Genomic DNA, 71,291 nt, shown 5'->3' with positions numbered 1-71,291 from the left:
CTCAGCAACCTGTTTCAGTACATGTTCCTTTAAATGCTCATGATCTCAGCTGAGCCCGCCCCCCCCCTCGTTCTGTGGGGCGTGACACGTCGGGTATAGCGACTGAAGTGTAGTCCAGTGCGGGCAATGCTTTGGACTGCATTACCCACAAAGCATTGCCACGCAGTGCTTTGTGGGTAATGCAGTCCAAACTGGAAAACTATGGATTATAGAGCCCGAGCCTGTTTTCTTCAGTCGTTTTTGGTTTGATTTAAGTACGGAACCTACGCGGAAGTTTGTAATATCGCCTGACAACGCAGAAATTAAAAGAATGGACATGCATCGACTCGATTTGTCTTTCTCATCACTGCATGTGCATGAATTAACGGGCTGTTGCACTGCCGCGAGCAACAACAACAAAAACCGGAGAAGCTTACCGAGAGAGATACGGACGCGATGTGTTTACTGATGTGTTTACATCACTTCTTAATCTTCGACAGACATCGTTATAAACCATCTAACGTTACAAAGGTAAGCATAATATAGTTTTCCGACTACGTACACAGTTTGCAACTAGACAATCACCTTAATGCATTGTTTAATATAAACGGGCGATTAGGGATTATATAGAGACGGATGTACACAGAGAAGAAGCCATAACCATGTTCTATGAGAGTGTAAGTTAACTTACACTCCGCATTCATCGTGATTATTAGAAAAGGCGATCTGCAAAGAGTCATAGTAAAATAAATCACACTCACCGAGCCTGGTGAAGATGAAGCAGGAACACGAAGCGTTAGTACAGATCCATTTTTTAGGAGCAGCTTCCTAGTAAAACCTGCTTTATATTGACCCGCGTTTATAAAGCAGTCTGGTGAAAAATGATTAGCGCAAACATGAACGCATTTAGGTAGATCGGCGGGGACGTTAGCTTTAAAAACTAAATTCAGCCACTGCGTCCTCAGCGGCTCAGATGTCGGTAGTGAATGACGACTGCTGTGTTCACTATTACACCCAACAACTGTACACAACACTCGCTTAGGCGCCATTTTGCTCCATCGGCGAAAAACAATGGCCGACAGCTTCTTCTCACTCGGGGCGGGTCTTTGCTAAAACACCAGTGTCAATCAACTAGTGTAGGAGCGGCCTCTTGTGGTGTGGCGTCACATCGACAGGCATTTGCGATTGGCCTGATTTCAGAAGGGGCATGTTATTGTAATAAATGAAAAGAAAACCACTGGGCGGCTCTTTATCATCGTAGAGTGGTTGTGTACGCACTCTCCTAACACACAGTTCAGTGCAAACAGCTTAAAAAAGTGCATGTAGGCCTGTATGACCCCTTTAAGAACTTCAGTAAGAACAGTAATGTTTAAATATAACCGTGGTAAAGATGATACATTGATATCGAATAAAAAAAAAAAAAACATGTATATTTAATATATATAAATACTATAAGCATCTTTTTTTTTTTTTTTTAAAAGTATAGTGTTACCATGACGATGGGTTTAAAATAAATTGAGATGATGTGTAGCTCCCTACAACAAACCCCGCCTTTTAATCCAGGAGAGAATTCACTTGTAGATATCGTGTGTGTGTGTGTGTGTGTGTAGGATGGCCGAGCTGGTGGAAGTGCCGCGAATCGCCCGCGAGATGTCCTGGGTGGAGAAGTACTGGCCGGATGACTCCATCTTCCCCAAGCCGTTTGTGCAGAAGTACTGCCTGATGGGGGTGAAGAACAGCTACACTGACTTCCACATCGACTTTGGAGGAACCTCCGTCTGGTACCACGTCCTCTGGGTAACCGCGCACACCGCGACCGAGTACAGTTAATACAAAAAAAAAAAAAGCCATTGTTTTACAGGATGACTATAATGCTCTGCTATGTGTGTGTGTGTGTGTGTGTGTGTGTGCAGGGAGAGAAGATTTTCTACCTGATCCAGCCGACTAAGACCAACCTGGCGCTGTACGAGTCGTGGAGCTCGTCAGCCAATCAGAGCGAAGTATTCTTCGGAGAGAAGGTGGAGAAGTGCTACAAGTGTGTGGTGAAGCAGGGCACCACCGTGCTGCTGCCTCCAGGTACACACACACACACACACCTCACGCAGTTACAGTGTATCCACTGAAGTGTCTGTAGTCTTGTTTAAATGAACGGTTCAGAACAGAGTCACCTGACCAGAGCTCGTTTGGGAAAAAACATGTTAAGAGGTGTAACATTGACGGTTTTTAATCAAAGTAGAGCTCACACAGTGTGAAAGAGGTCACTTGATTTAGTTTTTTGATATTTTTTTTTCTAAAATGTGACTTATCCAATTGCGTTTATAATTATAATGTTTATAATCCCAAAATATCTCTTATTTAATGTACACACCTAAAATCTGCAGGTAGTCCCGACTTACAAACAAGAGTTTATGTTTGTAAGTCGGATTGGTTCTTAAGTCCGACAAAATGAGTCTTATACACCTTAGACACAAATATACAATGTAAAGAATACCAATCCACTTGACTAAATCTCTCTCCCCTTTCCCCACACTGCCATCATGTGGCCGAACAGCATAATCGCGCCTAAGGAAATGAATCTCGACTACCTGTATTTAAAATAAATACTAAATCACACACATACGCAGACGCTTAACAAGGTCCGAGTGTATCATACCCAGAATGCATTGCTGTAAACGCGTTGTACCGCTTGCAGGTTGGATCCACGCGGTTCTCACGTCTCAGGACTGCATGGCGTTCGGAGGGAACTTCTTACACAACCTGAACATCGACATGCAGCTCAAGTAATTCCACACACCTCTCGTGTTCTGTGTAAATCATGAAGACTTCAGGGTGTGTGTGTGATGACAGTTTGTTAATTCTCTTTTAGGTGTTACGAGATGGAGCGGAGACTGAAGACTCCAGATCTTTTCAAGTTTCCGTATTTCGAGGCCATCACCTGGTACGTGGCCAAGAACCTGCTGAAGACGCTGAAAGGTGAGAGAGACGGAGTGTTAATGGTGTTTATTATAATAATAATATTAATTATAATATAATTGTGTGTGTGTGTGTGCACTCAGAGCTGCGAGAGGAGAAGCGTCAGCCTCAGGAATATCTAATAGAGGGAGTGAAAGCTTTAATATCCGCCCTGAAGACGTGGCTGAGGAGGGAGGTAGGACATCTCGTCTCGCTGTTTATTTATTCCTCCTGTATAATCACCTGCCTCGACCCGGGTAAAATCGAACATGTGTGGTTCTTTTACTTCCCAGTTGACGGCAACGAGCAGCGAGATTCCGGACCACATCCAGCCGAGCCTCCTGATCAAGGAGCTAAGCAGAGAGATCCGTTACCTGGAGGAGCCGGAGGTACAGCACACCCGATATCACTCACACTTTGTTTCTTTGGGTTTTCAAATCTGAGATTGTTTTTTAATTTTTTTTTTTTGTCCCCAGGAGGATCCGAGTAAGTCGGTGAGATCTCTGGGAGACGCGGAGAGCCTGTCCGCTCGGTCCTCGCTCAGGAGACGCCGCCAGGCGCGGAGAGCCGCCCGACGACTCGGAGACCTCCATCGCCATCACCATCACCATCTACACCATCATCACGAACCCAAGCTCAGATCCAACCTGGACATCCTGGAGCTGCACACCCGGGCGGTCCTGAAGAGGCTGGAGGTCGGCCCCCTGGACGAGGTGAGCGCGCCGGCAGGGTGTCACGTGACCCCGTGAGTTCATCTTGTCCTTCCGTTAAATTAAACTTAATTAAGTTTTCCGCTCGGTTCCCTTCAGCAGGACGCGCGCGTGAGCTCCAAGGTCAACAGGAAGTTCAAGAAGGTTTTCCAGCCGTCTGCTGTAACCATTGAGAGTAACCATGACAACGCTCTGCGGCTGGTGCTGTGTAACGGCAGGATCACATGGTACGGATTTGATCCCGTTTCATCCTGTCTAATACGACTGTGCTGTAACCTGTGTGTGTGTGTGTGTGTGTGTGTGTGTGTGTGTGTGTGTGTCGCAGCGAGAGGCTGTGTCTCAGTAACAGAGCGCTAAAATCGGAGAAGGACGAGACGTCGCCGTGCCAACAGTACCAGGTCAAACTGGAAAGCCCGTCGCCGTGCCAACAGGAAAAAGTAAAAGTGGAGTCGGGGTTACAGTGCGTGGGTCAGGTCGCTCATCACGGTGAGTCACTTCCTCGTCTTCACACACACACACACACACCAACGAAGCATCGGGTTTTATCTGACGGTTATCGTTCTGGTTCTTTCCGTCAGAACTCAGGATAAAACTGACGAACCTCTCAGGGCTGCAGAAGGAGGAAGAGGAAGATGACGAGGATGATGATGATGATGATGATGAAGATGATGATGATGAGGTCAGTAACGTGACCGTGTCGTCGGGAAAATCTGTCAGATTTCTCCTGAAATATTAAATTAATAAATGAACATCTTTGTCTCTCTGTCTGTCTCCGTCTCTGTCTCTCTTTCTCGCTTTGTCTCTTTTTCTCTTTCTGTCTCTCTCCATTTCTCTGTTTCTCTCTCTCTCGCTTTGTCTCTTTTTCTCTCTTTGTGTCTCTATCTGTCTCTGTCTCTCTCTGCCTGTCTCTGTCTCTCGGAGCAGCAGGACAGTTCAGATTCAGGGAGCTCTGAGGACGAAGAGGAGCGTGAGATGCCTGTGATCAGGAACTCAGGGAGTTACCATCACCAACCACTCAAACGGTACTCCCCACACACACACACGCACACACTCCTCACAGTAAACACCACAAACACCCAGTGTTGATCCTAAACACCGACACTCAGTCACTCCCTGGACCACCAGCGTCCTCACACTCGGACTCGTTCAGCTCCAAACACTCCAACATCCTCCATCAAGGGTCCATTAAACACCTCAAACCAAACATCGCCGAGCGCAAACATTCAGCTTCAAGAACATCGAACACTGTATCTATTAAACACTGTAACGTCGTCCATTACACACGACCTCGTCCTCAGTCCACTCGGAGACGAGCGCGTATTTAACGTAACAGTTTTAAACACCGTCCTCTGTCCACACGTGAATAAACACGCTGCTGTCCACACAGGGAGCGTCCTTCCTCCCCCGGCAGGGTGCCAGAGGGGGGCGCTGTGCCTCAGGAGACGTGGTGGAGCAGCGGCAGTAGCAGCGCGGTGTGTGTCGGCGGAAGAAACGGCGGTTCAGTAGAGGAGTGTTTATACAGCGAGAGCTCACTGTCTCTGGCACTGCATCCAACAAAACGACACACACACAACCCCAGCCCCATCAACAACCAGGCCACTAAAGGTCAGCAACTCCTTTGTATATTTTATACATATTCTTATATTAAATATATGTATGTATATATATGTATATATATATATAATTATTATTATTTTTATTTTTTTAGGAAAGCGTCCGAAGAAAGGCAACGCGACGTCCAAGCCGAGGCTGAGCAAGCTGATGAAGATGAGCACACACACTCGACTGCTGTTATAACATGACAGCAATACACACGTTTCACTACCTAACACACACACACACACACACACACACACACTCATACCTTGCATGTTTAAGCTCCAAGGTATGCAGAAATGGCACTAGCACACTGATGCGGCACAGCGAATAAACACACAGCGCACACACACTCTGGGAAACTCACTGAGGTTTTATTAGATAAAAGACAAAAAACTAAACAGAAATGCAGGGAAACGTGTGACTGAGGAGCCAAATGTATACGGAATTGTGTGTGTGTTTTTGTTTGTTTTTGTTTTTGATTATGATTATAATTTTTAAACATAAATTTAGGCAGCTTCTGCATGTGCAGTGTTTCAGCGGCACTAACACGTCCCTGTTCAGCGAGAGACCTGGACCGGGCCCTGATCAGGACGATCCGTCCACAAACCCATATCTGCACTAATTACATCATTCCTCATTAATAAGAAAAAATAAGTCAATCTTCGGCCTGGTAGAAACTTTACACTCACATCTGAAGAGCTTTTCCAGCTGATCCTTCCAGGCGCTCGAGTTAGCCGTGTTCAGCGTTCGCTCGCTAAATTGGGCTAAAGCTAATTTTCTGACATTCTAAGATTTTAGGCATGCGCGTGAATTAACACACACACACACACACAATGCTTACACGAACATTTGAGGACGCCTGAAGAAACATTTGAGCACGTCTGTGTGATCTCGTGCTTCTCAGTGCCGCGCGACTGTAACGCCGTCCTAAATGCTACACAATGATGTAAGACGGGGTTAACTTCAGTCTAGCACATTGTCCTCCTGTCACGTCCAACACTTCATGACATTTCTCTACAATAAGATTTAGATTTGTTTTGTTTGTTTCACTTAAATGATCTTTATTAAAAAATATAATAATAATTAGAAAAACACTAGTAACCTGAACACCAACATGAGCTGCCTCATTTTATTATGTTCCTTTTTTTAATCTGATTAACACTTTACACTCTTAGTGACCCCTAAGCATTAAACACACGTGTGTGTGTGTGTGTGTGTGTGTGTGAGAGTGTAATGATCAGGCAGCTTTATTAGTACCGAGTTCTCTAGCATTAGCACACCTTCCATTAATCTCAGCTCGTTAGCGTTCTTATTAACTTCCATGAAACAAGTACCTGTTGTCACTTTGCTACAGCAGCTACACACACACACACACACACGTTCTGCTTTAAATCTCGAGCTCGCATCCTCGTCTGTCCTGAGAGTTGGAAGACACTTTTAAAGGGCCGGTCCTGATCCTGAACCAGGGCGTGTTAGAGTGTCGGTGCTGGAGCGCGGGCCAAGTAAGTGTGTGTGTGTGTGTGTGTGTGTGTGTGTTTTTTCTTTCTCTTCAGCCAATCACTCCGTACAAACTGCAGTAGGCTTTTCATTCCCTCTCCTACCTCCACATGGAACCTGTAGCAGAACTCTGTGTGTGTGTTTCTTGGGCAGCTTTTCTTTGGTTTCCTGATGTGTGTAAATATCCGCTCCTCGCGCCTCCACTTTCAGCGTTGCTCTCTACCCCCTCTCCCTGATCGGCTCGGTGTGATGGGACGGTTCGGTGCTCGCTGGACTTCAGGGTCATTTCTAATCCGTCTGAACGTTTTTTTAAACACTGCTGAAAGCAATAATTGTACAGTGTTTGATTAGTGGATTGATTGATTGATTGAATTGATAAGGTGTTTTTGTTTTTTTACACATATATATTTAATCTGATCAGTAGCTATGGAGTAATTCCATTTATTTTATTTTTTTTTTTACCCCCGAGGTGTTTTTATTTTGTTGTTTTTGTATTTGATTTGTCGATCATTAGGCCGAGTGATTCAGTGGTGGCTGATGCACTGGAAAAAAAAAAAACTGTAGCAAACGTTATCTTTGTTGTTATTAGCGGGCGTTTCCCGGTCACTCTGGTGCTTCCCGGTTGTGGGGATCAGTTGAAGCGGAACTGACGGTGACGGTCACGTATAAAAACCCAGCTTCAGTAGCGGCTAATCTGTCAGGTGCTAACGTTAGCTAGATAAATCAGTTAAACCCAAATTAAACATCGCTTAAATCAGACCGTTTAAGTCACAGAGTTAAACTAAAGTAAATTTTATGTAAAAAAAAAAAGAATTATGATATAATCCATCCAATAATAATTCCAGTAAATTAAAAGAAATTGTATAATAGCTGGTCTGGGTCGGTTACTGCCGCAGGAGCCGCGTCAGGCTAATTCGCCAAACTAGACTAGCTGTGTCGGGGCTTGGAGAATTTACCACAATAATAAGAATAAAATGTAAAAAACGATACTGACTTCTGAGCTGCTTCAATTTTATAGAAGCTTTGGGGAAATATAATAGTTTATTTAACATTAAACTCAATTATCTGTTGTTGTTGTTATTATTATCATCAAATAATTCTGACGGGTTTATTTATGTGGGGGGGGGGTCATCAACACTGGTTTATTTGAATTCATTTTAACCCCTGAGGTAAATTCAGATATTTTATTATTGTTTTAAGTAAAGCCTTAATTTATTTATCTAATTTTTGCTTTTAAAAGTATTGAAAAATAAGAAATGAATTTGTATTGTTGTGCATGTGTACACATCAAAAGTACTGTGCAGCAAAACAGGAACAAATACAGCACTGTGCAAAAGTCTGGGCACCCAGCGTTCTCCAGTACAAACTGTTCTGTAGATTTTATTATCGAGTAACAACAGAAACATTTCAGATTTAAAAAAAAATAAATAATCAGTATTTCATCACAAAATAAGTTCGAGAAAAAAAAAATTTGACCGCCTGAAAAAGAAAGCAGTAGTTGGAAGTTGCCAGGTTTTGCGTGCCATAAATAAACAATTGTGACTGAGAGTCCTGAGGCCGTGTGTGTGTGTGTGGTTCTGCAGGACGCTCATCAAAACTTGGTCATTAATTGTTTTAATAATATGAAATATTAAAACGAACAAACACAAAGTGTTGACACGTGACCCGTTCAGCTGTCAGAGCCGATGTTGCCACGGTAACCGATTCCCTTCACCTCGGTGTTAGACGAGTGTTTGCGAACGATTCCGGGGAACGCCCGCAGGTTTCACTCCTCCGGCACGTCGACTTCATACCTCTGTAGCTCTCGTTTAATTTAATCTGGTTTTATTTTAACAGAGCGACGGAGAGAAGCGCGATGTTACTGTGACACTGGTGTTTAATTAAAGGTGGTGATGATGATGATGATGATGTGTGTGTGTGTAAAGCTCAGGGAGAGAGAACGACGATGTGTTTATCCCGCTTCACTTCTCTACCCACGTGTGTGATGTTTTATCTGTGTTTCCCGTAATGTCCTTTTTGGCTGTTAACTTATTCATTTCTAAGTGATGATGGTGATGAGGGACGATTTTGTGCTTCCTGTTCCCGGGTGTTGATTTATTATTATGTTTGTTTGTTTGTTTTTTCCTTTGATCTCCACTGTGTAAATATTTGAATTGAATATTTGTTTGTTTTTTGTAATTGAACGATGATTTGTTTGTAACAGCTTTTGTAGTAAAGATGGGTGAAGGTTGTGTGTCGATTCCTGAGACGAGATGAAAGGGTGAACTTGGTGAAATTTTTTGTCACATAATGAAAGAAAAAAATGTAAAAAAAAATAAATAAATAAACAAAGAGCCAACTGAAAAAGAGTTGTGTGTGTGAGTTGTTTGTCCATCCACTGTCTTGACTCTTTTAACTGACTCGTATAAACAGAAATGTTTCTCACATGCAGTGAATCACTAACACCTCACTTTTCAGGGAAATGATTCATAATAAGACGTCTGTTTGACTCTTTTGGGAATCATTAGGAAAGAATCGTGTAATAATAGTTAAACACACACACGAACGCATGAGTGTGTACTGCATCAGAGAGCTGATGACATAACACCAGTGTTAATGCTGCACAGTGTAAAGTGTAATCACAAGTTTATCAGCAAAATAAACAAAATTCATAATTCATTCAGCTCATGAATCATTTGAGTCAAATGATTTGATTAATTCGAGTTTCCCTTTACATACTGTATATTTGCCCTTCAGCTTTCTGAAATACTGTTGTTTTTTTTTTTATAAATGAACACGATGCACAAAAGTATGTGCACCCCTGACCATCACACCCAAGTCCGAGGGTGAGTCAAATATTATCCGCATTTTAGCTGTAGAATTTATTTTAAAGTGCCCCTATTATGCGTTTTCAAATATGATCTTTCATGCAGTGTGTCTTGTAGCTGTATGTGAACATAAACTATCTGCAAAGTTGTGACGCCGACAGTGCACGATAAATGAAGTTTTTGTCTATTAAAAAAAAGAGTCGGCTCACATTTGCCTAAACAAGTCGTTAGCAATTCGAATCTTTTTCTGTTACGGATCCACGTCACTCCGTAACATATTTGCATAATGTCCGCCCACGTTCTACGTCGCGAACAACTTGCCCGCCCACAAACAGTACAATTTCCTCGTGGATTAACGTTACATTATGTCAAGAAGACGCTGTATCCTGCGCTGTGAAAGTAAAATTGCTTTATATACACTTTCAAAGGAAGAATCTACAAAGAATGATTGGCTAAATTCTTTTTTTTCAACGACACCTCAGCAGTACAATCCCAATCTTGTGTTGTGTTCGCCTCATTTTACTGATGACTGCTTTCTCATGTGCACTTATGACTAGTTTTGTGGTCCAGGGACACATTTCTCTATATGAGGCGTTAAAAACTAAACTACAGTATAGCAGAAACGTATACTACTACCTGTCCTACCTCGCGGCAGCACAGGTTTTCACATTCGCTTGGCATTTTGACACAGTTCCCACATGTGCACCTAAACAAATATTACAATGACGATGCTACCACATCTTACAATTAACGTTACCACACTCTTGTTAACGTATGACACTTACCACTGGGAAACGTCCTGCTCCAGTCGTGCTTGCAAAACAGTTTCTTGTCGATGTGCCACTTCAACTGTTTGATTGTCAGACTCCGGCTCGATTTGATACGATAAAACCGACGCCATCTTTTTTATTTATTGATGCGTCTCCAGAGCCGTCGTTCAGTTATGGTCATGGGCGTTTCGTTTTCCGACATGCGCTGTAGCGGTAGACCAATCACAGCAGTGAGGGCTCACAGAAAGGAGGGGTTTAGACAGACCGAATCTTCAAACTGCTTTACACAAGTCGTTTACGAATCATTTAAAAATGAGATTAAATTAAATCTATTTTTGGAGAAGTGTTTTTTGACCTTGCATACATGTAAACCTGTTTTAAGAGACTCATAAAGCAATATTAGCAACCTTTAAAATGGCATAATAGGGGCACTTCAACAAATTGTATTGAAAAGAAGATTATGCATTTGTCTTTTCAAAAAGCTTATTAGTCTGTCAACAAGCTTTCGTATTACCTCGTTAAAAATGTTTAGGCTAAGCTGCGAGCCACGATGCACCGCTGTCTTCACTTCTTCATCAAAAGTGAATCTTTGTCCTTGCAAGGCCGCTTTTAGGGGACCGAACAGGTGAAAGTCTAAAGGAGTGAGATCTGGGCCCGTATTCACAAAGCTTCCTAGAATTCTCTCAGAGAGCTCCTATCTCAGCTTAAAAAGTCCTAGACTAAAAGTGACTTAGGAAAGTTCTCAGAGCAACTTTGAATAAGAAAAAAAAAAAAAAATTTATCTTAGTGAAGAGGTGTGGTTGACCCTGTTGCTAGGGATGATGCAGCAATTCAAGGACTGTGATTGGTTGATAAAAAAAATAAAAGTGTTACGGTCTTAAAATGCGCTCTTTGTAAAAATAGAATTTATGAGAATAGAATTCATAAAAAAAATTTATTATCATGACTACTTTATGCAAACCTTCTGTTATTGGCTAAATATCTTAAAGTTAATTAAAACAAACATTTTGAAAATATGTCTACTTTCGAAGCACCCAATTTCCACACAGTAGTTACTATATTTAAGTTTTTACATTTATTTACCATAATGATTGTGATTGATGGGAGTAAAGTAGCTCAGCTTTTACCAATTTACATGATTGACAGGCTATTTAAGCTGCACTTTTGGATGGTATGTAGCCAACAATCCAAAAGAGATGTAAGGAGGTAAAAAAAACAAGAAAACCAAATTGGACAGAAGAGCAGTGTTTACTTTTAGCTTTACGTTTATTGTTGGGAGAAAATGTCTTTTGTCCGCCATTTTGTCCTCTGGTACAGAAAATCTGAAGCCTCTTAAAAGTCCTTTTTACTCTTATTTTAACTTAGGAGCTGTTTTTAGGTCTAAGGTGTTTCATGAATCATTTTTCTTTTTACTTAGATTTAGTCCTAAATTTAGGGGAAATTCTAAGAATTTCATCACTAGGAGCAACTTTTAGGCTTAAAAAGCTTTGTGAATATGGATGCTGGGGTGCAAATACTTTTGTTCATTATTCAAATTCAAATTTTATTCTGTTGTCTGTAGTCATACACAGTACGATATGCAGTGATTATTGATTCCCTAAATATTTTTTAATCCTCGTGGGGTGTAAAAACTTCTTCTCACAGAATAGAGAAGTGCAGTAGAACTCAAACACACACAGGCCTCTTATTATATTAATAAAATATAATCTGCTGCTTATTGTTGATTGGTTACATCTGTGGTCATGTGACACCAGAGACTGATGAAGCAGTGCATGATGGGATTTCTGCCCAGGGTCACAGACACTAACCCTCAGTGGTGCATGATGGGAACTCATCTGCGCTTTTCTCTATATACGTTATGAAGATATAAAATGAAATAAAAGTCCAGTAGAGAAGCGACTCGTCCTTTATCTCCTTTATTATTAATAATATTTTACATGCGTGTGTACGGGAAATGAAATCAGACTGAATGAGTCTCTGTACAACAGAAAGGCAGGGCGAGCTGAACATCATCACAGGTTCCACATGGACCCCTCACACACACACACACACCCATCCATGTGCACATACACTCGACTCAGCACCTGCAGGGAAATCAGGGGGGGGAGTAAATAAATGAATGATGAGATTGATGTATAGTACTGTAGTGTATACAACAGAGCTTCTCTCTCACCGTTGTGTGTGTGAGATGATAAAGATGATGTCATCACTGGTCATCAGAAGGAATGCCCAGCTCCTCGTCAGTCCAGGCGTCTGTGTCCGGCCACGGGAAATGACCCTGAGGGACAAAACACAGCCTTCTGTCAATATTCACTGTGTGTGTGTGTGTGTGTGTGTGTGTATGTGAGAGAGAGAGAGAGAGAGAGAGAGAGAGAGTGTGTGTGACAGAGAATTAGAGACAGACACAATGAGAGAGAAAGAATGAGGGGAAACAGACAGGAGACTGTGAGATAAAGAAGGGAGAGACAGAGGGACAGATACACAGTGACAATGAGACATACAGGGACAGACAGCGAGAAAGGCACAGAGACAGTGTAAAAGACACCACCAGAGATATAAAGAGACAGTGAGGGAGACAATGAGACACAGACAGGGAAAGACAGTAGGGGAGACAGAGAAACAGAGAGACACTGAGACAGTTAATGAGACCTACTGAGACAGTGTTGAGAGTGAGACAGTGTTGACAGAGAGAGAAACAGTGTTGTAAGAGACAGTTTTGTGAAAGACAGTGTTGAGAGACAGAGAGAGAGGGAGACAGTGTTGAGAGACAGAGAGAGAGGGAGACAGTGTTGAGAGACAGAGAGAGAGGGAGACAGTGTTGAGAGACAGAGAGAGAGGGAGACAGTGTTGAGAGACAGAGAGAGAGGGAGACAGTGTTGAGAGACAGAGAGAGAGGGAGACAGTGTTGAGAGACAGAGAGAGAGGGAGACAGTGTTGAGAGACAGAGAGAGAGGGAGACAGTGTTGAGAGACAGAGAGAGAGGGAGACAGTGTTGAGAGACAGAGAGAGAGGGAGACAGTGTTGAGAGACAGAGAGAGAGGGAGACAGTGTTGAGAGAGAGAGAGGGAGACAGTGTTGAGAGAGAGAGAGGGAGACAGTGTTGAGAGACAGGGAGACAGACAGTGTTGAGAGACAGGGAGACAGACAGTGTTGAGAGAGAGAGAGGGAGACAGTGTTGAGAGAGAGAGAGGGAGACAGTGTTGAGAGACAGGGAGGGAGACAGTGTTGAGAGACAGGGAGACAGACAGTGTTGAGAGACAGGGAGACAGACAGTGTTGAGAGACAGGGAGACAGACAGTGTTGAGAGACAGGGAGACAGTGTTGAGAGACAGGGAGACAGTGTTGAGAGACAGGGAGACAGTGTTGAGAGACAGGGAGACAGACAGTGTTGAGAGACAGGGAGACAGTGTTGAGAGACAGGGAGACAGACAGTGTTGAGAGACAGGGAGACAGTGTTGAGAGACAGGGAGGGAGACAGTGTTGAGAGACAGGGAGGGAGACAGTGTTGAGAGACAGGGAGGGAGACAGTGTTGAGAGACAGGGAGACAGTGTTGAGAGACAGGGAGACAGTGTTGAGAGACAGGGAGACAGTGCTGAGACAGAGAGACAGTGTTGAGAGAGACAGACTCACGAGGACAGCGTCTGAATCGTGCCAGAAGTGCCAGAGGATCCAGAACCACATGAAGCCGCTGAGCAGCTCAGAGCGAAACCACTGCTGTTTAGTCGTCTGAGGGGGCTGACGGTACTGAGCCACGATGTGGGGACCACCACCACCCGCCCTGCACACACACACACACACACACACAGTGTTACAGTGGGACTCAGTGATCTGACCACACACCCTCCTACTTCACTCTAACGGGTGCACGCGCACCGGGTTGTCATGGAAACAGTGAGCTCTGACTGAGTGAGAGTGTGTGTGTGTGTGTGTGTGTGTCCCTGGCTGTCCTGAGTTTGCGCTGCTCTTGTTTGTGGTGTTAGCATGGTTAGCCTAGCCGCGCAGTAACCTCCTCCTCCTCCTCCTGCTGCTCTCTGTAACTCTCTCACCTCCGTGTGACGCTGTGCTGCGGGCCGCGCCTGATGGCCTGAGCCCCGGCCCTGAGGACCATCAGCGTCCTCCCCACGGCCGACATCTCCACACTCTGATACACTCACTCACACACACGACTACAAAATGTCACCTTCCCTCGGTGTCCGCTGCTCAGAGTCACACGCACCGCGCATGCGCGGGACACGGCGCATGCGCACTACAAGCCTACCGCATCGACACACTTCCCGAAATAAGTTGCTGAAAAGAAATCTGTTTTTGGATTTAACAGTTGTCGTGAGGTATATCTTTTTTTATATTTGCTGTAGCGACCTTCTGGGTCAATATATAATTGAGGGAGATTTCATGTCCATGAGATTTATCTCGCAAACATGCTTATTAAAATAAAATTTTAAAAATCTTCAGTGTTCTTCATGATCTTGTCTTTACAAATTCCATAGTTAATTATTATGGAAATAATCATTTATTTATAAAAAATTTACTAGATATCCCTAAAATATCAACTAAATAACCGTCCGAAATGAATTGCAACCACAATCTCATTACCTAAAAAAACATTTTAAAAACTTATTCAAAAACAGTTTTAATTATATTATTTACATTAAGTTGAGGTAATTTTGAACAATGTGTCTTTTTGGGCAATATGTCACATTTTCAATAGAAATTGACAAATTTAATATGTGTCCGAGAAGTCGCTGTCATCTAAGTTACCCATAGCAAATACACCCCTCAAGGAAGAGTGTGTTTTCCAAATCACATGACCTGCTCCACATGATGTCATTTCCTCCTGAAGAGAAAACTAGCAAGACTCCAAGATATGTTCTCCCTCCACATTTTCAGTTATTTCACCTAAAGTAGTGCTTGGGGCAAATGTGTACTTATCATATGTCAACAATGTTACTACAATGAATTCATAAATAACTTTGAATTTCAATTTTACTCAGTTGTACATATAATATTTAGAAGAACCTCTCTGTAAAATGCCATGTGGTGTCTGGTGCTAGGCAACCATTTTGATTTTATCCCTAAAAACAGCAAAAATGTCAACTAGGTTACCAGTCACCTATGTTACTCTGCAAAGGTAACTTAGTTGACTAAGAGTAACATAGTTGACATTCATTGTGCTTCACAACAATTTCGCCATGCAAAGAAAAGGGTCCACCTGCCATATGGGCACACCTCTCCCCAGTACTTAACCATCTCAAGGAAACATGCCCAACCGTGTCAATTATCCACTTTTTCAGTGATGGTCCCTGCTCACAATACAGGCAGAAGGGCAACTTTTACATGTTGACAACTGAATTGTACAACCAGGGCTTCACTGCGGGCACTTGGAACTTTTTTAAGGCCAGTCACGGAAAGGGTGCCCCCGATGGGGTAGGAGGCCTTCTGAAGAGAACAGCTGACAGATTGGTGAGCCAAGGTGAAGACATTTCCACTGCTAAACATCTTTTCAATGCATTGGTAAACACCAATACAGCTGTCGAGATCTTCTACATTGAAGAGGCTACAGTGGAAAAGGCCATACAGCAGATGCCACAACGACTCCCCACTGTACCACGCACTATGCGGATTCACCAGGTCATCACGCAAGCACCAGGGAAACTGACATACCGTGATGTGAGCTGCCTGTGTTCAACAAGGCAGATTCTGCAGTGTCAGTGTTACCAAGCTCAGGCCTTCGACTTTAAAGTCAACTCTGCTGTTCCTGCATTGCACCAAGAACAACCAGACCTTGAAGTACAGTGGGATAGAGATGACATTGTTGGTCAGTGGTGTGTCATCAGATATGACGATGAGGTTTACCCTGGAACCATTGTTGAAGTGAGTGAGACACATGTTCATGTTAAGTGCATGCACAGAGTGGGACACAATCGTTACTACTGGCCAATGCGAGAGGATGCGCTCTGGTATCCATTTGAGGATGTGCTCAGGTTGATTCCTGCCCCACAGCACGTGACAGCACGTCATGTTGAAATAAAAAGAGATGTGTGGGAAGATATTGCCAAATCATATCTTCATGGCTAAGGACATGCGCACACACACACACACACACACACACACACATGCACACAAACAAATACACACACACACACTCAAAGATTACTTGATTGAGCTTGACAAAGTCATTGAAAAACAAACCATAATTGGCCATGTTCTTGGGTTAGAAAATGGGGAGTGTGTTCTGTCTCCACCGGTTTCATGGGTGCCTGGAAGTTGGAGGGCATGCCAATGTTTTACTTGGGTTCTAACATATGAATGTTTTTGAGATACAACAGTTTGCACAATTAAAATTTTGATCCAATGCAGCACACTTATTCTGTTAACCAACAGAATAAAACACTAATTGGTTATTGTTACTTATTGCAGTGCACTATAATTTTTTGTTCAATACAATGCACTACTGTATTTCATTCCACAAACAAGATTTTCAAAATTTTTACATGGTGGAATTTTTGTGTAAGTGCTGTTTTTGATACTTTTGTTGTTTTCTATGTTAGGATCTCTTGCTTATGATATATGTGCTTGTTAATAAAGTTGTGATTGATCCTTGTAAACTGATGTGTGTCTGTATTTCTCCTTTATGTCATGAAATATTCAGCAGGTCTTGATTAAATGCAGTAAAAGATTAGCTAACATATAATAATTGATATAGTTTAGGATTGTTTTTGTTAAATACATCACCCTACTTTGTCATGTCCAGTCAACTATGTTACTTTTGTCAACTATGATACTGGGCTGTCAATTAAGTTACCATTATGTTTTTTAAAAAATATATGTATTTCAATGGTCCCCTAATCTCCAAGTAAATATTTAGAAACTGAGTAGCTGTCAAATATATACCTCAGCATAATTTCATCAAGAGAATTATCATGAATCAAGCAGTTTGGAAACAAAATATACAGACCGGTTACTTCAGTACTTGAAATTTGGGGTTTCAATTGAACAAAATGTGTATTTTCTTAATTAATTGGGTATTTTAATTGAAAAGGTAGGTAAATAGACACATATTGTTCCAAGAGTAATGATTTTTTTAAATGTCTGACATTTACTTAAAGTTAAAACTTATAGGTTTTGTCCGTAACATAGTTGACCAAATAATGAGTAAACTTCTTGTTTTTAAAACTAAATATCTGAAATCAATTATGCCTGAGCTTGGCAATGACTAAAAACAAAATATTTCAGGGATGATTTATCAGGAAAGATAATAATATTTTGTAAATAAATATATTTTTTTCCAGAATTATTCAAACTTAAAATCTCCCACAATTATATATTGACCCTTCTAACAAGTTAACAGTCGTTTAAATGCACAAAAGCAGGTGGAAATAACTTTTCGAAGGACATGCTAATAACGCGAATTGTGATTGGTTGCCGTGTTCGGTTGGTTTAATATCACTCTCTCCACTAGGGGGAGACAGAAGTCTTTTTTTTCCTTCCAAAGAACTATCAATATATAAACACCTCATTACATACACTACACTGTATATACTGCTAATCTATGTACAAAGACAGGAAGAATCAATATATTAATATTGATACACCCTGAAATGTGCCTTTTTTGGTATATGCCTACAAATATTTGCACCCCTGCTTGGTAAACACTCCATTCCAGATGTCCAGCTCAACTACCTCAGCCTTAACCCAAAGAGCTCGTTATGGATTTACAAAAATAAAAAATCAGCAGACACCTGGCACCTAACTACTATTAAAAATATTTATATTATTTATAAATATAAAGTTACCCCTTTTCCACCAACGTGGTTCTGGAGCTAGTTTGAAGCTGGTGCCCGATTTCGGACCAGTTTTTTTTTTTTCAGACGGCCAAAGCACCGGCCCTCAGGCAAAAAATAATAATAATAAATTCCATGGTAGCACTGACCCTTGGCTGGATAAGAATAAAGAACCGCTTTGAACCACATGTTTTTGACTGCCAACAGACTCGGTATGCAATAGTCCGCTCAAATGCTTTTCAGTAATGATGGTTGGATCCCAAAGTAAAGCCATGTTCAAGTTTACCATCGTTGTTGCCAATACGATTTTTTTTTTTCTGCTCGCATCGCTGATGTACACGGACATATACAGTGACATAATGACATTGACCCAGCTCTGAACCGACACCAGCACCAGACATGAACTAGCACCTGGAAAGGGTCTAAGTACTAACCACTGCGCCGCCGTGCCACCTTTTATCTCTAAATAGATTGTACAAATACTCCTGTATCGTCCTTTTTTATGTTTTTGATTATTTGAACTTATTTGAATATATATATATACTGAATAAATCCTGCTCAATTTTAAGGATATTGCCTTCTTATATTCCTGCTTATACTTCGTTCCCACATAATAGCTCTATATATTATGTAGTTAACTTAATATATTTACTGCATAGGCATGTTATATAACATCTACTGCATACATATTGCACAATGCCAGTATTTGCACTGATGTATCAGTCTTTACTCATCACATGTACATTATTTATATGACATTCTTTAGTTTTCGCATTTCTTTTTGTTGGAAGGCAGGGGTCAGAGGGCCGTGCTGAGGGGCCCATCAGCTACAATAAAAAGTTCTACCTGAAGGAAACCTACAGACAGTATCACAACCAGGGGAGAAACCTGGAGCTACGACACAACATCGCTGAGTTTAACACACTCAACAGTTACGTACCTGTCTAATAAACCATACGAGCTTTCATCAACGTTTATGTTTTAACTTTAATGTGTGGAGTAAAAGTCATCTTTTAGCCTTAAGACTAGAGCTGTGGGAAAAAAACACAGGAAATAACCAGCTACAAAACATCTTATTAGAAGAACAGTTATTCTTTCATCACCTTATTAATCAGATAAAAAAAAACACGTACACACAAGAAAAGAAAGTAAGAAAAAACATTATGTTCCAGAGAGTCTTCTTAATTCATCATGACAGAAATGAAGCTTAAGTCAACAATAAATCCTGTCTAATACACTCATGCAGTCATGTTTGATTTATCAAAAAAAAAAGGTTACAGATGTACAGAACCGTGAATAAATTACGCTTTCAGTGCTTATGATCAAAAATAAAAAGTACAAGCCGTACTCTCTAGTCTTTTTGTTATTCCTTTATTTTATATTAAATTAGTTAGAAAATATGACAGAATCTCACTTCTCTTAAACCTGTCCACAAATCAGTGAACAAAAACACAAAGCGCACGCACACACACCACCACCTGTACAGAATAATCATCAATAATTAATATCTGAAACCATTTGGAGATTTGACATAACTCTTCTCTAATTGCATTTAATAGTTTAATGTGTTTGAGTAAATAATTGATGATGCAAAACATGATGCTGTTGTTTATCATCAATAAAACTAAAGTATAAAAGATGCAATTCATTTAAGGGATGACAACCTTAGTTGTGTAGCTTTTTTCAAAGAACTTATGAGGCTCACAATAATAAAATAAAATTGTAGACACCTTTGTCTTAAAATAAATATATATTATATACATATATTAAAAAAAACATGATATTTCTTAATAGACAGTTAGACATTTGTGTGTAACAAATTTATGTAAAACTCATAAAATGATACATACAGAAAAAATTTACACAAAAGCACGAACATGAAAGTTTAAGAATGTGAATATACCCAAAAAAATAAAGAAACGTTTGAGAATTTCAAACAAAAATGTACAAAGGTGTAAAGAAAAAGGTAAAACAGGACACTGTTCATCATGGTGTTAATCAAACTAAAGTAGAAAAAGTGCGACTTTCAAGGGATAAAAACCTCACTTGTGTCGCTTGTTTCAAAGAATTTTGGGTTTAATTTGCATAAAAAATATATATAAATCAGCCTATTTTAAACAAAACCTTGAATTCAGACAGTGCATTAGGTGTGTGCGTGTGTGGTTTGTTTTTGTCTTGTTAAACAAGTGAAAGCGTCTTAATGTGAAGCGAGGGAGGAGAACGTCAGTGCTGCAAAACTCTGATTTAAAACCAAAACAGGAAATTCCCTCCCACTGAACATTTCCTTCTGACTTTTAACCAAATCAGGCATGAAGTCAAGAGGTGTTACAAGCAAGAGGTGTTACATGGACAAACACAGAAACACACACTGGAATATATTTGGAAACAATAAAATGATTTTATTGAATTATAGATTAAATTTCAGACTAACACAGGAATAAACAGGTTTAGAAGCAATGATTTTTAACAGGAAAATATTATTTAATCTAACCCTAAATAAACTCAATGTTAACAAACTAGAACTGTTAGACGATATATGACAAAAAAAACTATACTTAAACACATTTACAGGCTTAGTATTAATGTAATAACTATACAGCCCCCCCCCCCAAAAAAAAAAAAAGAAAAAGCAGGGAATGCGGTTCTGTGCTCTGATTGGCTGGCCGCATTTCCGGGTGTAATTTCTAGAACACCACAGCTCAGACGTGCACGCGCGCACTCACTTAGAGCCTCAGAAATCCGTTAAAACCGTTAAAGTGCCTGCGCGCGCTCTGGCCGCGCGACTTCCGGTAATAGGACGCTGTTGGTGAAATGACGTCACTCATCATTTATGCAGCCAAAAAAATAAACGAGGCGTAAAAATACACCATAAACGAAATGTAAGCCTAAACTGGAGCATTAAATAAAACAACTCGGCGGTGCGTTTTATGAACGGCGGCCATTTTGTACGGCGAAGCTGGCCACACCCACTGGCCGGTTTAAACAAAATCTACATATAAACGATTTAAGCGCGTAAAAAAACAACTTTTAACTGCCCTAGCCTTCTTAAAAATATATATATTTTAATTACTTACACCTAATATATTTAATAAGACGTTACAATCGTTGGATTCATAATGGCGTCCTTCTCTTCTAAGCCCTTCGTCTCGTTCCCCGCCCACATTCATATCCTGCTGTGATTGGCTGGAGGCTTCACGACCGCGTCTGCTGATTGGACAGCTGAAAAATCGCTTACGTAGCACCCATAGGGAACTGCAGCGAGGGTTGTTGAACTTTACCTTGTACGCGTTAGCGTTTATATTACTTTTAAACAAACGGAAAGACTAATATTATTTTAAGTATCATTTCATTGTTATAGATAAGATTTTATTTTCACGTTTTATCGGAAGTTATCGGAATAAGAATAAACTCCCTATCTGCATCGCGCATGCGCAGTTCCTCATCGAATCTCCGGGCGCGCCTCTATCCCCTTCGCAGCTCCAGGACACGCCCACATACTGGTATTTGTGACGTCATAGCAAAAACCGACCGTGTTGTCCGTGAAAGGAGAACAATAAAAAAAAAAAGGCAAGCGGCCATTACTGCTGGTCAAGGACATCGCCGCTTTTAATTAGTTTAATTAAAGGCGTGGGTTTAAATGAACACACACACATTTTATAATCATATTATAAAATAAGCTATAAAGAACCTTAATCGACGCTGAAAGGGAAAAAAATAATTTCCAATGTTAATGTCGTTGATCCAGCAAACTGCAACATCCGGAGAGTTTTAAAGGAAAAAAAGACGTCGTTTGTGTAAATTAATCCTTATTTAGATATTAAAAGTCGAAAAATCCAGGACTGCTTTGTTCACCAATCCGTCAGTCGACGTCTTTCTCTGCCTTCGTCTTCAAATTTTCACCTTCAACATTGTTGGGCATTACATCACCGCCCGAGTTGCACTGCGCATGCGCACTCCCCTCCCCCTCACTTTGTTAATGCGCATGCGTAGATTCATTTATCACTCTACCTTACTCAATAAGACTATCTAATGCAGTGAGTTTCTCCTGCTAAATAACCTGCATCCACAGAGCATTAGAGATGAGGAAGAGAGAGCATTTCGGCTTATTTCATTTGTCTTTTTTCTCCCTAGGATATAAAAATTTGCAAAAATGATTTTAAAATTTTAATAATCCCTTATAAATAACACACAGGCGGCACAGTGGCTAAGATAGATAGATAAATAAATAGAATGATACTGAATGCTACTTTTCATTGTTTTTTTAAATAGCATTATCATTTTATCAGGCGGCACAGTGGCTTAGTGGTTAACACTGTTGCCTTCTACCTCCAGGGTCTGGGTTCGTGGATTGCGTGGAGTTTGCATGTTCTCCCAGTGCTTGGTGGGTTTCCTCAGGGTACCCCTGGGGGTTTTCTCCTACAGTCCAAAGCCATTCAGTTTAGTCTGACTGCCCGAAGTGTGTAAATGCGTGTAAGTGTGTGCCCTGCGATGGATTGGCACCTCGTTCAGTGTGTAGCCCGCCTCTGCATTAAGTTTCCTGGGACAGGCTCCAGGGATAGGACCCTGTAAACAGGATGAACCAGTATAGATGATGAGTGAGTGACTGAGTGAAATAACACACTTCCAGTCAAGCCATTCAGCTAAATTAATTAGATCTGGTCATTATCCCCATAATATAGTACACTTTTTTAATAAGGCAGGTTATATAACAGATAACAGATAACACAGCCTCCTCCTCCTCCGGTCAGGGTCTCGCAGAGGTGCACTTCAGTCCAAACCGCTCTTTTCAGAGGAAAACTCTGGCTTTTAAACCGCTTGGACTCTATGCAGTGGGAACAAACAAGGGAAATGTTCACGCCGGAATTCAACTTCCTCCTCGTAAAGTCGTAAAAAGTCATTAACATCCTTGTTATATATATATATGAGGCGTAATGTTTAAACAGGGCCTCCTGCGTCCTCTGTGTGTGTGTGGCTCATACAAAGGAAATGTACAGTACATCAGATTTCAGGAAGTCAATGGCAAACATTTACTGTACAGAAAACTGTATGTTGATGCCTGTAGATATTATGCATACCCTAAGTGTGTATATATATATATATATATATATATATATATATATATATATATATATAGTATATATAGTATATATCAGTTTATTACAAATAAAAAAGAAAAAGAGAAGTGAAAGTTGGAAAATAATTTTGAAATTAGCCTTCAAACAGGAAATGAAATTTGGGGATTTTTAAAGCATTTAAAAACATATAGTGTTTTTACAGAAAAAGATAGTTTTCTTTTGTTTTGAGGATTAATATATTGCTTTTTTTTGTTTTATTTTATTATTTCATGATAATTATTTTAAAATACTTATTATATTTTTACATATTTATTTTGATATTTAATATAATTTTGTAAAAAAAAAAACATTATTGCAATGTTATGCATTATATTTGATTGCTCATTTAATTATTATACATTTTTTTCTTTTATAATTAGACACTACATTTATGAATAGTGCAATTAAATAATTAATAAGTTTTACACTCACAGGTCAGCAATTATCAGGAATATTGTGTTAAATTTGGTTGTTGTAAAGAGTTGTTGGCTGAGAGGAACTGTGGCATGTCTTTATTAGCACTATGATTGATACAGATTCTACCCGTGATGGATGAACAGAGGTGATAATCAGTAAATGCTGCAGTGTTGATGTGGTGTTCAGAAATATAAACACTAATACTGCTGCTGGAGCGCGCGCCACTGAATGAACTCTGTTCTCCTCCCCCCCCCCACCCCTGTAGTCCCTGCGAGCGCGCGCGGGAAACCCCACACAAGGCGAAGGCGGTGGACGTCATAATGGAGAAGGGCGTGATTAGCTCTAGTGGGCGTGGTTTCCGCGAGAGGGGCGGGGTTACGGCAGTTCTGCCAAGGCCGCCATTTTTTGCACAGGATTGAAGGGATCCGGGGAGAAAAAAAATTAACAGGGTCAAAAACTGACCTAAAACTAGATTTTGAGTTTTAAAAAGCGTCCGGGTTCACAAGAGTAAACCACAGAGATCCGGATAAGGCCGGCAGTGTCAGCTTTTGGACGTTTTTAAAGCGCATTTTGTTGAACACATCCGCAGTGGAGAGTATTGTTTTGGTCCTGGTCTCCATTCAAGCCTATTACAGTGGACACTGATCCAGGTATGTGCTCTCATTTCGGGGTAAAAACCTGCACCTGTGTGGACCTGGGCCACCCCAATGGCTTGTTTTTATCAGGTTACAGCTCAAACCACCTTGTTGGCTAACATGAGCTGACCCTGTGCTGGAGTCAACATGTCTCTCTCTCAGTGTGTGTGTGTGTGCATGCTGGAGAGAGAGAGAGAGGGCTGATGGAAAAGGTTAGGGTTTTAATGTGGATCTCACTGTGTGTGTTTTATATATAATACGAGGTGTGTTTTGTCGCGCTTATTTGGTGACACAGATTCCTCATATGGTTGTATTTTGGCTGAGAATGGCTTGGCAGAGAGCCAGAGGTGTCACAGCTAAGCTGGCTAGTCCTGTAAGCCCCCTCCTGGAAATAGTCATTTAATAGTCAGGTCTGTTTCAGAGCTTTCTGTCTTCTTATTTACTCATTCGTCAAATAATTTATTAATTAATTACATCCTTGGTTTAACATTTCAAATGTAACAAAACGAGGGCTCCTTACAAAAGCAGGACTAAAACCCCTGCATATAAGGTTTAAAATCTCAGAAGATCTGTGCATTTATTATAATGGATTAAATACTACAATATTAAGACTCAAGGAAGTCTTAATCTTAGTGCTGTGTAGTGTGTGTGTATACACATATACAGCACTGCTAGCATAGCATAGCACAATCTTTTACAACAGTAATCTATCTATTTCTATCACACACACACATATGTATACAGTGCAGCTACAAGAAAAGAGAAAAACAGAGGTAGGATTTCGGTTTAATTTACAAGACAATCATACTCTCTTTCTCTTTGTATGTGTGTGTTGAGCACAATGTAGTGGCTGTAACAGATCTCATGGAGCTCTCTGACCTGTATATGAAACCAAAATTGGTTGTAAAGTGTGAAAACCCTGAAAGCAGAAAACCCTGAATGCATGTGGAGAGGAAAAGAAAAGAAGGGATATGTTAGAGAGAATTAAAAATAATACAAAATAAAATAATAAATAAGTGTGATGGAGGAAGGAACAACAAACATTTCATCATGAATGAGGGAGAAAGACTTGCATGGTTTATAAATCTATGTCTTTAGTCCTGCGTATGTGTCTCTATGATGATTTTTTTTTTTATTGTTAAAAAAGCATCCTGGTTTCAAAGGTTAATTCCTGAAATCATGGATTTGTCTATTAACCTCAAATATACCAACAGTACAGCTTGATATATTTATCTTAATCTTAAGATTTTACAGATATTCATACATAATTGTAATAATATTAGCAATAACAAACATTGTTTCTATTATTGTTTTTTTTTTTTATAATTAATTATATTCAATATTATTAATATTGGCTATCGTAAAAAAGATTTAGCATTTTTTCCAAATCCACCTAGAACGACACATCCACCTTTAAATAGTTGCATTATATTACCAACATAAATATACCAACAAATAAATATAACCAACCCCATTACTTCATCAACTTAGATTATTTTATACATTTCCATCCTCACTACTGACCCAAAAAATACCAAATATTTTTATAATTCCATATGAACTAGAATATTACACCACAACCTGTGTAAAATATTTATTTTAATAGTTTGTGTGTCGCATTATTTTTCCCCCTTTTAGCGCACGAGCGTAATTCAATCCGCGATGCGTTACGTATTAGCGTTAGAGTGTTAGCATGATTAGCTTCACCTCTCAGTCTGGTTTAAACCGCGCGCTTGTGAGAAATGCGTGTTAGGAAAGCGTAGTTTAGTAAAGTAGTCAATGTTGAAGGAGAAATCGATACTTGTATGGAGAAATAATTCAGTTAGCTGCCTAACTCTGACAGGCAAGCTAGCATGTCCGCTTTTTGTGTTGTTAGCGCTGACTAGCCGCCGTCGTCAGCAGCTAAAACAAACATTAAACACGGTGATGTTCCGGGTTTTACACTGATCACAAAGCTGTGGTGGTGAGGAATAATACATACACATATAAACCGACTAACAGTAAACTAGACTCAGCGTTACACAGGGCTGTTTCGGTGTCGCCGATGTTAAACTCTCCGGCTGTAACGAAAATGGCGGCGACGCTGTTGGTAACGGGGGGAATCCCAAATGGCGCGTATAGGGCACTACGTAGGGAGTGAAAAGGCGTGATGTCATGCTGTGGGTAGTGTACTAAAATAGAAGCCGAGGAGGTATTTGGGACCGAGCCAGCGGATTGGTAATGCCTTCTCCCAGTGCCTCCCCACACCCCGAAAGAGGATCAGCCGCAGCATTATTACATCTCTAAACACACACACACACACACACACACACTGAAGCATTCAGATTTATAATTCATATTACTGTGGGTGTTTATACAGGGGTTATTACAGGTGTGTGACCGTGTAGAGGAGATGTACCGACAGCATGGTGCAGCAGAGCAAATAACGTTTTATACACACACACACACACACACACCTACGACATTACTCATATAGCATAAAATTAATAAATAAGATTTTCCTGTGTAAAACATGGCTTTATTTTGAGTGTGTAAATGTATATAATATAATATTCACTGTAAAAACTTGTAAAATATTGTCTCAATAAATAATACAAAAAAAATAAAAATAAAATGTCTTTCTTAAATATGTTTTTGCATAAAATAAAATATATAATATTCCTTGAGTAAAAATAAATAAATAAATTTAGCAAGTGCCTATGGTTAGGTTAGGGTTTATTCTACTTGTATATAAAATTAAATAAAAAATGTCGACCACTTTGCTCATATATATTCTTCAGCTATTAAAATTAAAAACACATGGATCTATTTTAAATATAGTATTTATGATGTGTGTAAAAAAAGAAAAAAAAAAAGGGGGGGTCTATATGAGTCCTTTTTATATATTTGTAAAAAAAAAAAAAAACATGGATTTTAAAATAAATATCGTTCACTTTAATATTAAAAACAATAAAATGTCTTTGTTTATCACTTTGCTCATATACTTTTAAATCTTTCCTTATTTTAAATATGACTCTGTGTGTGTGATTCTCTTGCAACAAATATTTGAGCAAAGTGGCAAAAAAATAAGACTTTTTTTAATAAACACACACTATATATAAAAATAAAAAGAGTTTCCATGGATTTATTTATTTAAAATTTTTTAGACCTAGACAAAAAAAGCGTGTTGCTGATGCGTGTTTGACTTCCTGTGGCATTTATTTTGTAAGATCCCTGAACACATGACGTATGTAGAATTGAGAATGATCTTCAGGTCACGGTCTGGATGAGGTTAGAATATTCACGCGTCGTTATATAAACCGCTGTAACGATGAGGAGCGAGGAGGCACGGCTCTCTGCCCACCCGACCCGACCCGACGCACCGGTGCCCAGCCCCAGGCTCGCTTCTGGCCGGGTTTCCTCCCGTGTCCGAGTTACATAAAGCCGTAACTATGCGTCACTTTGTGGACAGAACAATAGGGGGATTTATCGCCGGCTCGGCCGCTTCACCCCTCTCTCATGCTTTGTCATCCAGAGATCAGATCCAGAACTCTCTGCTGTTTGACTCTCACACATTAACAGGTGAATAACAGCGGATCTGGCTGGCTGCGGCACTGTGCTTCTCTCAGGTGTGTGTGTGTGTGTGTGTGCATGCACACATGTAGACATGTCAGAAGAATCAACAGGAAACGAGACTGCATAAGAGCACGCCCGACAGCACACGCTCAAACATTTCTACGTCTTCCTGTTTGTTTTTGTTTGTCATAGCATCCAAAAAAAAGTCTGATCACATGACTAATAGACCATGTGACACGTTACACACCTCTTATACGACCACCGTTCGTGTTCTAGAACGTTTATAAGCTGTTAATAAATCTTTGCAGGGTCGTTTATGACCATGCGCAAATCTGTACGCTGGAAATAAATCATTAATAATTCTAAGCTGTAATTAGAGCATTAGTTCAAAGAGCTCAGAGGATCAGGAGGTCATGTGACCCTTTTAAAGAAGGATGGAAAATAGGATAGCGAGCTTTAAAGCTTTTGTTGATTTTGCTATGTATTTTTCATTTAATTAGCTTTTTGTTACACGTGCGTCGCTGCGTGTGAGTGAATATTTCCAGATTATATATAGATTAAATATCTTAATAAATTTTCTTTGTTTGATGTTACCATGGTTATGTGTAAACATTAAAGTTATCAATGTGAATTTGTTAATTTCTAACTAAGAAATATTTCAAAATCGTTAAATTTAAAGCAGTCGCTGTTCAATTGAATTGATGTTTATATATACAATAATCTAGATTATTGGATAAATTTCTTCACAGACTTGTGTTACAGAGTTTATAAAGTAATAATCTGATCATTAACATCATCGGAATCAAATTGTGCGATTAGGCAGAAAGTGAAACCCGGTCCTGCTGCAGTGTTTTCTCCCGTGGAGGATCGAAGGATGCTGCAGATCCGGTTAGCCGTAGGTCACCAGATGTGCCCCGTGAGGAGGAAGTGTGAGCAGGTGATTTGTGTATCTGTGATAGAAAGGGTTCAGCAGTGTGTATCAGTAGAAGTGTGTGGAGATGATGGAGCTGACGTTGTACCTGTTTGTGGTGTTAAAAAGTCACTTCAGGTAATCATGTTGTCACAAACCATGAGGTAATGAGTGAATCTCTCCACACACACACACACATACATCGGGGTCACATCCAGGTAGGAGGCGTGGCCTAAACGTTTATAGGTGGAGGTAGATGTTGATCGTCATGTAGAAGGTCTGCACTTTAACTTGGTGTAGACAGTCTGATAGTTGTGGTGGCGATGATGATGATGATGTAGACAGTGTGATGAAGTTGAAGCATGATGATGCTGCGGAATGTCTGATGATGCTCAGGTGGAAAGTCTGAACTTTGAACTTTATCTAGAAGTTCTGGTGATGATGATGTAGAGGTTTCAATAATGTAGAAGGTCTGCACTAAACCTAGTGTTGAGAGTACGATAGTGATGTGGTCTTAATGCAGAAGTTGTCATTATGATAACGATGTAGAAGCTGCGATGATTTTGGAGGCCTGATTGTGATGCAGAAGGTCTGAAGATGGTAGTCAATAGATGTCCTGGAGTAAAACTTAAAGGTCCTACACATTATATTTTTCATTAAATTTTAATATGATCTTTAGGGTCCTAATGAAAAGTTTGTATTATACGTTAATTAAAAATTCAAAAGGATTGTGTAAAAAAAACACTACTTTTACCTGGTAAAAACTAGCTCTGTTCTCAGCAACCTGTTTCAGTACATGCTAATTTAAATGCTCATGACCTCTGCTGAGCCCGCCCCCCCCCCCCCCCCCGTTCTGTGGGGCGTGACACGTCGGGTATAGCGACTGAAGTGTAGTCCAGTGCGGGCAATGCTTTGGACTGCATTACCCACAAAGCATTGCCACGCAGTGCTTTGTGGGTAATGCAGTCCAAACTGGAAAACTATGGATTATAGAGCCTGAGCCTGTTTTCTTCAGTCGTTTTTGGTTTGATTTAAGTACGGAACCTACGCGGAAGTTTGTAATATCGCCTGACAACGCAAAAATTAAAAGAATGGACATGCATCGACCCGTTTGTCTTTCTCATCACTGCATGTGCATGAATTAACGGGCTGTTGCGCTGCCGCGAGCAACAACAAGAAAAGCGGAGAAGCTAACCGAGAGAGATACGGACGCGATGTGTTTACTGATGTGTTTACATCACTTCTTAATCTTCGACAGACATCGTTATAAACCATCTAACGTAACAAAGGTAAGCATAATATAGTTTTCCGACTACGTACACAGTATGCAACTAGACAATCACCTCAATGCATTGTTTATTATAAACGGGCGATTAGGGATTATATAGAGACGGATGTACACAGAGAAGAAGCCATAACCATGTTCTATGAGAGTGTAAGTTTACTTACACTCCGCATTCATCGTGATTATTAGAAAAGGCGATCTGCAAAGAGTCATAGTAAAATAAATCACACTCACCGAGCCTGGTGAAGATGAAGCAGGAACACGAAGCACTAGTACAGATCCATTTTTAGGAGCAGCTTCCTAGTAAAACCTGCTTTATATTGACCCGCGTTTATAAAGCAGTCTGGTGAAAAATGATTATCGCAAACATGAACGCATTTAGGTAAATCAGCGGGGACGTTAGCTTTAAAAACTAAATTCAGCCACTGCGTCCTCAGTGGCTCAGATACCTAACCCTAGGTAGGTACCCTAGGTCACTAACCCTAGGTAGTGAATGACGACTGCTGTGTTCGCTATTACACCCAACAACTGTACACAACACTCGCTTAGGCGTCATTTTGCTCCAGCGGCAAAAAAAAAAAAAAATGGCCGACAGCGTCTTCTCACTCGGGGCGGGTCTTTGCTAAAACACCAGTGTCAATCAACTTGTATAGGAGCGGCCTCTGTCGGTTTGGCGTCACATCGACAGGCTTTTGCGATTGGCCTGATTTCAGAAGGGGGATGTTACTGTAATAAACGAAAAGAAAACCACTGGGCGGCTCTTTATCATCGTAGAGTGGTTGTGTACGCACTCTCCTAACACACAGTTCAGTCCAAACAGCTTAAAATAGTGCATGTAGTGCTGTATGACCCCTTTAATGTAAAAGGTTAGACGGTCGTAGTATAGAAGATCTAATAATTATGATGTAGAGGTTGTGATGATGATGATGATATAGAAGGTCTGATGATGTGGAAGATCTGCACTTTAACCTGATGTATACAGTCAGTGATGGTATAGAAGTTGTGATTATGATGATAATGATGATGATGGTGTGTGATGATTTTAAAGGACTGATGGTGGTCATGTAGATGTTTTGAACTTGATGTAGAAGGTCAGACAGTAGTGTAGAAGGTGTGCTCTTGACCTTGATATCGACAGTCTGATAGCGATTATGATTTAGAAGTTGTGATTACAACAATGATGATGATATAGAAGATGATTTTCAAATCCTAATGATGTAGAAGATCTGATGGTGATAATGTAGAAGGTCTAAAGCTGATGATGATGTTAAGGTTTTGATCATGTAAAAGTTCTGATAATGTAGAAGGTGTGATGATGATGGTGATTTAGAAGGTCTGATAGTGATCATGTAGAAGTTTTGGACTAGAACTTGATCTTGGTTTGAAAGTGTGATGATTATAGAAGGTTTAATAATGACGGTGATGTAGAAGGTCTGATTGGGATGAGAGTGAAAGGTTAGAAGGTCTGAGCTTGAACTTATGTTTGGCGTAAAAGTTGTAATGATGATGGTGTAGAAGGTCTAATGGTGACAGAAGCAGGTCTGATGATGATAATATAGATCAGGGCTCATTCATGTCCAGTTCTGGAGGCCCAGGTTCCAGCACACGGTGTAATTCACAAACTCACCCACTGGACCTAGTCATTAACAGATTAGTCGAATCAGCTGTGTTTAAACAGAGCTTTCCACAAAGCATGCTGGACACTGGTCCTCCAGCACTGGAGCTGGACAAGCTCTGATGCTCTAATCATGGTGACAACATCAAAGGTCTGAACTTTTGACGATGATGTGGATGTAAAAGGTGATGGTGAAGTTGAACGGTGATGTAAAAGATCTGATGGGGAGGTGATGTAGACGGTATCATGGTCATGATGTATATGGTCTGATGGTGGTGGTGTCGAAGGTCTGATGGTGGTGTGGTGGTTGTTATATCTAACAGCAACAACTAATAATCTCCTTTTCTACACTTGGCGACACACACACACACACACACACACACACACACACACCCCTCCGTACACCTGAGCTCCTAAGTATCCAGGTGACGATCACTCCCCAGGTGTGCACGCCCCTGTGGAGCAGCTGCTGTTGCTATAGAAACAATAGCATGTAAGATCGTGCAGATTAATATAATGTTTGAGTTTCAGTTTGTACAGAAATTTACCCCTGTGTGTGTGTGTGTGTGTGTGAGACTGAGTTTTACTGTACAGAAGCAGCATGAAAGTGCACATGAAGGAAGTGAGCAAAATCAGATTAGACCTGAACCCAAACCACAACCCAGCATCTGTCTCTCTCTCTCTCTCCATTGCTAACTCGTTAGCATTTTAGCACAAATGTACCAGAAGCTAAAGGGACAGATCAGAAAGTATATTTACCTTCATATGTCATGTGTGAATGTGTGTGTTGACATATGTGTGCCTCCATCCTCAGAGACACAGAGATGTGTGTGTGTGTGTGTGTGTTAGTACAGCTGGTGGCATTGACTCTTCATGTCTCAGGTGCCTCACCTCTGATCACCCTAGACACACACATCGAACCCAGACATGACAACAAGATGTACACACCTCCCATCCCACAAGGTTAATGCACTATTTTACTGAGCATCCAGGCCTATTTGGGGGGAGTCGGGACTGAGCATCCAGGCCGTTAGTGGTGGAGGGAGTCGGGACTGAGCATCCGGGCCGTTAGTGGTGGGGGAAGTCGGGATCGAGCATCCGGGCCTGTTTGGGGGGGGGAGTCGGGACTGAGCACCCAGGCCGTTAGTGGTGGGGGGAGTCGGGACTGAGCACCCAGGCCGTTAGTGGTGGAGGGGAGTCGGGACTGAGCACCCAGGCCGTTAGTGGTGGGGGGAGTCGGGACTAAGCATCCGGGCCTGTTTGGGGGGAGTTGGGACTGAGCACCCAGGCCGTTAGTGGTGGGGGGAGTCAGGACTAAGCATCCGGGCCTGTTTGGGGGGAGTCGGGACTGAGCACCCGGGCTGTTAGTGGTGGAGGGAGTCGGGACTGAGCAGCCGGGCCGTTAGTGGTGGGGGGAGTCGGGACTAAGCATCCGGGCCTGTTTGGGGGGAGTCGGGACTGAGCATCCGGGCCGTTAGTGGTGGAGGGAGTCGGGACTGAGCATCCGGGCCGTTAGTGGTGGAGGGAGTCGGGACTGAGCATCCGGGCCGTTAGTGGTGGGGGGAGTCGGGACTAAGCATCCGGGCCGTTAGTGGTGGGGGGAGTCAGGACTGAGCATCCGGGCCGTTAGTGGTGGGGGGAGTCGGGATCAAGCATCCGGGCCTGTTTGGGGGGGAGTCGGGACTGAGCACCCAGGCCGTTAGTGGTGGGGGGAGTCAGGACTGAGCACCCAGGCCGTTAGTGGTGGGGGGAGTCGGGACTAAGCATCCGGGCCTGTTTGGGGGGAGTCGGGACTGAGCGCCCGGGCCGTTAGTGGTGGAGGGAGTCGGGACTGAGCATCCGGGCCGTTAATCGTGGAGGGAGTCGGGACTGAGCACCCGGGCCATTAGTGGCGGGGGGAGTCGGGACTGAGCACCCGGGCCGTTAGTTTTAGGGGGAGTCGGGACTGAGCAGCCGGGCCGTTAGTGGCGGGGGGAGTCGGGACTGAGCACCCGGGCCGTTAGTTTTTTGGGGGGAGTCGGGACTGAGCACCCGGGCCGTTAGTGGCGGGGGAAGTCGGGACTGAGCACCCGGGACGTTAGTTTTAGGGGGAGTCGGGACTGAGCACCCGGGCCGTTAGTGGCGGAGGGAGTCGGGACTGAGCACCCGGGACGTTAGTGGCGGAGGGAGTCGGGACTGAGCACCCGGGCCGTTAGTTTTAGGGGGAGTCGGGACTGAGCATCCGGGCCGTTAGTTTTAGGGGGAGTCGGGACTGAGCACCCGGGCCGTTAGTTTTAGGGGGAGTCGGGACTGAGCACCCGGGCCGTTAGTTTTAGGGGGAGTCGGGACTGAGCACCCGGGCCGTTAGTTTAAGGGGGAGTCGGGACTGAGCATCCGGGCCGTTAGTTTTAGGGGGAGTCGGGACTGAGCATCCGGGCTGTTAGTTTTAGGGGGAGTCGGGACTGAGCACCCGGGCTGTTAGTGGCGGGGGGGGGGGAGTCGGGACTGAGCACCCGGGCCTGTTTTTAGGGGCTTATGCAGTGTTCGGGTCATTCGCTTTCTAGAGGGTCTTGGCACAGTGTTCTGGCCTGTCAGAGGGGTCGGGCCGAGGACGATCTTGTAATAAAGAAATGTATTTATTTAATTTAATTTGGTAACAATTTTACTTCAAACAAGCTATTGCTGCAATAACTTACTTGAGCACATGACTCCAGGGGCCGCTTGTAGGTGGTTAGAGAGGGTACCTGTGCGGTTGGGCCGTTTAGAGGCGGTCGGGGAAGAGTGATTCTTTCTCTCTGAATTATTTTGCCCTTAAAACCCCCTGCATGCACGTCTGTTTAAATTCTTGTCTTCTTCCCTCTCTCTCGCTCTCTCTGTGTCTTTTGGCATAGCCTCCTCCCTTTCCGTTGTGTGTGTGTGTGTGTGAGAGAGAGAGAGACAGAGAGAGAGAGAGGGAGTGAGAGCGTGTGTGTGCGTGCTTTATTTAGGATGTACACAAGGAAGGAAGAGAGATCCGGCCGAGACGGAGGTGGAGACAGAAGAAGGAGGAGTGGGGGCCCCTCTCTCTCTCTCTCTCTCTCTCTCTCTCTGCTCTGTGTGTGTGTGTGTGTGTGTGTGTGTGTGTGTGTGTGTGTGTGTGTGTGTGTGTGTGTGAGCGTGCGCAGGCTGTGTTCTTATTTAATAATAGAGGAAGGAACCAAGGGCATGAGTTAAGGCAGTTAGTACTGTACACTACCCCTTTATTAGTTCTCCGTCAATAACGTCTGGAAAAAAGAGAGCATCTCTCTCCCTCTCTTTCACTGTGTGTGTGTGTGTGTGTGTGTGTGTGTGTGTGTGTGTGTGTGTGTGTGTGAGAGTGAGTGAGTACTTGCATGCATTCTTGAGCTATGACGGCAGCAAGTAGAGAAAAGGGCTCTGTGTGTGTGGGTGTGTGTGTCTGTGTGTGTGTGTAAGCTAGAAAAACCAACACTTTGATTTCAGAGGAAACTACTCACACACACTCCTTCACTACTCTCTCTCTCCATGTCTGTGTTTGTCTGTCTGTCTCTCTGTGTTTGAGTGTGTGTGTGTGTGTGTGTGTGTGTGTGTGTGTGTGTGTGTGTGTGTGTGTGTGTGTGTGTTTGTTTTCAGGTTATAGTAACTTTCCTAAAGCAGGAGTGAAGTGTCTCACTAAACCCCGAGCTCTCACCTCATGACTGGATTATACAGTAATGCCACTGGAGACAGTCAGACAGACAGACAGACAGACAGATGATTTGATTTTGTCTGTATGCTGTTGTAAAAGTGGTCGTGTTACAACACCAGACATAAAATGTACAAGCTTTACAGTCATACAGGTTGATAAGTGGAGAGACAGGTGGAAAGATGGGCAGACAGGAGTAAGGCAGGCGAGAGAATGGACACATTCTAAAATAAAAGAGACAGACAGATAGGTCTAAAGACAGATAGACAGAAATGTCTACAAGCTACTGGGCTACAGACAAACGGGTCTTTGGACTGGCAGACAGACAAACAGGTCTTTGGACAGGCAGACAGACAAACGGGTCTTTGGACAGGCAGGCAGACAGACAAACGGGTCTTTGGACAGACAGGCAGACAGACAAACGGGTCTTTGGACAGACAGGCAGACAGGTCTTTGGACAGACAGGCAGACAAACAGACGGGTCTTTGGACAGGCAGACAGACAGGTGGGTCTTTGGACAGACAGATGGGTCTTTACAGACAGACGGGTCTTTGGACAGGCAGACAGACGGGTCTTTGGACAGGCAGACAGACGGGTCTTTGGACAGGCAGGCAGACAGACAGACGGGTCTTTGGACAGGCAGACAGACGGGTCTTTGGACAGGCAAGCAGACAGACGAACGGGTCTTTGGACAGGCAAGCAGACAGACGAACGGGTCTTTGGACAGGCAGGCAGACAGACGAACGGGTCTTTGGACAGGCAGGCAGACAGACGAACGGGTCTTTGGACAGGCAGGCAGACAGACGAACGGGTCTTTGGACAGGCAGGCAGACAGACAGACGGATCTTTGGACAGGCAGGCAGACAGACAGACGGATCTTTGGACAGGCAGGCAGACAGACAGGTGGGTCTTTGGACAGACAGATGGGTCTTTGGACAGACAGATGGGTCTTTGGACAGGCAGACAGACGGGTCTTTGGACAGGCAGACAGACGGGTCTTTGGACAGGCAGGCAGACAGACAGACGGATCTTTGGACAGGCAGACAGACGGGTCTTTGGACAGGCAAGCAGACAGACGAACGGGTCTTTGGACAGGCAGGCAGACAGACGAACGGGTCTTTGGACAGGCAGGCAGACAGACGAACGGGTCTTTGGACAGGCAGGCAGACAGACGAACGGGTCTTTGGACAGGCAGGCAGACAGACGAACGGGTCTTTGGACAGGCAGGCAGACAGACGAACGGGTCTTTGGACAGGCAGGCAGACAGACGAACGGGTCTTTGGACAGGCAGGCAGACAGACGAACGGGTCTTTGGACAGGCAGGCAGACAGACAGACGGATCTTTGGACAGGCAGGCAGACAGACAGACGGATCTTTGGACAGGCAGGCAGACAGACGAACGGGTCTTTGGACAGGCAGGCAGACAGACGAACGGGTCTTTGGACAGGCAGGCAGACAGACGAACGGGTCTTTGGACAGGCAGGCAGACAGACGAACGGGTCTTTGGACAGGCAGGCAGACAGACAGACGGGTCTTTGGACAGGCAGGCAGACAGACGAACGGGTCTTTGGACAGGCAGGCAGACAGACGAACGGGTCTTTGGACAGGCAGGCAGACAGACAGACGGGTCTTTGGACAGGCAGACAGACAGACGGCAGACCGTTTTATGGACAGTTGACAGACAGATGGACACACAAGTTTTGTAGACAATCGGGTCTACGGACAGACAGATCTATAGACAAATAAACAGACAGTCAGTTCTACAGGCAGATTTACACACTGTCCATGTGCCAAGGTGAGGTGGGCGGAGCCTGTAACCCAGTGATGAGTGAGATGCTGAATGAAGAGTTTAGTAGAGAAGACCTAATACTCTACCAAAAAAAAAAAAAATGATTCCAATTGGCTGAGAGGTACTCCCTGGCTGTCAGTCATGGTGTTAATCCCGCCTCCTTTACAGCCGCAGAGGTTTATCCTGCCGTCCCCCTGACGCACAGCGCTCTCTCTCTCTCTCTCTCTCTCTCTCTCTCTCCCCCGTCTGTTTCCCTCACTTAGCCACACCGGCCCTCTGTGCATTTGTGTGTGTGTGTGTGTGTGCGTGTGTGAGAGAGAGTTGAGAGTCTTTGTGAGAATACTTACTCTCTGAGCAAGGAGGAGAAAAGAGGGAGGGAGGGAGAAGAGACAGCCTCCATGTTGTGTTTTCCTTTCTTTTCATTCATGGCGGCTGTGTGTGAGTGTGTGTGATTGTGTGTGTGTGTGTAGCAGCTCCACTATGTGGTGTGAATGTGTTACTGCACTGTGCTGGATGGCGGTGCTTGGTTTATGCAGAGTCTCTCTCTGTGTGTGTGTGTGTGGGGGGGGGGACAGGCTAAATGTATAGATTTCCAGCGCTGATTGATTTATTTGTTAAACTTTATATATATTTTTAAAAATTGTGAGGACTGTAGTCCAGAGCTGAGATTTAATCAAATTGAATCGATTATACAAATGAATCGTTTTTTTGTTGGTCAGTTTGATTCACTGAATCGACTCACTTCATAAATGATTCAGTTTTACTTTCAGTCGTTTAGTACAGTAAGGTTCAGACACTTTTTCGGAAAATACAACGGCATACATCAAAATACTTTGACGCGAGAGCGTGTTGCTTTTTGTACTTTTTGATTTCATGAGCAGTTGGTTTAATACTGCCACCTGCTGGAGTGGAGTGTGGAGCAAAACACTAAACAAACACGAGTTACACTTGTGGGAATCGAACCCATACCCTGGTGGTGCTAGGCCACAGAGCTAACCGCTACACCACTGCACCGCCCCTTGTATACACAAATAAATAAACAATAATAAACAAAAAGTCACAACGCGAATCAACAAGGTAATAGTGGCGGGAATCGAACCAGCGACATCCTGATACCCAGGTGTGATTCCATCTGTATCGCAATTCTGTAACCATCACGGTTATAAAAATAAATATCCCGATTGAATATAAGTTAGTTTTTTACAATTTAATTTACAATTAAAAATTTTTTCTTTCTGCAGATGTTTGTGAATAGTTTACAGCACCACCTGCAGGATTGTAGAGGAATTGCAACATTTCACCTCTTGTGTGTAACAAATGTAACGAACATAATACGGACTGAATACTTTTCCTTTTATCCCTCTCTGCAAACTACCCATGATTCACAGCTCTCTCTTTCACACACACACACACACACACATGTAAAAGAGAAAGTTCTGCTTTAACTCCTTGTTAGGGTTATAACAATGTGGATGTGTGTGATGATGAAATGCGTGTGTGTGTGTGTGTGTGTGTGTGTGTGTGTGTTTATACGTTTCCTCTGAGTCACAGATTCTTGGCACTCAGCTCGTTCTCTTTCCTGTTTATGCTGTAGTGTGTGTGTGTGTGTGTGTGTGTGTGTGTGTGTGTGTGTGAATGTTAGTGTATATACATCAATCTGTTCTCCTGATTTTTGTATGGAGAGTATTACTGCTGTTATTAACACTAACTCTTTCTCCCCTGTCTCTCTCTCTCCCTCTCCCCTTGTCTCTTTCTCTCCCCCTGTCTCTCTCTCTCTCCCTCTCTCTCCCCTTCTCTCTCTTCCTCTGTCTCTCTCTCCCTTGTCTCTCTTTTTCTCTCTCCCCCTCTCTCTCTCCCTCTCTCTCCCCCCTGTCTCTCTTTATCTCTCTCCCCTTTTCTCTCCCCTTCTCTCTCCCCTGTCTCTCTCTCTCTCTCTCTCCCCTGTCTCTCTCTCTTGCGTCTCTTTCTCTCTCCCCCCCTCTCTCTCCCCCTGTCTCTCTCTCTCTCCCCCCCTCTCTCCCGCGTGTCTCTCTCTCCCCACCCTCTCTCTCTCCCGTGTGTCTCTCTCTCCCGTGTCTCTCTCTCTCTCCCGTGTCTCTCTCTCTCCCCTTCTCTCTCTCCCCACCCTCTCTCTCTCCCTCTGTCTCTCTTTCTTCCTCTCCCCTTGTCTCTTTCTCTCCCCCTGTCTCTCTCTCTCTCCCTCTCTCTCCCCTTCTCTCTCTCCCTTGTCTCTCTTTTTCTCTCTCCCCCTCTCTCTCTCTCTCTCTCTTCCCCCTGTCTCTCTTTATCTCTCTCCCCTGTCTCTCTCCCTCTCTCTCCCCTTCTCTCTCTCCCTTGTCTCTCTTTTTCTCTCTCCCCCTCTCTCTCTCCCTCTCTCTCCCCCCTGTCTCTCTTTATCTCTCTCCCCTTCTCTCCCCCCTGTCTCTCTCTCTCTCTCTCCCCTTCTCTCTCCCCTGTCTCTCTCTCTCTCTCCCCTGTCTCTCTCTCTTGCGTCTCTTTCTCTCTCCCCCCCTCTCTCTCTCTCCCGTCTCTCTCTCTTGCGTCTCTTTCTCTCTCCCCCCCTCTCTCTCTCCCCCCCTCTCTCTCTCCCCCTGTCTCTCTCTCTCTCCCCCCCTCTCTCCCGCGTGTCTCTCTCTCCCCACCCTCTTCTCTCCCGTGTGTCTCTCTCTCTCTCTCCCGTGTGTGTCTCTCTCTCCCCCCTGTGTCTCTCTCCCCTTCTCTCTCTCCCCACCCTCTCTCTCTCCCCCTGTCTCTCTCTCTCTCCCCCTGTCTCTCTCTCTCTCCCCCTGTCTCTCTCTCTCCCCCCTTCTCTCTCTCTCTCCCCCTCTCTCTCCCCCTGTCCCCCTCCTCTCTCTCTCTCTCAGGTGGAGTGGATGCATTTAGATGTGTGCCATGCGTGCAGTGGTTGGTATGCGTCAGTGTTTGGGATCGCTCGGCTCTGCTCTCAGTAGGACTCCGCACTTGCAGCACAGAGCGTCATGAGCTTAGTCATCCCAGTGGGGGTGGACAACATGGCTGCCGGCTCAGAGTGTGTACCTCTCTCACACACACACACACACATCTCACACACACACACACACACATGCCAGTGTCTGACCACTGTGCCTTCTTTTCCTCACTGACCTGTCTGTCTGTCTAGCAGTCTGTCTGTGTCTTCATCCCTCCGTCTGTCTTCTCCTCCATCTCTCTCTCTCTCTATTTCTGTGTCTCACTTATTCCTCATCTTTTTATTTTTATCTCTTTTTTCTGCATCTTCTTCACTTTTCTTCTCTCTCTTACTCTCCCCTTCATCTTTTTTATTCTTCTCTTATTTTACTCTTTTTTTCCTTTCTCGTTTTCTGTTTGTCTTTTTGCTTTGCTCTTCTCTCTCTCTCTGAATCTTCTTTTTTTTTCTCTTTCTTTTTCTGCGTCTCTCTCTTTTTATCTTCTTTTCTTTCCCCCTTTTATCTTCTTTTTTCTTTCCCCAACTCTTTTTTTTCTCTCTTAGTTTCTATTATCTCTTGTTTGCTGTCTCTCTTTCATTGTCTCTCACTCTCTCTCTCTCCATCTCTCCATGTAAATACATATAAAAGCAGCACACTGCCTCCTCCTCCTCCTCCTCCCTCCATCCCTCCCTCCTTCTGCCCAGGCTTCTGTTGCCAGGGTGACCTCCTCGGCACTGCTGGGCCTGTCTCCATGGTGATGGCTGAGTGACAGCTGGGCCTTTGATCTTTTGTGTGTGTGTGTGTGTGTGTGTGTGTGTGTGTGTGTGTGTGTGTGTGAGTATGAGAGAGAGATGAAGCTGTACTGCAGCTTGTGATGAATTCCAAGTCAGCATCACTTACACCTTTGTCTGTCTGTCTGTCTGTCTCACCATCACTTTGTCTGTCTGTCTCTCACCTTTACTCTGTCTCTCTCTCTCTTACCATCACTCTGTCTGTCTGTCTCACCATCACTCTGTCTGTCTGTCTCACCATCACTCTGTCTATCGGTGAGACAGACTCACTCTCTGTCTGTTTGTCTCACCATCACTTTGTCTCTCCTTAGTTCTGTCGTTCTATCAGTCCGTGTGACCCTACAGCCCGTTATTTAACTTTACCACAGCACAGCGTGAGTTACCCGCGCTCTACAGCCGTGTCTTTAACCTTCAGGCACCCGTCCACTTCATTTCAGGCAATCGTTTGAGAAAATATATACACATGTTAATCACATCACTTTGTCTGTCTGGTACACCAATCACTTTGTCTGTCTGTCTCACAGTCACTCTGTCTGTCTGTCTCACCATCATTCTATCTGTCTGTCTGTCTCACAGTCACTCTGTCTGTCTGTCTCATAGTCACGCTGTATGTCTGTCTGTCTGTCTGTCTCAGTCATTCTGTCTGTCGGTCTCAAAGTTACTCTGTCTGTCTGTCTCACCATCACTTTGTCTGTCACTCTGTCACCATCACTCTATTTCCCTTTCTGTCTCTCTCTCAGTGACCTTTGCTCACCATCACTCTGTCGCTCTCTCTCAATAAATTTCTGTCTGTCTGTCTCACCATCACTCTGTCTGTCTGTCTCACCATCATTCTGTCTGTCTGTCTCACAGTCACTCTGTCTGTCTGTCTGTTTGTCTCACCATCACTTTGTCTGTCTGTCTCACCGTCTCTGTCTGTTCCACCATCACTCTGTCTGTCTGTCTGTCTGTCTGTCCGTCTCACAGTCACTCTGTCTGTCTGTCTGCATGTCTGTCTCACAGTCACTCTGTCTGTCTGTCTCACAGTCACTCTGTCTGTCTGTCTCACAGTCACTCTGTCTGTCTGTCTGTCTCACCATCACTCTGTCAGTCGCTCTCTCTCAATAACTCTGTCTGTCTGTCTGTCTCACCATCACTTTGTCTGTCACTCTGTCACCATCACTCTATTTCTCTTTCTGTCTCTCTCTCAGTGACCTTTACTCACCATCACTCTGTCTGTCGCTCTCTCTCAATAACTTTCTGTCTGTCTGTCTCACCATCACTCTCTTTGTCTGTCTCATAGTCACTCTGTCTGTCTGTCTGTCTCACCATCACTTTGTCTGTCTGTCTGTCTCACCATCACTTTGTCTGTCTATCTTACCATCACTCTGTCTGTCTCACCAGTCACTCTGTCTGTCTCACCAGTCACTCTGTCTGTCTCACCAGTCACTCTGTCTGTCTCACCATCACTCTTTTTGTCTGTCTGTCTCACCATCATTCTGTTTGTCTCACCATCATTCTGTTTGTCTCACCATCATTCTGTCTGTCTGTCTGTCTGTCTGTCTGTCTCGATGTCACTATCTGTCTGTCTCACCATCACTTTGTCTGTCTGTCTGTCTGTCTGTCTCACCATCACTCCGTCTGTCTCACCAATCACTCCGTCTGTCTCACCAATCACTCCGTCTGTCTCACCAATCACTCCGTCTGTCTCACCAATCACTCTGTCTGTCTCACCATCACTCTTTTTGTCTGTCTCATAGTCACTCTCTCTGTCTGTGTGTCTCACCATCATTCTGTTTGTCTCACCATCATTCTGTCTGTCTGTCTCGATGTCACTATCTGTCTGTCTCACCATCACTTTGTCTGTCTGTCTCACCATCACTTTCTCTGTCTGTCTGTCTCACCATCACTTTGTCTGTCACTCTGTCACCATCACTCTATTTCCCTTTCTGTCTCTCTTTCAGTGACCTTTGCTCACCATCACTCTCTGTCGCTCTCTCTCAATAACTTTCTGTCTGTCTGTCTTACCATCACTCTCTTTGTCTGTCTCACCATCATTCTGTCTGTCTGTCTCAGTCACTCTGTCTGTCTGTCTGTTTGTCTCACCATCACTTTGTCTGTTTGTCTCACCGTCTCTGTCTGTTCCACCATCACTCTGTCTGTCTGTCTGTCTGTCTGTCCGTCTCACAGTCACTCTGTCTGTCTGTCTGCATGTCTGTCTCACAGTCACTCTGTCTGTCTGTCTCACAGTCACTCTGTCTGTCTGTCTCACAGTCACTCTGTCTGTCTGTCTGTCTCACCATCACTCTGTCAGTCGCTCTCTCTCAATAACTTTCTGTCTGTCTGTCTCACCATCACTCTCTTTGTCTGTCTCATAGTCACTCTGTCTGTCTGTCTGTCTCACCATCACTTTGTCTGTCTGTCTGTCTCACCATCACTTTGTCTGTCTATCTTACCATCACTCTGTCTGTCTCACCAGTCACTCTGTCTGTCTCACCAGTCACTCTGTCTGTCTCACCAGTCACTCTGTCTGTCTCATAGTCACTCTGTCTGTCTGTCTCATAGTCACTCTGTCTGTCTGTCTTACCATCATTCTGTTTGTCTCACCATCATTCTGTCTGTCTGTCTGTCTGTCTCGATGTCACTATCTGTCTGTCTCACCATCACTTTGTCTGTCTGTCTCACCATCACTTTGTCTGTCTCACCAATCACTCCGTCTGTCTCACCAATCACTCCGTCTGTCTCACCAATCACTCCGTCTGTCTCACCATCACTCTTTTTGTCTGTCTCATAGTCACTCTCTCTGTCTGTGTGTCTCACCATCATTCTGTTTGTCTCACCATCATTCTGTCTGTCTGTCTCGATGTCACTATCTGTCTGTCTCACCATCACTTTGTCTGTCTGTCTCACCATCACTTTCTCTGTCTGTCTGTCTAACCATCACTTTCTCTGTCTGTCTGTCTGTCTGTCTGTCTCACCATCACTTTCTCTGTCTGTCTCACCATCACTTTCTCTGTCTGTTTCCCATCACTTTCTCTGTCTGTCTTACCATCACTCTCTGTCTTACCATCACTCTGTCTGTCTCACCAATCACTCTGTCTGTCTCGCCGTCCCTCTGTCTGTCTGTCTCGCCGTCCCTCTGTCTGTCTGTCTCGCCGTCCCTCTGTCTGTCTGTCTCACCGTCCCTCTGTCTGTCTGTCTCACCGTCCCTCTGTCTGTCTGTCTCACCGTCCCTCTGTCTGTCTGTCTCACCGTCCCTCTGTCTGCCTGTCTTACCATTACTCTTGTCTGTCTGTCTCACAGTCACTTACTCTGTCATTCTGTCTGTCTCACCGTCACTCTTTTTGTCTGTCTCAGTATAAATCTGTCTGTCCTTCTCATTCATTCTGTTTCTGTCTCTTTCAGCACCATCTGTCTGTCTCCCTCAGTATCTCTGTCTCTGTCTATATCTCTTACCCTCTTTTAGTATCATTATTTCTCTCTTTCTGTCTCTCTCTCAGTGACCTTTGCTCTCGTCCTCTTGTTTTTACGTGTCACTGTAATGCAGAAAATTTCCCCGCCATTTTTTCCTTTCTTTTCCATTTGTGTGTGTTTCCCTTCCTCAGTGTGTGAGTGTGTGTGTGAGTGTGTGTGTGAGTGTGTGTGTGAGTGTGTGTGTGAGTGTGTGTGTGAGTGTGTGTGTGAGTGTGTGTGTGAGTGTGTGTGTTAATCATTTGTAAATGGCTGCCGTGCCCTACGTTTAACTGCTGCCTCTTCCTGCCCTCAGTTCTTTGTCTTGTTTGACTTGTACACACACACACACACACACACACATATATAAACGCACACCCTCTCTAAGGCTCCGCCTCCGTTAAGGTGAACACACACTTTCACTTTGAGTGTTTGAGGAAGTGTGAGCTTTAGAGAGAGAGAGAGAGAGGGAGAGAGAGAAAGAGCACGAGGTGCAGGATGGTACGACTTATTTTATTTATTATGAAGAAAACGTGAGGGAGCGAGACAGAAGACATAAACGTAAGTGTGTGTGAGTAAGTGTGTGTGCAGGCGTATGTGCGTGCCTGTGTGTGTGTGAACATGTCTGATCTGTTTTCTGTTCATGTTTGAATCAACAGGTGCGTGTTTGTGCATGCGCGCATGTGTTTGTATGAGTATGTATTATAAGTGTGTGTATTTATATGTTAGTGTGTGTGTGTGTGAGTGAGGTCATGCGTGTCATTATCATCTCATGTAATTGTGATTTGTGAGGAACTGTCAGACTGAAGTGAGAAACCATTTTACTTTCTATTCATTTTTCCCCCCTTTTTTCCTCTTTTTAAATTTTTTTCTCCCTCCTTCTTCTTTGTTCCTCTCCTTAGTTCTGTCGTTCTATCAGTCCGTGTGACCCTACAGCCCGTTATTTAACTTTACCACAGCACAGCGTGAGTTACCCGCGCTCTACAGCCGTGTCTTTAACCTTCAGGCACCCGTCCACTTCATTTCAGGCAATCGTTTGAGAAAATATATACACATGTTAATGAGGTGTAATAAATATTAACAGGAGTGTAGCGAATATTAACGAATACGTAATAAATATTAAGAGGAGTGTAGCGAATATTAACGAATACGTAATAATATTAACAGGAGTGTAGCGAATATTAACGAATACATAATAAATATTAAGGGGAGTGTAGTGAATATTAACGAATACGTAATAAATATTAACAGGAGTGTAGCGAATATTAACGAATACGTAATAAATATTAACAGGAGTGTAGCGAATATTAACGAATACGTAATAAATATTAACAGGAGTGTAGCGAATATTAACGAATACGTAATAAATATTAACAGGAGTGTAGCGAATATTATTCAGTGCGTAACAAATATTCAAAAGCGAGTAGCGAATATTAATGAATAGGTAATAAATAGCAGCACAAAAGTAGTTAATATTAATGAGGTGTAACAAATACTAACAAGCACATTTGTAAATATTACCAAGCGCATAATAGATATTAACGTGAATATTAATGAGCGTTTAATAAATCTTATCATTTTGATTTATATACATTTTTATACACATTTCTATACTTTTAATTCTATAAAAGCGTCTTTTTCGACAATGACTGTTGTTAAAATCACTATATAAATAAAACTTTGAATTGAAAGTTTCGTAAATATTTTCAAGTGTTTAATAAATATTAACAAGCACATTGTAAATATTACTGGGCGTGTAATAAATATTAACAGGCATGTAGTGAATATTAATGAATACGTAATAAATATCATCAAGCACATCATGAATATTGCCAAGTGTTTAGTAAATATTACCGAGCGCATAATGAACGTTAAGAAGCGCATAGTGAATATTACCAAACGTGTGATAAACGTTAACAAGCGCGTAGTGTCTGTTAATGAGCATATAAAGTTATCTATACAGCGTTCTTTAAATATTTGTTGCATTATTATCAGAAATATGTCCTTTTTATTTTTATGCTAATCCCTGGAGTAATTTAAATATTAAAGAGTGCGTAATGACTATTAATCAGTGTCACACTTTAAAGTGAACATCACGACTAGCTGTGTGTACACGTGTGCGTGTGTACGTGCATCCGCGTGTATGTGTGCGTGCGTGCGTGCGTGCCTGCGTGTATGTAGTAATTGTGTGTGTGTGCGTGCGTGTGTCAATTAAATTGAGTTTTTTGTCTCTTTATACATTTGTTTTGTTTGTCTCCTACTGCAGAATAGTGTTTAATAGTGTTATTCTCTCTCTCTCTTTCTCTCTCTCTCTCTTTCCTGTTTTTATTTCCGTCAGTATGTTCACATGTTGTGTTAGTCTGACTGGAATTGCACTAAATCGTACTTTATAAAGTTGGACACTCACACAGACAATGTGGCTGGGACATGGTGCTCCACAGCTCCTGCGCTGGACCCTGATGAAATACGGAATTGAATTAAACTAACTTTAAGGAAGGCTGGACTCTAAAGTCTAGAGAGAGAGAGAGACCTATAGGTGGCGCTAATTAACTCTAACTGAAGGTGCAGTGCGGTACGGCGGTGTCTCGCCATATCAATGCCCTGTCTTACAAAATTTCAGAACTTTTCCTCAGCATACAAAGCATTTTTGTCATACGAGCCGAGCCGAATGCCGGCGAAGTCACGCGTACGTCCAGGAGACTGTTTGTGTCAGTGGAAAGCCAACCGAAGCGAGTTTGCGTATTTTTGTGTGTGTGTGTGTTTTTTTTTTTTTTTTGTGGGACGGATTAAACTCATAGGCTGAGGTACCGCTGTACTGAGGGGACATGTAGAGAAGAGAGATAAGATAATGTATGTGTGTGTAAGTGACGGATAAAAGCAGATCAAGAGTTCGAGATACAGAGCAAGATGAGACGAGATCAGGGAAGGAAGCATTAGATGTGTTATTTTTTTACTTTAAAGGAAGACTTAAGAGGCTGGGAAGATGAAGGAGAGTGAGATTTACTGTTGGCGGTAATGCAACTTACCAGCAGAAGACGAGGACGCTAACCATACAGCGGAGACGTCGGCCTTCGGGTAGCACTGTAAACATTTGTACAAGAAGTAACGCGTACAAGATTTATATATATATATATCACACAGCACGGAGAAAAAGGACGAGGGAGACAGTATGTGATGGGGGTTTTAAAAAAAGAGGATTTAAGCCGACAGGACGATGAGGGAACCCACAACCTGAAGGTGGCGCTAGTGAGCTAACGTAGAGGATCTCGACCGCTGGTAAACACCAAGACGAAAACAAGACTTGGGAAATGTCCTGCGATGTACAGTTGTCCATGTTCGCACAACTCCACATATTGTGCACTATGTTGGCTCTTTACCGCCACCTTCTGGTCGTGATCTTACTTCTCTTCCTGTCAGTTAAAATTCTCTTTATTAAATTCCGATTTCGAAAGTTTTCAAATTCGATGATGATTTTAGTTGAACTATGACATCACAGTTAGCATAACATGCTACGTAGCTTTACCATGTCATAGGGAAAAAAGGGAGTGCAGGGGAAGCGATCACACAGTGTAGTGGAGTCAGACTGTGTGTGTACTGGGACGCGAGCAGTAGGAGAGTTTAACATTAGATTGAGGATCTAACGTTAACATCTAACGTCTAATCTCCACTTAACCGTCTGAGGTACCGTGCTGTCTGTACGTCTGTCTGTACGTCTGTCTGTACGTCTGTCTGTACGTCTGTCTGTACGTCTGTCTGTACGTCTGTCTGTCTTTCAGTAATATTTGCATAAAGTGTGTTAGTTCATTCCTCTGTCTGTTCCACTCCCTTTGTCACAGTGTGGATCTACTGGTTTGGAACTTGCACCAGAGTGTGTGTGTGTGTGTGTGTGTGTGTGTGTGTGTGTGTGTGTGAGAGAGAGAGAGAGAGATAAGACGTTAGAACTGTTTCTTTTTGTGGAGAGATAGTGCACGGTTCTGTTATTTTACTTCCTATCAACTCCTCACACACACACACACACACACACACACACAGTTACATAACAATAAGAACACCCTCGTTCACGTCTTTACTCCCTTTGTGTGTGTGTGTGTGTGTTATTTCCTGCTTTTTTTCCACGTTTGGCTTTGCTGAACCTGTTCTGTGCAGTCTTTGCTCTTTCTCACACCCACAGTAAACACACACACACACACACACACACAGTGTTGCTGCCAAACCTGTTTCTCATGTGCTCTTTTGTGTGTGTGCGTCTGTGTGTGTGTGTGTGTGTGTTTGTGTGTGTGTTTTAGACCTGAATCTGTGGAGGCCAGCCCTGTGGTAGTGGAGAAGTCCAGCTATCCTCACCAGATCTACAGTAGCTCTCACCACTCACACAGCTACATCGGCCTGCCTTACGCTGTGAGTGTACACACACACACACACACACACACACACACACAGACACACCCAAACACAGTTTTCTTTGTCCTAAAAGAAATAGGCACATGCCGATGCACAATAATAGTGATGGATGGGGAAGAGGGTGCCAATACTTTGAGCAGCACAGCAAATAAATGAATTCTTGTACCCTGCTACAGAGTACATGACGCGTAGCTAACTGTGATCAGATGATCAAACTCCTTCTTCAATCAGCTCCTTCAGTGTCAGAAGAATCAAAGTTCTATTTATAAAAATGTATAAAAAGTTCTATTTATTCCTCGAAGGAAGTGCAGATGAACAGAACCGGAATGAATCACTGGATCGGACTGAAGTGAGTCGTTTAGATTAGAATTGTTTGTAATAGGAGATCCTGAGTCGAGTTTATTTCAATCTCTTCTTTCTCTGGAATTGCTAATGATTTAATGTATAAACTGGTAACTGAACTGAATTGATTGGGATTGTTGAATTATTGTTTTATTGAAATAAGAAGTAATGAATCTTAGCACTGTATCGTTTTTTAAAGAATCAAATCACTTATTTAATTGAATGCCAGTGAATTCGAGAATCAAAAACCTCTCTAAGTGCCTGGTTTCACCCCGCCTCCAGGTTCTAATGATCTGTTTTTTGCCCCTCCTCCTGTCATTGATTGCCTCGTTTCGCCCGCCTCCAGCTTCTAATTGCCTGCTCTTTTCCCACCTCCAATCCATGATGGCCTGGTTTGGCCCCGCCCCAGAATTCTCTGTGGGTTTGGAGACAGGTACCAAAGCTAGACTCGCTGGACCACCAGCGTCACATGACCGTGTCCACCCGTGACATCAGACGCTCTATAATGCACAGTGATGCGTAATAACCTGGTGAGAGAGAGGTTTAGCACGTGTACGTGACAATTACACATGCATTCAGCAGCTCAACATTAACTACCCAGATGCTTAGACAGTGTTATAGTGTTTATGGTCAGTTAGGTTCTGTTTTGCCTCACACACACACACACACACACACACACAGGTGCTGTGAAGCATAAATATCTCTTCATCTCTCACTTTCTTATTCCTGTTCACATGGTGTGAGCAAATATGTGTGTGTGTGTGTATATATATATATACACACACTCTAAACACCTGGCCCTAGAGCAGGACACACATGAGGACACCAGTAGAACAGTTCTACTGTCCAATCAGGTTCAGTCTTTCACACACATGACCTCTCAGACTCACGCAATTGGCACCAATTGTTTTATATATATATATATATATATATATATTTATTTAAATCTACTTAATAAACGTCCCACTCTAACATGAAAAAAAAAGTTAATTCCAAAATTCAACAGATGGTGTTGTACGTTGTTTTCAAACGTGCTTAAGAGTGTGCAATTCAATTCCCTGTGGATTAAGTCTCAAACTCATCTAGTGTAATACCGTAATGGTGATGTGCGCTGCCATTACACGTGAATGGTGTGCGCGGTCACCCCGCCGTCACAATTCTGTCTGTCCTACGCGCCGCCTGCGGTCACGTCCAGTGAGGACCGCCTGTGACACGCCCACAGTCTCGCTTTTTCGTCTCATGACGCTGCCTGCCGTCCCCTTCGGTGAGGGACGCTGCCTGTGATGCTCACAGCATGACATGAAAATTGATGATGATAACATCTGCTGTAGGTTCGCTGCCCGCTGGACCGCATGTGACACGCCTGTAACAGAACTACATAACACACACACATTTTCTGTTTTATGTAGAGAGAGATCGATATTTGCACTAGAGGTGGTAAAGTGTTGCAGGTCCTTAATAATCCAGCAGGTTTAAATGATGATTCGGACATTGGCAGGCAGGACAGCGCCCCCTGTGGTGGAAGCTAATTATTTTACAAGCTTTTATTGTTTTATTGACGTTAAACTTTAGATATTAAACAAGAATATTTATAAAAGCGTGAGACTTACAGAATCGTCATAGAAATTAAATCCACACTGAGGTATTGTGACACACTTTAACACACACACACACTTTACCTAACACACACACACACACACTTTACCACACACACACACTTTACCACACACACACACTTTAACACACACACACACTTTACCACACACACACACACACTTTACCACACACACACACACACACACACACTTTACCACACACACTTTAACACACACACTTTACCACACACACTTTAACACACACACACACACACACACTTTAACACACACACACACACACACACTTTACCACACACACACACACACACACTTTACCACACACACACACCCACACTTTACCACACACACACACTTTAACACACACTTTAACACACACACACACACACACACTTTACCACACACTTTAACACACACACACACACACTTTACCACACACACACACACTTTACCACACACTTTAACACACACACACACACACTTTACCACACACTTTAACACACACACACTTTACCTAACACACACACACACTTTACCTAACACACACACACACTTTACCTAACACACACACACACTTTACCTAACACACACACACACTTTACCTAACACACACACACACTTTACCACACACACACACACACACTTTACCACACACACACACACACTTTACCACACACACACACACACTTTACCACACACACACACACACTTTACCACACACACACACACACACACTTTACCACACACACACACACACACTTTACCACACACACACACTTTACCACACACACACACTTTACCACACACACACACTTTACCACACACACACACTTTACCACACACACACACACACACTTTACCACACACACACACACACACTTTACCACACACACACACACACACACACTTTACCACACACTTTACCACACACACACTTTACCTAACACACACACACTTTACCTAACACACACACACTTTACCACACACACACACACACACTTTACCACACACACACACACACACACTTTACCACACACACACACACACACACACTTTAACACACACACACACTTTACCACACACTTTAACACACACACACACACACTTTACCACACACTTTAACACACACACTTTAAACAAGGATATTTATAAAAGCGTGAGACTTACAGAATCGTCATAGAAATTAAATCCACACTGAGGTATTGTGACACACTTTAACACACACACACACTTTACCTAACACACACACACACACACTTTACCACACACACACACTTTACCACACACACACACTTTACCACACACACACACTTTACCACACACACACACACACTTTACCACACACACACACACACTTTACCACACACACACACACACACACACACACACACACTTTACCACACACACTTTAACACACACACTTTACCACACACACTTTAACACACACACACACACACACTTTAACACACACACACACACACACACTTTAACACACACACACACACTTTACCACACACACACACCCACACTTTACCACACACACACACACACACTTTACCACACACTTTAACACACACACACACACACACACTTTACCACACACTTTAACACACACACACACACACACTTTACCACACACACACACACTTTACCACACACTTTAACACACACACACACACACTTTAACACACACTTTAACACACACACACTTTACCTAACACACACACACACTTTACCTAACACACACACACACTATACCTAACACACACACACACTTTACCTAACACACACACACACTTTACCACACACACACACACACTTTACCACACACACACACTTTACCACACACACACACTATACCACACACACACACACACTTTACCACACACACACACACACACTTTACCACACACACACACACACACACACTTTACCACACACTTTACCTAACACACACTTTACCTAACACACACACACTTTACCTAACACACACACACTTTACCACACACACACACACACTTTACCACACACACACACACACACACTTTACCACACACACACACACACACACTTTACCACACACTTTAACACACACACACACTTTACCACACACTTTAACACACACACACACACACTTTACCACACACACACACACACTTTACCACACACACACACACTTTACCACACACACACTTTACCACACACACACTTTACCTAACACACACACACACTTTACCTAACACACACACACACACTTTACCTAACACACACACACACACTTTACCTAACACACACACACACTTTACCACACACACACACACACTTTAACACACACACACACACACTTTAACACACACACACACACACACTTTACCACACACACACACACACACACACACTTTACCACACACACACACACACACTTTACCACACACTTTACCACACACACACTTTACCTAACACACACACACTTTACCTAACACACACACACTTTACCACACACACACACACACTTTACCACACACACACACACACACACTTTACCACACACACACACACACACTTTACCACACACTTTAACACACACACACACACACACTTTACCACACACACACACACACACTTTACCACACACACACTTTACCTAACACACACACACACTTTACCTAACACACACACACACACTTTACCTAACACACACACACACTTTACCACACACACACACACTTTACCACACACACACACACACTTTACCACACACACACACACACACACACTTTACCACACACACACACACACACACACACACACACTTTACCACACACACACACACACACTTTACCACACACACACACACACACACACACACTTTACCACACACACACACACACACACACTTTACCACACACTTTACCACACACACACACTTTACCACACACTTTAACACACACACACACACTTTAACACACACACACACACACACACACACACACTTTACCACACACACACACACACACACTTTACCACACACACACACACACACACTTTACCACACACACACACACACACACTTTACCACACACACACACACTTGTACCACTCACCACAGCACTGTACACACACACACCCTTTTAAACCCCTCCTCTCTCTAAAAAGCGACACTGATGCCACACTTTATGTACACACACACACACACACACACACCCTCAGGTCCCCACTTTAAATTTGCACTGAGACTGGATAAAAATGAAACGTCAAAGTCCACAGCAGACGTCATGATCTGTGTGTAATGCTGTCCTGTGTGTGTGTGTTTTCCTCAGGATCATAACTATGGGGCCCGGCCGCCCCCTACGCCCCCCGCGTCGCCCCCGCCGTCAGTGTTGATGCGTCCGGGCGAGGGCGTGTTCGGGCAGGACGAGGCGTCTCGAGGCACCACACTGAGCACGTCGGAGGACAGCAGCTACGGAGCCGACATCACGCGCTGCATCTGCGGCTTCACCCACGACGATGGCTACATGATCTGCTGCGACAAGTGCAGGTGAGGAGACACACGTCTTGTTCTCTGTCACTCTCACACACACACACTCATTCAGTTTTATTTGTATAGCACATTTAACAATTGTCATTGTCGCAGAGCAGCTTTACACAATCAAAAGAACTATTTCAGTGTGTATGAGATGTGAGTGTGTGTGAATCAGAATGATCAGATCATCCCTGATGAGCAAGCCGAGGGTGACGGTGCTGAGGAAAAAACTCCCTGAGATGGTAATAGGAAGAAACCTTGAGAGGAACCAGACTCACCAGGGAACCCATCCTCATCTGGGTGATAACGGATAGCAGGGATTGATCTGCACTCATACTGTGTGTTAGGAGGCTGAATGTTCAGTATAACAGGAGATGTGTTGAAGTTCATTATTGGAAGCTCAGGTAGACTGTAGGAAACTCCAGTCCTGAACTATCGAGTGCCTGCAGTCACGAGTCCTCAGAGAACAGCTGTCTGGAACCGTCCGCAGTCACCACAGGCATCCCAGACAGACCACACGGGACATCCATGTGACGAGATCTCCAACCAGAAGCGGGACACCAGGACGAGTTAGACAGGTCCAAAAGGGGAGAGTGGGTCTGGATCACTGGCAGCTCAGGAGAGACGTGTAGTGAGACAGACAGACAGAGAGAGAGAGAGAGAGAGAGAGAGAGAAGTAGAAGAGGAGAGGAGGAGAGATAAGTTAGGTATGGTCCCCTTTACAGAATGTTTAATGTAAATGTATATTTAGTGTAGAGTGCAAGCAGGGATTCCCACAGGACTAACTATGACATCATAACTAAAAGGGAGGGGACAGAAGGAAACACACTCATCACTCCATCATAAATGTTAAACTAAACTTGTGTCTCTTAGCACTCTCAGTGTTATAGCAGCAGTAAACAGATGTGTGTGTGTGTGTGTGTGTGTGTGTGTGTGTGCGCGCGTGGGTCAGTGTGTGGCAGCATATAGACTGTATGGGGATCGACCGGCAGCACATTCCTGAGACGTACTTGTGTGAGCGCTGCCAGCCGCGCAGTCTCGACCGCGAGCGTGCCATTCTGTTGCAGACCAGGAAGAGAGAGAACATGTCTGGTGAGTTCTCACCTCACACACACACACACACACCATGTCCTCACTTCATAGGAAAACCCGTCCTGATGCACATGAGTTTGTGTGTGTGTTTCAGATGGAGACACCAGCGCCACAGAGAGTGGAGATGAGGTTCCCCTGGAGCTCTACACCACGTTCCAGCACACACCCAACACCATCACACTCACCACCGGCCGCCTCGGCAACAAGCAGAACGACAAGAAGCGCAAGAAGAGCGGAGACAAGGAGCCGGCCCCGCCCGCCCGCGCCAAGAAGGTCCGTGACATACACATATCCACACACACACACGCGTCTACACACACAGTGCTGAAGAAGATAAGTCGTGTCCTTACTCTCCTCATGTCTCTGTTGTTCAGGCGTTTAGAGAAGGCTCCAGGAAGTCCAACAGAGTCAAGGTAGGTCACATGATCACACCTCTAAGGGTGCCAGGGTATGTTTGTGCGCGTGTGTGTAAGGTGCACAAACGTTTTTCTGATCTTGAATGTGTGTTTTTTAGGGCTCGGCTCCGGAGTGTGAGCCCATGGACTCCCCGTCCCTGTGGGAGAGTAAGGTGAAGACGTGGATGGAGCGCTACGAGGAGGCGAACGCTAATCAGTACAGCGACGACGTCAGAGTGCTGCTGCGTGTCAAAGAGGCCCGGGACGGCAAATCACTGGCCTACAACACACACCCCGCTGCCTTCAAACCCCCTGTAGAGGTACACACACTCTCTGTATCAGCGAATGTGTGAGTGTGTGTGTGTGTGTGTGTGTGTAAGTGTGTGTTGACTGTTCTGGGTGTGTTTCAGAGTCAGGTGCAGAAGAACAAGCGCATCCTAAAGGCGGTGCGTGATTTAGCCGCGGACTCGCTGCTAATCGAGTACAGGGGCAAGTTCATGCTGCGCCAGCAGTTTGAGGCTAACGGCTACTTCTTCAAGAGGTGAGGAGTTACACACACACACTGCGTTATCGTACACAGCTTCACTTACAGGAGCTTTATCAGTAGGAAGTGTATTAACTTGTATGTGTGTGTGTGTTGCGTCCCTGCAGGCCGTACCCCTTCGTGTTGTTTTACTCCAAGTTTGACGGTTTGGAGATGTGTGTGGACGCGCGCAGCTTCGGAAATGAGGCACGGTTCATCCGCCGGTCCTGCACGCCCAACGCCGAGGTGAGCCGCCGCCGACACGTCACCACGCTACTACCTCCGCTGCCATGGAAACCAGTGTGTAAATGTTATTTCCTCTTCCTGTCTCAGGTGCGTCATGTGATCGAGGACGGCATGTTGCACTTGTATATCTACTCACTGAGGCCCATCCCCAAAGGCAGTGAGATCACCATTGGGTTCGACTACGACTACAGCAACTGGTCAGTGTGCGCGTGTGTATACATACACACACACACATTCATAGAGCTCAGTGCATTCACAGACAGAGTTTAAAAACTAATATCCTCTATTTAAAGCTGTAAAAACTTCGATATTCGTCATTGAACTCCACGGTGACGGTTACAATAAAAGAATAGAATAACGTTTTTGGCCCCTTTTTGACTGTCGTGTGTGTGTGTGTGTGTGTGTGTAGTAAATATAAGGTGGATTGTGCGTGTCTAAGAGGAAATCAGGAATGTCCCGTTCTCAAACACAACCTGGAACCCACGGAGAACCTGGGTTCTACACGACGCAGAGGAAGGAAAGATAAAGAGCCGGCGATTCGGGACGAGCCCGGGCAGAACCAGAACCTCACCCTGGACTGTGAAGGAAACAAGGGCAAAACGAACAACGACAACAAACAGAGGAAGCTATCTCCTCTACGAGTGTCCATCTCTAACAACCAGGTACAGTGTGTATATAAATACACACACACACACACACACACATTTGTATAACATGGATGTTGCTTTCACCTTTATATTCTTTTGTCTATATTCTTAGACATTACATGATATGCTTATTTTACATTTTTTGCATGTTTGTTTCTATATCATGTTGTCAGCCATTTGGTTTTTTATCCTTATCCCTCATTCCTTCTCATCCCTCCTTCCTCACCTCTCGGTATGTTACATTTCTGCATGAGTGACACAATATTTATCTGTACTCCCTGCTTTTGTAGTATTTACAGGCTTGGGTATATGCTGGGGTACTCTGTTGGGTAGTCATCAAGACTGGGTTACTCTCACACGGGTAGTCATCAAGACTGGGTTACTCTCACACGGGTAGTCATCAAGCCTGGTTACTCTCACACGGGTAGTCATCAAGACTGGGATACTCTCACACGGGTAGTCATCAAGACTGGGTTACTCTCACACGGGTAGTCATCGAGACTGGGTTACTCTCACACGGGTAGTCGTCGAGACTGGGTTACTCTCACACGGGTAGTCGTCGAGACTGGGTTACTCTCACACGGGTAGTCGTCGAGACTGGGTTACTCTCACACGGGTAGTCGTCGAGACTGGGTTACTCTCACACGGGTAGTCGTCGAGACTGGGTTACTCTCACACGGGTAGTCGTCGAGACTGGGTTACTCTCACACGGGTAGTCGTCGAGACTGGGTTACTCTCACACGGGTAGTCGTCAAGACTGGGTTACTCTCACACGGGTAGTCGTCAAGACTGGGTTACTCTCACACGGGTAGTCGTCAAGACTGGGTTACTCTCACACGGGTAGTCGTCAAGACTGGGTTACTCTCACACGGGTAGCCGTCGAGACTGGGTTACTCTCACACGGGTAGTCGTCGAGACTGGGTTACTCTCACACGGGTAGCCGTCGAGACTGGGTTACTCTCACACGGGTAGCCGTCGAGACTGGGTTACTCTCACACGGGTAGCCGTCAAGACTGGGTTACTCTCACACGGGTAGCCGTCAAGACTGGGTTACTCTCACACGGGTAGCCGTCGAGACTGGGTTACTCTCACACGGGTAGCCGTCGAGACTGGGATACTCTCACACGGGTTGTCGTCGAGACTGGGATACTCTCACACTGGTAGTCGTCGAGACTGGGTTACTCTCCCGGGTAGACGTTTAGCCTAGCTTACTCTCTCGGTTAGACGTTTAGCCTAGCTTACTCTCTCGGTTAGACGTTTAGCCTAGCTTACTCTCTCGTGTAGTCATCCATGCTGGGTGACTCTTGGTAGTTATTTAGCCTATGCTCTTGGTAGTTATTTAGACTTCATTACTCTCTCGGGTGGATATTTAGCCTGGGTTACGCTTGGGTAGTTTCAGCCGGACTCTCCTTTACTCTAGATCGTTTTCTCCAGACATAAATAATAAACCAGTGAAGACATGTTGTCTGTTACACAATACTGTAATTATAAAGAAGGGTAAATTCTGGAAAAAAATTAAAATGACAAATAAATACAAATATATGAGCATAAAAAGGAACAATATAATAAATGTTATAAGAAGATAATATATAAATAAGAATGAATAAGAGAGAACTTGATTGTGTGCTGCGTCCTGTAACATGAATAAACAAAGCTAAGTGGGCCGACGCTCGACCCTAGACGGCGACCCGGTCCAAGCGAGGTCTGGCTCGTCGTCTCCCCATCGTTCCTCCTCCTCTCTTTCTCTCTCCCCCTGTGTCATCCCTCTCTCCTGGTACTAAACCAAAGCAGAGGATGAATAAGGCCCTCTCCCCCTCTTACAGGATCCTGAGTTAATTGAGGATCTAGAGGAGAAAACCTGCGTTAGCAATAACGTAGAGATGGAGACAGAGGAGCACATGGCAGAGAGGAGGAGGAAGATGGTAAGTGTGCGCGTGCCGCCGGGGCGGGCGCTGGTGTCACCGCGGCGCTTGCTCGCTCGCTCACTCGCTCACGGTTTCCATGGTAACTCTGCTGCAACTCCCCCCCCCCCAACTACCCGCCCTGCCTCTTTCGCAGGCATCCCTGTTTGCCCTGTGAGTGTGCGCGTGTGTGTATGACTGAGTCTCTACTGCCACCTGCTGTCTCACTGGTGCTTCTTCCTCTGCTTCACCCTGATCAGTCGTTGTCATAGTTCAGATTTTTTCTTTTCACATTCGACCTTCCATCAATGTTCACTTTCACTTCTCAGCATTATTGTTTTGTTTTGTTTTTTACCTTGAAAAAAGTGTTTTTGTCTGGCATCAGGACATCACCTGATGCATTGTTAAGCGGGTATAACTTGTAATCTGAGGTAGGTTCAACCCCAATCAGGGACTGGTTCAGGGGGTGATGGGCTCAATCTTATCGATATTCACCCTAGAGATTAGTTTCTATCAGACATGACAGAATTAAGTAAGAGAAGGTAAACTGTGCTGGGTACCAGGGCTTTAGACTCCTGAGTGATCTCAGGAAATAAATCTGTCCAAGATGAAACTGTCCTGTCCCTTCTCCCAGTTGAACGTCTTCCAACTGCTGAAAGCCTGCTATTTTAAAACCATGAGTCTTTCCGTCTCTCTCTGGAGAACTGTCCCAGCTGTCACTTTGTACTGCTGAGTCATACTGACAGGATGCTCTCGCGTTGCTCAGCTACTAATGACGGAGGAACACAATAACCCTCTGTATCACTGCTGCTTTAAACACATCCTCCTGTTTTCCACTTTCTCCTTAATTCCCCCCTGGGTGGATCATCTGCGATCGTCGGCTGAGGGATCAAATCGGGGGCGCAATGGGATTTCTAAGCTTTTGCAACAGAGTTTAAAAACACACCATGTTCCGCATCTTAGAGTGTGTTTAGTTTTATCCCTCAGGTGGCTCGATTTGTCAACGACATCCGCGGAAACTTTAGTGATCAAGCACGTGTACTCGTAGGTTTTTATTGTATACGTGTTACTGATAGGAAAATGAGCAACAGCACACGTGAGGCATTTTTTGGTATCATGAGAGATATGACAACTGGTTAATGTCTCACAGTGAATGAAATAAACCTTGTTTAAGGGCTCCCAAACTCTCCCGGCTCTAACCACACCCCTCTGAGATCCCTCGGTCTGTAGCTGTCTAAAGCTGAAAAAGTCTGGTCTTCAATACACTGCCTGTTTTGTCCGTAGTGATCAATAAAGAGACGACATATAAAGCAAATGCCTCACGTGAATTGAAAAGAGGGCTCTCATGTGATACGTCCTTTCCTTCAACTTTTCCATGTGTATGTAATAAACTGCGATAAAGATGTCTGAGTTGACAAAGTAAAAGACTGTAGCTGAGCTTTTTCCTGTTGTCGATGAGTGACAGATTGGCCCGTCATCGAAGCTTGTTCAGGGTCAGGATCGGTTTTTGAAAAGACGACACATGATAGAGTGAAATTCTTTTCTTTGCATATCCCGTCCTATTGCGGTCAGAGTGCAGGGTCAGTCAAGATACACCCAAGATACCCCTGGAGCAGATGGTGGTTAGGAGTCCCTTTTCCACCCAAGTGAACCAGGTGCTAGTTCATGTCCGGTGCTAGTGCCTGAACAACTAGCTTTGTTTGTCCATGAACTAGAGAGTCACTTAAGGAAATGTTATTGCTAGTGGCAAGAAATTTCTGGCAGCAAGCAAAACGGCAAACTTCAACTTGGCTTTCCAAGCTGGATTACTAGAAAGCATTTAAAGCATTTAAGCTACCCATTGTTTTTTTTTGTTTTTTTTTAACGATGGTCGGCACAAACCTTTAGTTGGTGGTTGTGTAATACCACCCCATCCCCTGTCATGAACGGTTCTTTGTCCTTACCCGGAAAATTGTCGGTGCCGCTATGGAGCTGGGACAACTCCGCTTTTTCTGAGTTCTGGTGCTTTGGTTGTCTGAAAACAGAGAACTCTTTCGGAATTGGGCATCTGCTCCGGAACCAACCTTGGCGTAAAAGGGGTAAGGAGTCTTGATCAAGGGCCCATCATTGGCTAGGGTTTGAAACCCTTGTTTAAGTGACCCCTGATCTTCTGATCACTACTCCAAAGCTGTAACTGTTGAGCTTCCACTGCTAGGCATTCAAGTGTGGTAAGATGAGAAAGTACTCACATAGTACACTATATGTGGCCTTGCTCAAGGGCTCAACGTTGGCAGCTTGGTGGTGCTGGGGCTTGAACCGCCAACCCTCTGAGTGACTGATCTCGGGGTCCGGGGTTAAAATCCCAGCTTCACCAAGTTGCAGCTGTTGAGCCCTTGAGAGGCTTTACAGCTGCAACTTGGTGAAGCTGGGATTTTAACCGCGGCTCTTAACCCTATCTGCTCCAGAGGCGCTGTGCTCTGATCTCCAGCTTCTTAACTGGGATGTGCAAAAAAATAAAATAAAATAAAATCATTTCACTGTGCTGTATGGTACATGGATCTTAATCTTAAGTGATTTAGAAATGTGGCTGATACTCTGAAAAACCCTAATGCTCTCTGGCCTCTGCTCTTTCTCTGCTGCTGGTCTCCTGCCCCCTGACTCCCAGAACTTCTCCCACATTCCTAAACTGTTCTTGATTTCTGTTAATGTTTGCATAGACACGCGAAGAAAGGAAGATGGAGGCCATTCTGCAGGCTTTTGCCCGCATGGAGAAGAGAGAGAAACGGAGAGAGCAAGCCCTGGAAAGAATCGGCACCAAGGGAGAGGTGGGAACCCGAAGTGAAATTAAAGAAGAGCCGCCTGCTACTCCGGAGGTCGAGTTACCGGCAACGGTAGGAAACCCATATATATATATACTTCTTTAACAGAGTTTGATATAATTTAGATGATTTAACTTGTGCATGTGGTTTGGATGTTCAGCCGCTACTGGAGCCTGTGAAAGAAGAAGCGGCGGCTCAGAAGGCAGCAAAGGTCAGTCGGGCCAAGCAGAGGAAGAGCTTCTCTCGGAACCGGACACATATCGGGCAGCAAAGGCGGCGGACACGTACAGCCAGCGCCTGCTCCGACCCGCCGCCGGCGTCACCCGGAGACACCCTCGAGGCGCAGCTGATGGCGGAGACGCAGGACGGGGAGACTGGAGTGGTGCCTGAGACCGAAACACCTCCCACTCACGTTCCAGACGCCACCGCCAGCCCACCTCATGCCTCTCCTGCACACAAGTATCCCAAAACGAAAAAGGTAAAACAGAACTTACACCTTACACTTACGACATTACACTTGATGAGGAGCTGCTTAGTCAGACTGAAGAACTTTAATACTTATTGGGGCCAAGCACTATAGGGTGTGCAGGACCCTCTTGTTTTCTTAAGGATTATTTTTTCCCCATCCTTTTGGGCTTTTGGGGGTCTTAATATGCTTAAAAACTCATGAAAATTGGCAGGCCGGTTGGAATCTGCTGCCATTAGGATGCCTGAGAGTCGCGTGGCCCGGGGCCCTCAGAGGCCCTCACACGAGATTTTGCTGGAAATTTTTGCAACACACCTTCACGTAGGCACACAAAACTCGGTACACATTTAAAGCTCATTATGCCAAACAACTTTCGACAACAGTTATTTAGGACAGTGTTTAGGTCAAGTTTGACTTTGGTTTGGTTTAGTTGATGTTTGGTCATCATCATCATCATTGCTGTTCTAATCTAGGAACCAAGGTTGGGTGAGCAGTGACAGTCACACCACTGGACAGAGATTAGATCAACATAGATAGTTTGGGTTTATAGCATTGTCTTCAAATGATGGTCAGATCAACATCCACATGGTTTTCATTAATTTCATTGAAGGACCGTATTCAGGACAGATCCCCAAAGATGTTTGGGCCAGAACTATTAAACACTGAACAACCTTTGAGTCAAAATTGGGCTTTTAACACAACTTGGGCTAAGAGCCTAGATCAGCAAGGATGAGCTTTATAGGTCATGGTTGGCTTGATATTAGTCTTGTCCAAAAAAAAAAAAAAGGATCAGTTTTGATGATGTTTCCAGGTCAATGTTGTTTTTGGGTGAAATTCAAGATTGAGCATTGAGTTCTACCAAACGTCTGGTCAATGTAATGATTGTTGACTCGTTATCCAGCTGACATTAAGGTTTAATTTCAGATGATTTGATTAAACATAAATGTAGACGTCCATAAACAGGTCGACTGTCAGATCAGCTTTGTCATGGTTGTTGTAGTTCTGACACGCAGACCATGTTCCGGTTCACAACATTGCCTTCCTTGGTCTAGTCTCTGAGCAAACTTCGGACAGGGTTATCCCTGAACCAGTAGATTATAACTTTCACTAATCGTAATCTCCTACCCCTCCACAGCACTTAGTGACCGAGTGGTTAAGTGTGGAGAAGCAGGAGCAGCGCGTGTTAATGCGCAGCCCCGAGCCTGCTCCTGATCGGCCGCTAAGGATCAGCACTGATCCTGAAGTTTTAGCCACGCAGCTCAACTCTTTACCCGGGATGGCCTGCAGTCCGCACGTCTACAGCACGCCCAAGCACTACGTCCGTTTTTCCTCTCCGTTCCTGGCCAATCGAAGCCCCAGCACCCCTGCGGTGCCCGCTGCCCGCCGCCGTTCACGAGAACTCTCCGATACGCCGCCCACCTCTGGCTCCTGCAAAAAGGTTTGTTCGTCTAGCACACCTCGCTGCTTCAGCTCTTGTTACACAGCTTTTTAACAGCTTCAGCTTTTTTAAATGAGTCTATGCCATATGTGTGTGTGTGCAGCGTTGGCTGAAGCAGGCTTTAGAGGAGGAGGGCAGTCTGAGTCCAGGCGGGCGAACCCTCCTGATTCCTGCTGAAGGACCGCTCACGCCGCCGATCAACGGGGACGCTGACAGCCCTATCACGCTCAACGGCACCTGCCCAGGTAACACACACCTCAAACACCAGGGGGCACTAGAACCCACCACTCTCATGTCCCATTCCAATGCAGAAACATACCATATTGAAAGTGTGTTTTATTGTGTGTTTGTGCTATCAGAGTTGCCCACGCCGCTAAAGAAAAGGCGATTGTGTCCGCTGGACTCGTGTGTGTCGGATTCGTCCACACCGTATACCTCTCCGTGCGCTACGCCGACACGACCCGACCCCTCCGACGCCCCGCTAACACCTCAGCTCCTAAACACGTCTCCGGGACCTTCAACACCTACACAGAACCCAGCACACACCACGCCACAGGAGGTAAACACCCCCACACACGTGTGCACACACCCCCACACACCAGGGCATACATAAGCACATGGTTGCCTTGTAATATGTGTATTTGTTCATGGAGATAAAATGATTGTCATGTCTGCAGAGCGAGTCGCCGGTAGACAGCTCACCGGACGCTAGCCGAAGACCCAGCACACAAGAGGTCAGCCTGGTCTCAGTGCTCTCATCGTGCTCACTTGTAATTTCTTACATTATTCAGTCATTTGATTTTTTTTTTTTTTCTCTTGCTGTCCTCAGGTCGACCGTGCTCCGTCGCTCTTGGCCTCTCCTATTAGGAAACTTTCCGAAACTGCGCATCAGGAGTCTCAAAGTCCCGCCCCCTCATTACCTGAGCCCCACGAGGCACCCGTAGACGAGGGCACGGAAGGAGACGGTGCTACAGAGGCACCGCCCACATCCTACCACGCCTGGATCAAGAGCCCCGAGCGGGGCGGGCTTTCTTTCTCCCCCATTAACTCCAACCTGAGGGACCTGACCCCATCACACACGCTGGACATGGGGGCGTTCAGTGAGGTTGCGTCCTACTACCCCTGCACCGAGGACGGAGGCAACGCGACCTTCTCTCGATCGCTCAGTGGGGACGCCTCAGACGGAGCAGGAACGGCTCAGAATCCACCACAGAAGAAGAAGGTGAGGTTATGAGCTTCTCCTCGCAAACACTGAACACACTGATACCACGTGAACTTTTACGGTAATCATACATCTCTCTCTCTCTCTCTCTCTCTCAGGTGTCTCTGCTGGAATACAGGAAGCGGCAACGTGAAGCCCGACGCAGCGGAGGCTCCAAGATCGAATGCAGCTCTCCACTTTCAACAGCACCTCCGGTGGACGTCTTCCCCGTTGCCATGGAAACAGTACCCGATTCCATCGTTCCCGTCGTTACGCTAGGCTCCAGGACCCCGCAGTCATGCGAGGATCCGGACACCCCGCAACCAGGAGAGAAGGAGGGAGGAGATGGACAGTGGTACGCTCCGCAGCCTGTGGCATCCCTCAGGGCTTTATTACCTTTACCTTTTTTTTTGTTGTACAGCGTGTTTAAATCTAGACTGTTTGTGTCTGGTGTTGGTGTTTAGGGTGTCATCAACCTCAGTGGAACAGGCCAGAGAAAGGGGATATCACAGAGCCCTGCTGCTCAGTGATCACCGCAAAGACACAGGTCAGACACGCACACACTTCATATTAAATTTTTTAGTAAATTAACATGTGTATCCATTTTGTTACCCGTATTATCTCGCTCTCTTTCTCTCTCACTCACACACATTCACACACACACACACTTTCTCCTATGCCATTGGGATGCCTTTAATATCCGTCTGTCTGTCTCACAGATGGAGGAGAGACAGAAGGAGGTGATGCTGTAACGAGAGAGTGTCCATCACCCAAGAGCTGCAAGAGTCCCTCCACACACACGGTACAAATTAAACACACATATGTAGACAAATTGGTGTGTTTCTTGTCCTCATCACGCTAACGGTGTTCTTCTTTCTCTCAGTCTCCGTCTCCAGGTCCGAGCTCTGCGTCCCACTCCTCCCTTCGCCCGTCTAAAGAAGAGGACAGCGACCCTCAGTCCCGTCCCTCGGCCCAGCCGTCCTCCTCCAAACCACCTCTGTCCAAGTCTACCCCTCTGACTCCCAGCAAGCACTCTTCTCAGGGGCACTACCCCTCTCCTACCCTCCCTATCCCCTCCCCTAAATCTCAGCCTCAGCCACAGGGTTCGCCCTATCGCGGCCAGAGGACCTTTCTGCCTGCCCCGCCCCCTAACCAATCGCAGTACAGCCCTCAGAATGCCCCGCCCCCTCCTCCTCCACCCCCTCCGGTACCACCCACTTCCTCGCCCTACTTCCCTACGCAGTTCAAAGCAGCGGTCTCGACACCCTTTCCTCCTGGCTCGCAGACTTTGCTCCAGTCCCACCACACTATCCACTTCCAGAGCAGCTCGGCCCCGCCCCCTCCTCCTCCTCCCCCTCCGCCGCATCCTCAGCCAGGTCCCGCCCTCATCCACGTCAATCATCTACAACCTTCGTCGATCCAGCAGCATCAGCTGATCTTGAGCTCCGCCCCTCCCCCACCGCCGCCTCCGCCCCCTCAGACGCAAGGTTCTCAGCCGACACAGGTCGGCGGCACTGCCGTCAACCTGTTGTCCATCAAACAAGGCCCGCCTCCTCCACCGTCGTTTCAGAACATTGGTGCTTTCCAGACTACTCTCCTGCACCAATCGGGAGCGAGCAACCCTACAGCGGTAGCGCCCTCTTCGTATCAGCAGACCGTGTTACCGCCTCCTCCTCCGCCCCCGCCACAACCCACCGCGCCTTCTCAAGGGACCTCGTCCAATCCTAACGCGACGCAGGCGCGAGGCCCGCCTCCTTCCTCAACGACATTTCATAACCCAGGATACATGGGGACGGGGTGGCACTGACTCCGCCCACTTCACCCGCCCACGAAAAGGAACTCGTAACGAGAGAATCGCGGCGGATGATTGGACAAAATGTAACATAGGCAACTCGAACATAGTGTAAATAATTTTTATGCACCTTTACACAAAGAAAACAGGACGAGACAACAGGGGTACACTTACCCGGACCGTAACCCGATCTCGAGAGACTTTACGGAAAACAAGATGGCGGCTCAGTGGTGCTCATTACACAACCTAAACCCCTCCTTCTTCTTCTCCTCCTCCTCCTCCTCGTTCTTCTTCTTCTCTGATACACACTTCCAGTCGTCCTGTCTTACTAGACGTCTTTTAACGTTTTTAGTTTCCCCCGTTGTCTTTTTTCACATTTGTACGATGGACATTCCACGTCTACCTTTTTTATTTCACCCCCCTTTCTAAAGTCCTTACGTCATTTATTCGTTTTATCTAGCGCTTCATTTATAGCAGAAGAAAAAATGCTTTTTGTATAGAGGAAAAAATACAGAGTTATTTTTTTTAATCCTTCATGTAACTGATAAAATAATAATAATAAAAATAATAATAATAATAATAATATCTGCAGAAATTAAGAAGAGACCTTTCTGTTAGGTTGGTTCACCGCTCCGGGAGTCTGCACTTCTTAGTGTGTGTGTGTGTGTGTGTGTGTGTGTGTGTGTGTGTGTGTGTGTGTGTGAGAGTGAGTGAGTGAGTGTGAGAAAGACTGTGTATTTGTCGGTCCCTATGTGTTTAATCTGTTCATCACATGTGAGTGTGAGAGAGAGAATCACTTCCTGTTCACCGTGAGCGGTTTATTTTTATTATTGTTTTTGAATTTTCACGGTTATTTGTAGAAAGTGTAATTTAATTGTATAGGTGGTTCCTCCAGCGGTCTTTCTGCAGAGACGAACAGGTTGTAAATATCAGCTTTGTTTTTTTGTTCCTTTGTTTTCTTTTCTACGCTTGTACACTTTGCTCCCATCCCTTTTTTTTGGATTATGATTGTAAATACGAGCGCATACTTCACATAAAAAAGGAAACAAAAAAGAACAAAAAAAAGAATAAAAAGCTGAATGTTTCTGTGACCGTAGCACTATTTTTATTTTCTGTCTCCTGGGATTATACGATTTGTCCCTCTCTCTCTCTCTCTCTCATTTATTTTTTATTCTCTGTGTGAGTGAGAGTGATGTGTATGTGAAGAGCAGACGCTCACAGACACAACACTGGTTGGATATTTTCATGGTTCATTATAATAAATCACTGTAATGACAGTTTTATACCACCTCCTGCATCCTCTGTGGTTTTTAACATCTCAGTGTGTGTGCTGTAATGCTGCTGCTGCTGTGAAGAAGAAGAAGAAGAAACAGATGAAGAAAACAGTAAAAACAGTCTACCCTGAAACACATTAAATATGTTTGGACTGGAATATTTCTGTTGTGTTGAGTTTGTAAGCGGGAAACCCACTGTGTATGTGTGATGGAGATGATTATATTCCCATAACAGCTCTTCTCTAAGTCCATACTGATAATGTTTTATTATTCTATCAATTATGATATTATTAACTGTTTTAAAGTTTTTCCCCCCTCCCCTCTTTTTTAATTTGTGAGACAGAAATAAATCTAATTGGACCAGTTATCAAGAACATCCTGAAGATGTCTTAAGACTTCACCCCTGACGCTGGAGACTTCTTCCATACACACTGCAATGATTTAATTCAGACACCTTTACCTTAGATTACACACACACAACTCCTGTCTGGAATATGGGAAGAAACCCTCTATAGATGTGATACTCTGGTGATTCAGTACATTCAGGTGGTCAGCTGACTTCATTTTATTGCCCCATAACGTTACTGAGTCTCGACCTGAGTAACTGATCAACCCCAGATCATAACACTGTCTCCAGAGGCTTGTACAGTGGACACTATGCATGATGGGAGCATCGCTTCATGTCCTTCCCTTCTCACCCTGACACGCCCATCACTCTGGAATAGGATCAGTCTGGACTCATCAGGTCACATGACCCTTTACATCGCTCCAAAGTCCAGTTTTAATGTGATTTATACAGTTTTTTTTTGTTTGCTTTGTTGTTTTAACCATGCAACTTCACAAAGTGTTTAAGTGTTCTCCATGTTTTTTTTGTTTTTTGTATATATTTGTTGGATCGCATTTCTTTCACAAAGCTGACGCTTCAGCACTATCCTTCCAGGTTTTGATAATGTGCTGAAAGGTTCGTAACATTTACATTTAGGCATTTGGCAGACGCTTTTATCCAGAGCGACTTACATTTTTATCTCATTACACATCTGAGCAGTTGAGGGTTAAGGGTCTTGCTCAAGGGCCCAACAGTGGCAACTTGGTGGTTGTGGGGTTTGAACCTGGGATCTTCCGAACTGTAGTCCAATGCCTTAACCACTGAGCTACCCCTGTAACCCTGTCTCAGTCATTAATAATTTCCTTTGTTGTTTTCTTTGCTTGATTTAGCCCGGTAGTTTGACCTTTCTGAAATAGTAACTATTTGGCCAGACAATGTGTATTAAACATTTTCTTTTCAGAAAACATTGCAATAGAACAATAAGGTATGAGAGCGAGCATGCTGCAGTGGTGTACTTTTAAGAAAACACTTTCTGATTCATAATTATGGGCACTGGTGGCTCAGTGGTAGGTGTTTCGCCTGCCATGCGGAAGGCCCGGGTTCGATTCCCAGCTAGTGCTTAAACCCCAGCCACTGGATGTAGTGCTGGTCCCAAGCCCGGGTTAAAATGGGACGGTTGCGTCAGGAAGGGCACCTGGGTTAAAACCTGTGCCAAGTTGTAGGTGTACTACCGTATTGTACCGTAGGTGTAACTGGGTATTCCGCTGTGGCGACCCCTTGCCGGGAGCAAGATTCATAATTTATCAGTGATAACAGGAAATTAACCCTTGTGACGGCCTTCTGATCGTGCCATTGACATGATTCAAGAAATATATGTACTGTTGATTTTGTCCTTGCTGCATGTGGTTGTGCTATTTATCCACCAGGTGGCGTAAATGAGCAGTTTTTGACTTTGCAGCGTGAGCAGCTGCAGCTTTCTACTGCATTTCAATATCTGCTCAACATTCTCTCGTCGGCTTCGTCTTAAACGCAGAAAACACTTCCCAGCCCGGAGTGTGCACTTCTTAGCTAAAGTCCAGAACAGGAAGCAGTGTCCTGGATCCACATTATGGAAGAGGACAGTGAGGAGAAACCCCACGTCCGTCTACAATCCTGCACATCGTACATTTACTACAATTAAGCTAGGCACAGTTCTTTCCATGCACTAAATCACAGCCGCCATTTTGTATCCTTGTAGTCGTCCTGAATATTAAGATGTTTGTTGGCCAGCTCCGTTACAACTCCAAGCGTCAGTTTGGGAAAAGAAAATTACGTTTTCTCAAAACACTGGATAAATGGGTCGATATGTAAATTCAATAGAATTTTACAGAATGTTAGCATGCTAGCTAGTATTTTAGCTACGTGGATTAAAATTTGAGTATAGCAGTACTTCTCGTTATACAGATCTAACAAGAAATTAAGGTTGAAGTTTAAAATAAAGCAAATTTTTAATAAACACTTATATACGAGAAAAACACACCTCAGTTCAAAAGTTTGTGTGTGAATAAATTTTAGCAATCCACATAAAATAAGTCATCACAAACAATCACAAATCCGAAGGTCAGTTAATGTTCATGAACTATTTATTTACAGATTTAAATGATATTAGCATGATCTTTTTATTATATATATATATATATATATATATATATATATATATATATATATATATATGTGTGTGTGTGTGTGTGTGTGTGTGTATTTCTAACATTTTAGCATACGTCATACTTTAGCTAGAGATCTAGCATTAGGAATGACGACTGTTTACAGATATGAAATCCTGCTTCATGCTTGCTACATAGCATTAGCAGTAAAGATCTTGATTTATTCGACAGCTATTAATTAAAATACACTTAAAAAATCATGAGTGGTGGGATTGCTTAGCATTAGCAAAATATATCATTATTTTGAAAATAAATCCCCTCAGAAATCCTGTCCTCATTAGCTATCTACCTAGCATTAGCATTGAGAATTGTGAATATTTATTGACATGACTCGTCTATAGTCAGTTTATAGCAAGTTTTATGTTAAGATTTGAAAGAAGAAAAAGATCAGCCCTGACAGAAATGCTGGTTAGCTAGCTAGATTAGGTGACTTTAATCCTTTTATAAATGCTTTCTTGTTGGCTCGCTAGTTAGTACAAACCTCGATTTATTTCCTCAATACACTCATTACTAAAATAAGTCTGTGTTAGCTAAAGATTATGATTTATTACTGAACTGACATTAAATTATTTTTTTAAATATCTTGTTAGCTAGCTAGATAGCATTAGCAGTAAGAATTCTGTATGTATATTGACATGACTCCTTATAGCCCGTTTTCTTGTGTTAAAATTATTTAGAAGAAGAACATAAACCCTGACATGCTGGCTATCTTGCATATGCTAGCCAGCTAGCTGGTATAGATTATGTGACAAATTCTTCTCAGTAATTCTGTCTCGTTAGCTAGCTAGCATTTCCAGCGACACACAGAAATTTTGCCTTATGTTAGCCAGCTAGCTAAGATTAGAAAAGGAAGACTAAGATGATTTACAGATATGACTTTAAATCTTGACAG

General features: G+C 43.9%; 3 protein-coding genes across 5 annotated transcripts in view; 2 read left to right on the top strand and 1 right to left on the bottom strand.

Annotated features, from left to right (window-relative positions):
• Positions 1 to 9,079, top strand: part of kdm7aa (lysine (K)-specific demethylase 7Aa) — a 13,183-nt gene extending 4,104 nt beyond the window's left edge. The window contains exons 6-18 of one of the 2 annotated variants that reach the window (XM_053508534.1): positions 1,590 to 1,776; positions 1,893 to 2,055; positions 2,672 to 2,759; positions 2,846 to 2,952; positions 3,036 to 3,127; positions 3,225 to 3,320; positions 3,408 to 3,644; positions 3,744 to 3,868; positions 3,967 to 4,127; positions 4,220 to 4,320; positions 4,566 to 4,663; positions 5,029 to 5,246; positions 5,350 to 9,079. In XM_053508534.1, the coding sequence (XP_053364509.1) occupies positions 1,590 to 1,776; positions 1,893 to 2,055; positions 2,672 to 2,759; positions 2,846 to 2,952; positions 3,036 to 3,127; positions 3,225 to 3,320; positions 3,408 to 3,644; positions 3,744 to 3,868; positions 3,967 to 4,127; positions 4,220 to 4,320; positions 4,566 to 4,663; positions 5,029 to 5,246; positions 5,350 to 5,438 (1,762 nt within the window). In that variant the 3' untranslated portion in view covers positions 5,439 to 9,079. Of the gene's footprint in view, positions 1 to 1,589; positions 1,777 to 1,892; positions 2,056 to 2,671; positions 2,760 to 2,845; positions 2,953 to 3,035; positions 3,128 to 3,224; positions 3,321 to 3,407; positions 3,645 to 3,740; positions 3,869 to 3,966; positions 4,128 to 4,219; positions 4,321 to 4,565; positions 4,664 to 5,028; positions 5,247 to 5,349 lie in introns of both variants that reach the window. The other variant, XM_053508533.1, reaches the window with a different exon arrangement.
• Positions 9,080 to 12,214: 3,135 nt separating this feature from the next.
• ndufb2 (NADH:ubiquinone oxidoreductase subunit B2) lies at positions 12,215 to 14,534 on the bottom strand. Its single transcript, XM_053508829.1, has 4 exons — positions 14,362 to 14,534; positions 13,946 to 14,093; positions 12,488 to 12,592; positions 12,215 to 12,398 (listed from the first exon to the last, which is right to left on the bottom strand). The coding sequence occupies exons 1-3, from the start codon at positions 14,445 to 14,447 to the stop codon at positions 12,521 to 12,523; spliced, it is 306 nt and encodes a 101-aa protein (XP_053364804.1). The 5' UTR covers positions 14,448 to 14,534; the 3' UTR covers positions 12,215 to 12,398; positions 12,488 to 12,520.
• Positions 14,535 to 24,012: 9,478 nt separating this feature from the next.
• kmt2e (lysine (K)-specific methyltransferase 2E) lies at positions 24,013 to 67,884 on the top strand. 2 transcript variants are annotated; one of them, XM_053508438.1, is made up of 24 exons: positions 24,013 to 24,277; positions 39,942 to 40,105; positions 48,508 to 48,616; positions 53,895 to 54,112; positions 55,050 to 55,189; positions 55,284 to 55,462; positions 55,564 to 55,602; positions 55,704 to 55,904; positions 55,995 to 56,125; positions 56,236 to 56,353; positions 56,441 to 56,550; positions 56,763 to 57,015; positions 58,824 to 58,922; positions 61,598 to 61,771; positions 61,860 to 62,177; positions 63,301 to 63,603; positions 63,707 to 63,848; positions 63,963 to 64,162; positions 64,281 to 64,337; positions 64,433 to 64,825; positions 64,924 to 65,159; positions 65,269 to 65,351; positions 65,524 to 65,606; positions 65,688 to 67,884. In XM_053508438.1, exons 2-24 carry the CDS (start codon positions 40,056 to 40,058, stop codon positions 66,609 to 66,611), a joined length of 4,560 nt encoding a protein of 1,519 aa, XP_053364413.1. In that variant the 5' UTR covers positions 24,013 to 24,277; positions 39,942 to 40,055; the 3' UTR covers positions 66,612 to 67,884. The 2 variants fall into 2 exon arrangements, with proteins under 2 accessions (XP_053364413.1, XP_053364414.1); XM_053508439.1 differs by lacking the exons at positions 24,013 to 24,277; positions 39,942 to 40,105 and adding an exon at positions 44,662 to 44,782.
• The last annotated feature ends 3,407 nt before the right edge of the window (positions 67,885 to 71,291 follow it).

Source organism: Clarias gariepinus, chromosome 12 (assembly GCF_024256425.1).
Source record: "Clarias gariepinus isolate MV-2021 ecotype Netherlands chromosome 12, CGAR_prim_01v2, whole genome shotgun sequence".
Classification (NCBI taxonomy): Eukaryota; Metazoa; Chordata; class Actinopteri; order Siluriformes; family Clariidae; genus Clarias; species Clarias gariepinus.
The sequence above is the reverse complement of the archived record's forward strand: the minus strand, read 5'-3'. Positions and strand labels throughout refer to the sequence as shown.

What these genes read in the sequence shown, in the direction of transcription:
- ndufb2 (XM_053508829.1), bottom strand. Translation starts at nt 14,447, where the DNA reads ATGTCGGCCGTGGGGAGGACGCTGATGGTCCTCAGGGCCGGGGCTCAG. An exon ending in CAGCACAGCGTCACACGGAG is followed by an intron (nt 14,094 to 14,361) that starts GTGAGAGAGTTA and finishes GTGTGTGTGCAG; the next exon opens with GGCGGGTGGTGGTGGTCCCC. An exon ending in ACGATTCAGACGCTGTCCTC is followed by an intron (nt 12,593 to 13,945) that starts GTGAGTCTGTCT and finishes TTTGTCCCTCAG; the next exon opens with GGTCATTTCCCGTGGCCGGA.
- kmt2e (XM_053508438.1), top strand. Translation starts at nt 40,056, where the DNA reads ATGAGCTTAGTCATCCCAGTGGGGGTGGACAACATGGCTGCCGGCTCA. An exon ending in CCTGCACGCCCAACGCCGAG is followed by an intron (nt 56,354 to 56,440) that starts GTGAGCCGCCGC and finishes TTCCTGTCTCAG; the next exon opens with GTGCGTCATGTGATCGAGGA. An exon ending in TGTCCATCTCTAACAACCAG is followed by an intron (nt 57,016 to 58,823) that starts GTACAGTGTGTA and finishes CCCCTCTTACAG; the next exon opens with GATCCTGAGTTAATTGAGGA.